This window comes from Nicotiana sylvestris, chromosome 11 (assembly GCF_000393655.2).
Source record: "Nicotiana sylvestris chromosome 11, ASM39365v2, whole genome shotgun sequence".
Taxonomy (NCBI): domain Eukaryota; kingdom Viridiplantae; phylum Streptophyta; class Magnoliopsida; order Solanales; family Solanaceae; genus Nicotiana; species Nicotiana sylvestris.
The window spans coordinates 40,979,014-41,051,102 of record NC_091067.1 but is presented as its reverse complement, the minus strand read 5'-3'; positions in this window follow the sequence as shown (position 1 = coordinate 41,051,102).

The window sequence follows — 72,089 nt, the reverse complement described above, 5'->3', positions numbered from 1 at the left end:
GTGTCCTCTGAGTGCCAAGCTTGGTTATGTTTTGCCATTTTGTCAAGGATTTATGTCATCCTCGCAAATGTTTTATCCATAAAAGATCCATCAGTTGCATGTTTTGGCTATAAATTGATTCATAGGATCCAAGACCATGTAAAATTCTCCAACAAGATAGATTCCAGAAAACCATGATTCGGCGACCTCACCAAATATAGTTTGAATCGATCCCATGCCTCATGTAGATGTTCTCCCGGTAATTGCTTGAAAAGAAAATTTTATCCCGAAGCTCAGACTTCTTACTTTGCGGGAACCATTTAGGTAAGAAAGCTCGAACGAGTTCAGGCCAAGAATGAATGGAATTTGGTGGTAGATTTTGGATCCATTTCCTTGCCTCCCCATCTAGTGAGTACTTGAACACCCTCAGTCTTAGGGCATCATCTGAAACATTGTTCTGCTTGTGCATCGTACACACACCCAAGAAGTTTCTGAGATGTTGTGTTGGATCATCATCTGTGGAATTCTTGAAAATCCCCTCTCTTTGAGCATTAGGATTAAACTGTGTTCCACCTTAAAAGTGGCAGCATCAACTATTGGAGTTACAATAGCATTTGTATCCTCAATGTACTCATCTATATCTGCAAAAAGATTCTTTTCTTCATCATACTCGGCCATGTTTTCCTATCAACACCAAGCAAAGCAAGCAAAGTGTGATGGAATATAAGAAGACGTAAAGTAAAGCACACACTAATTAGTAATTTCAAAATTGTATTCTTCGGCAACGACGCCAAAATTTGATACACTTAAATTATACTTTAAATAAATAATGTAAGGCGGTCGGTGTCAAATATAATAACCCAAAAAGGTTGGGGTCGAATCCCACATGGAATAGGTGTGAAAAGGCTACTTGAGTAGTGTGAAACTTGACTTAAGTCATAATCCTATTCCTTTAGCTTAAAAAGAAAATGATATAATTGTGATCTAACAAGTTAACTATTTTGTTATGAGAGTGTGAATTAATTTGATTAAGGAAACCAAGGTTGTGTCCCCATCAATATAATGTAATGCTATTGGTGCTAATATGATATATTTCTAATGGCAGGTCCTTTGATATGCAAATGGTTTCTAAATGACCACCCAATATTTTCCAATGGTTAGGTAGTATTTTCTCTTTATGATTTTCCCAATTTTAAAAGAGTTGCAATTAAGAACAACCAATTTATGCCAAGAGAACCCACTTATTCCTATACGATTCTATTAAACAAGGTTAAAATCTTGAGTTCTTAATATTAACTTTTACCAAAGCCTAACCCACTTTTCCAAGTAAAGAAAGAGTAAAATAAAATAAGTTAATGTTTGCAACCACCAACAACAGATAAAGCACAAGAAATGAATAAATATCAACCAACCATTATATATATATATATATTCAATTTTAAACATCCATTAACATTACACCCATTTAGGATCCACAACCTTAGTATTTAAAACTAGATACTCATACTAAAATACAAAAGTAAAGCAATAAATAGAGTCATAAAGCTTACAAAAGTGCAAGATTCTCTCTTCACAAGCTTCCAAATTAATGGTGTATTCAATGCCTTCAATGTAGTCCCTTTTTCAGACTGTAACCGGCACACATAGTCCCTTAAACTTAACTTTGCTCACATTGCTTGCTTTAGGGCAGCCTCTTCCCAAATGACCTTTAAATATTATTCTTCTATCGTCCATTCTATTATTAACGGAACGCAAATCTGAAATTCTCATAATGCTATTATCAAATCACTCAGTCCCTAATTCATGTTTAGTTTATCTTGTTCACCCGCCCATACTGATTTCTATTATTCTAGGGTTTAACTTTTCCTTCTAGTAGTCGCATTTGAGTCACAAACTTATTTCTCGAAATGAGGGTATGACTTTATGGTCTACACTCTTTTGTTGTCTCAAGGCCTGTCACCTCTTGTCTTTTCCTTCACTTAACTTATAGACTCTGTAATACTTCATTTTTTGATCTACCGTTGTCATCCATGTATCATATCTTACTCATATTGCTTCATTATCTCTCTTCTTATCTCCTTGCTAATATTTATGTCTATTACTTAATTTTGAAAAATTCAACAAGACATTGTTTTGCTTTTAGCTCCCCTGTGGTCCATCCACTAGCTCTTTGGGTTTCCTAACATTCTCTCCCTACTAGGGACGGGAGCCATACTAAGGTAATATTTATCCCTTCCAAGCTTCCAGTGCCTATTTATAATGACCCGGCCGGTGGTTTTAAGAATTAACGTCCTGATCCCCTATTAACTGCATTCCTCGTGTTTGTTTCTACTATTGTGATTTGTCGGGATGATTTGTTTTGAGCTTTGGAGTGTTTTGGGACACTTAGTCCCTAAAAGAGAGCTTAAGCTTTAATATTTGGACTGTACTCGGAGCAGTGTGAAGGCGGTCTCGGAATGGAATTCTTTCAGTTTCGTTAGCTCTGTTGGGTGATCTCGGGCTTAGGGGTGTGTTCGAATTGTGTTTTGGAGGTCCGTAGCTTATTTAGGCTTGAAATGCCGAAAGTTAAATTTTTAAAGTTTCCAGTTCGATAGGGAGATTTTGATATCGGGGTCGAAATGGAATGTTGGAAGTTGGAGTAGCTCTTTAGTGTTGAATGTGATGTGTTTGCAAACTTTCAGGTCATTCCGATGAGGTTTGATAGAGTTTTTGATCGAAAGCGTAATTTGAGGATTTTTAGAGTTCTTAGGATTGAATCTGATGTTAAATTGGTGTTTTGATGTTGTTTTGAGCGTTCCGAAGGTTGGAAAAAGTTTGAATGATATTTTAGGATTGGTTGGCATGTTTGGTTTAGGTCCCGGGGGACTCGGGTGTGTTTCGGATGCTCAACGGGTTATTTTTGGACTTAGAGAATTGCAGAAAATGCAGCAGGTCTCCAGTTCTGGTTTCCTTATTCGCGTTCGCGAGTGGGGTCTCGCATTCGCGAAGAGGAGCTGGGGCTGGTTGAAGTTTAATGCTTCGCGTTCGCGAAGCTATGAGGTCTTTTACCTACGCATTCGCGTAGGAGGGGGAAGATGGTCACCGCGTTTGCGATAGGGACATCGCATTCGCGATAAAAGAAAGTTGAACCAAACGAACTTGTGCTTCGCGAATGTGAGGGTCCTTCCGCGTTAGCAAAGAAGGATTTGCCTGGGCAGAATATAAAATTTCAAAGTCGAAGGTTTAGCCATTTTTATCAAAACTAGAGCTTGGGAGCTCGGATTTGTCATGACCCAAACTGATGGGCCATTACAGGTGCCTGGGTTCTACCTGTCAAACACCCCTAAGCATGCATTTAAGATATGAATAACATTTGTTGATCTACGAAGATAACATACATGAAGAAAACCTGCCAACAAGGCATATGTACGTATACATGCGGAATACAGTGGGTGAGCAGGCAAGGCTGCTATAGACAACTACACATCCAATAACTGAAAGTCGACAAGGCCACATACAATCGAACTAGACATATTGTTTATAGACTTCTAATAGAAACATAGTTGTACAAAGACGGGACTAAGCCATGTCATATATATATATATATATATATATACCAAATTCAAAGCAGCTCTAGATCAAGTGGATATATATATAAATGTATCGTACCAAAATCAAAGCAACTCTAGATCAAGTGGAGCACGCCAATTCTCACTGATCAGGGATCCTAAGGAGGGGGGCCGTCAGCTTGCTTACCTGCACCTGCGGGCATGAAACGCAGGCCCCGTGAAATAGGGCATCAGTACGAAAATGTGCTGAGTATGTAAGGCATGGAAATTAGTACGTAAAAGATATAGATGAAACATGGAATACAGAAACACATCTTTAAATCTGAATAACTTTATAAATTCTAATATATTTATAATACCATACACGTGCGTATAAATATCGTGTCATGCATAGGTATGGGTGTACATTATATCATCAAGCTATTGATGGCATCCTATTATATCGTCTCGGCCACTGTGGGCAACATCATCAACATATACCAGCTGATCAGGTGGTGGTGCGCATATAACGCCGTAACTTTTCCCCATATCTCATATACATATATTTACATATATACGCATATATAACGCCATCTGGTCATGGGTCAATGCACATGTATAAATGAGTGAAATGCATGAAAAATACGTAATAATCTCAAAATTCCTTCCGGATAAACTTTTTCAACTGTGTATTATTCTGAGACCCACGAACAGAAGATAATAATATTTTTCATGGGGAATCAAGAATATAAACACCCCTACTATTTCTATGAATAGAGTAATTTATAAGAACTGTGTATTTGCTCGTTTTTTTAGTATAATTTGGACTATGCTAAAAGAAAGAAGGTATGGCCTAAACATACCTGTTCCTTGAACTATTTGAACAAAGTGAAGCTCCTGCTTTTGTGAAATATGTTGAAACAACCAAATGAAGCTTCTGCTTTTGAATTGAACGAAATTTGCTTGGACATAAAGCTTCTGATTCTATCGTTTTTTATGTGTGAAAGCTAGGTTCTAACCTTTCAAACTAAGAAAGGAAGAGTTTGTTTGTTGATTTGAAATGCCTAACGTTACTGCCCCTTCCCATTTAGTAAGACTTAAACTATTTTAGGTCTTGGTGGCTTGGCCACATGGCATAATAGTCCTTACATTGCCATATGGCATGATGACTAATGAGTCATTTTTGTCATGGTGGCTTTTTGCCATATTTTAGATGGGTATATTTATAAATTTTTATCTATTTATTAGTTAACTGGGTAATATTCTATTATCCGGTAATTAATCAATTACCCGCATAATTTAAAAATTACCACAAATTACTTAAAATTCTATTTATTTTTAAATTACTTCATATATACATTATATTATATAACCTTGGTCATGTGGTACCTTGCTGGTACTAGTTCATATTTATCGGGTATTATCACTAGACCCATATTTTACTCCAAATTGGTCACTTTCAACGAAACTTGTTTTCTTTAATCTGTGTACCCCTTTATCCTTCATAACACTTATTTATTACTTGTTATAAATAGCATACGTATGTTAACGTCAAGATGATCTCATCCCCGAGTCTACGTCGGTTAACTGAAAATGAAATTTTAACGTACGAAAACGTGAGATGTAACATCCTCCCCCCCCCCAGAAACATTCGTCCTCGAATGTTCAACTCCCCGTGTTCTGTATAACTTTGGTAAGGTCGCCTTTGTAACAACACCACTACCAATTCTCCTCGTAGAAGCATAATAACCCAATGCCACACAGGACCACAATTATGAATAACGACCATGGCCTCACACGACCAACGACAATAGCCAAGACAAGAATTTATACACGTACCTTATAGTTATGACGTCTCAGCCGGACCCTTCTCTGGAGGAGGAAATAAGTAGGGATATCTAGACTTCATGTATTCCTTTGCCTCCCAAGTCATTTTTTCCACATTGTTGTTTCTCCAAAGAACTTTCACGGAGGCTACCTCCTTATTCCGCAGCTTGTGGATTTGTCGGTCTAGGATGGAAACCGAAACTTCTTCTTATGATAAGTCTTCTTTAATTCGTACATCATTCATGGGCACCACTCGGGTAGGATCGCCAATGCACTTTTGTAACATAGATACTTTAAAAATCGGATGGACAAACTCCAATTCCGAGGGAAATTCTAACTCATAAGCTACTTGGCCCACTCTCTGAATGATCCTATAAGGCCCAATATACCGTGGGCTAAGTGTACCTTTCTTGCCAAACCTCATCACACCCTTCATAGGTGGCACCTTTAAGAATACCCAGTCATCAACCCCGAACTCCAAATCTCGTTGTCGCACGTCAGAATATGACTTCTGACGACTCTGAGCTATCAATAGTCGATCCCGAATCAACTTTACTTTTTCTATGGCTCGTTGAACCAAGTCTGGCTCATGTAATCGAGATTCTCCAACATCGAACCACCCTATAGGCGACCTACACTTTCGTCCGTAAAGAGCTTCGTGTGGAGCCATCTGAATGCTGAATGATAGCTATTATTATATGCGAACTCAATAAGTGGCAGATGATCATCCCAGCTACCTTGGAAGTCTATTACACAAGCTCGTAACATATTTTCCAGTGTCTGAATAGTACGCTCAGCCTATCCGTCTGTCTGGGGATGAAATGTTGTACTAAGACTTACTTGAGTCCCCAATCCCTTTTGGAAGGACCTCCAGAAGTTAGCTGTAAATTGAGCTCCTTTATCCGAGATAATAGATATACAGGGACATCATGCAACCGTACTATCTCCTTAATATAAAACCTTGCATAATCCTCTAAGGAATATGTAGTTCTAATAGGCAGAAAATGGGTTGACTTTGTAAGTCTATCAACAATCACCCATATCGAATCGAACTTACGTTGGGTACGAGGTAAGCCTACGATGAAGTCCATATTGATTATTTCCCATTTCCATGTTGGAATCTCCATACCCTGCAATAATCCACCGGGTTTTTGATGCTCAATCTTAACCTACTGACAGTTAGGACACTGGCAACAAATTCTGCTATATCCTTTTTCATTCCGTCCCACCAATACACTTCCCTGATATCGTGATACATCTTTGTTTCTCCTGGATGGATAGAATAACAAGAATAGTGAGTTTCTCCCATAACCTGCCGACGCAGCCCTGCAAAATTAGGCACACATAATCATCCTCGATATTTGAGGACCCCATCTCATGTAATTTCAAATGGCGTCTTCTCATTCTGAAGGGTGGTATCCCTACAATGAACTAGCACAGGATCCTCGTACTGGCGTTACTTTACTTTAGTTACTAAAGAGGATGTTGTCGTATCCTGAAGAGTAATTCCAATGTCACCTGAGTCCAGTAACCGAACTCCAAGACTAGCTAGTTGATGAACCTCATGGGCTATTCCCCTCTTTTCTGGCCGTAAATACGATAGCTACCCATATATCTACGACTGAGGGCGTCAGCTACTATGTTTGCCTTCCCCGGATGGTATAAAATATCAGCATCATAGTCTTTAAGTAGCTCCAACCATCACCTTTGACGAAGATTCAATTCCTTTTGCTTGAACATGTACTGGAGGCTCCTATGGTCTGTATAGATATCAACATGAATGTCATACAAGTAGTGCCTCCACGTCTTTACTGCATGAATCACTGCAGCTAACTCTAAATCGTGGGTCGGGTAGTTCTTCTTGTGCTTTCTTAGTTGTCTAGAAGCATAAGCCACAACCTTACCATGCTGCATCAGCATATAACCCAATCTAATGCTTGAAGCATCACAATAGATAACATAACCATTGGTCCCTTCTGGAAGCGTTAGAACTGGTGTTGACGTTAATCTATCCTTTAATGCCTGGAAACTCCATTCGCAAACATCAGTCCATTGAAACTTTGTTCCTTCTGAGTCAACTTTCTCAAAGGTGCTGAAAGAGAAGAAAATCCCTCTACAAATCTCCTGTAATAACCTGCCAAACCAAGAAAGCTACAAACCCCCGTCGGTGTTGTTGTCCTAGGCTAAGTCTTTACTGCCTCAATCTTTTGTGTATCCACCCGGATGCCTTCACCCAAAATGATATGCCCAAGGAAAGTTACATAGTTCAACCAGAATTCACATTTAGAAAATTTTGCATACAACTTTCCTTCTTTTACAACTCTGAGCACAGTACGCAGATGATCAACATGCTCATCCTTTGAACGAGAATACACCAATATATCATTGATAAATACAATTACGAACAGATCTAAAAAAGGCTTAAACACACGGTTCATCAAATTCATAAATACTATTGGGGAATTGGTCAGACGGAACAACATAACTCGAAACTAAAAGTGCCTATATCTAGTCCTGAATGTTGTTTTCGGAATATCTTTATCCTTAACCCTTACCTGATGGTACCTGGACCTCAAGTCTATCTTTGAAAAACACTTGGCACCTTGCAACTGATCAAATAAATCATCAATTCTAGGGAGTAGGTACTTATTCTTGATCGTCACCTTATTCAGTTGCCTATAATCAATAAATATTCGTAAGGAACCATCTTTCTTTCTCACAAACAACACAGGTGATCCCCACGGTGATGTACTAGGTTTGATAAAACCTTTTTCAAGCAAGTCCCTTAGTTGTTCGTTTAACTATTTCAGCTCAGCGGGGGCCATTCTATAGGGAGGAATAGATATTGGGTGAGTATCTGGTAGTAGGTCAATAGAAAACTCAATTTCTCGCTCTGGCAGGAGACACGGAAGTTCATTGGGAAACTCATTAACCATTGGGATGGACTGAATAAGGCTATATTGTGGTCCGGGCCCGGGCCTAAAAAGTCCAAACAGGCCAGGCCAAACGGGTCGGGCCAAACGGGCATGGGCTTAGGCAGGTCGGGCTGAGGCGGTCCCAGGCCTAACAGGCCAAATGAGTGGAACCGGCCCACTACGGTCCTATGACGACCCGGCCAGTCGTCTCAGGAGTTACCGCTCTGTTTTCCCTCATTCCTGCTTCTTTATGCTTTGTTAGCTATGTTTTATGTGATCGAGCTGGTTGGTTTGCGTTTGGAGTGGAATGGATGAGAAATGAGACACTTAGTCTCTTTTAAGAAGGCTTAAGTTTGAAAAGTCAACCGAATATTGACTTATGAGTTACAGGGCTCAGATATGAGTTCCAATGGTTCGATTAGCTTCAGAAGGTGATTTGTGACTTAGGAGTGTGATCGGAAGTGGTTTTGGAGGTCCGGTGTAGAATTAGGCTTGAATTGGCGAAGTTAGTATTTTGGTAATTTCCGGTTGATAGGTGAGATTTTGATCCGATGGTCAAAACGGAATTCCAAGAGTTGTTGTGGCTTTGTTAAGTGATTTGGGATGTGTGTGCAAAATTTCAGGTCAATTGGATGTGGTTTGGTTGGGTTTTTTATCAAAAGCGTATTTCAGAAGTTTTTAGAAACTTAGGCTTGAATTCGATGAGAATTAATGGTTTTGGGGTTGTTTGAGGTGTTTGAATGAGGTTTTAGGACATGTTGGTGCTCTTGGTTGAGATCTCGGGGACCTCGAGTGAGTTTCGGGTGGTCAATCGGACCATTTTCTAAGTTGAAAAGTTGCAGAAAATAACCCTTCGCGTTCGCATAGAAGGATTTGAGGAAGACCAGAATTAATCCTTTGCGTTCGGGAGAGGTGCCTCGCGTTCGCGAAAGGATGGGAAGCAGTGCATCACGTTCGCGAGAAGGCACTCGCGATCGCGTAGAGCAAATTGGGGTCCAAGGCATTTTGTTCATCGCGTTCGCGTAAGGTTGTCGCGTTCGCGAAGGTGTAGGAGGCAGAAGCATCGCGTTCGCAATTGGTGTGCCGCGTTCGCGTAGGGAAAAACTTGGTCAACGTAAGTTTGTGCTTCGCGAACGTGAGACGTTGACCGCGTTCGCGAAGAAGGAATATCAGAACTGGGCAGAAAGTTTATAAGACATTTCCTCCGCGATTTTGAGCCATTTTTCCACCATAGTTGATCATTTTGAGAGCTCTTTGAGGGGGATTGAAGAGGGATTCAAGGAGAATTGATTGAATGTAAGTTTTATGAACCAAAAACGTGATTCTATTGTGAAATTAACCTAGAAATTCATGGAATTTAAGCTAAAATTGGAAGAACTAGGGCTTGGGACTTTGAACTTTTGAATTGGGATTTGAGGGACCATTTGAGGTCGGAATTGAGAACTTTTTGTATGTTTAAACTCATGGGGTGATAAGGAATCTAATGATGTGAAAATTTCTGAGATTCGAGAAGTGGGCCCGAGGCTCGGGTTTTGTTAATTTCGAGATTTTTGATATTTTTCGATTGTTTTCGCTTGGGTTATGTTCCCTTAGCATATGTGACATATTCGTTCTGGTTTTGGTCAGATTCGACGCACAAGGAGGCCAATTTGAGAGGCAAAGGCATCGCGAGCTAGAGTTTTTGCCGGTTCGAGGTGAGTAATGAATGTAAATGATGTCCTGAGGGCTTGAAACGTCGGATTTGCACATCGTAGTGATATATTGAGGTGAGACACACGCTTAATGATGAGCGTGGGGTCGTTTACTATTGGGACTGTGAATTGGTCCGTCCCGAGTGATGCTTTTACCGCGTATTTGATTGAAGCTTGTTTGTTATCATCATTATTTGGACTGATTGCCGTATTTGGGCTTCGTGCCAACTATTTGGACCCTCCGGGGAGTTTTATCATTATTTCCTCACTGTTTTGACTTACTACTTGAACTCAGTCATATCGTTTTTCCACTATTTTACAACTCAACCACTTTTTACTCGGTTTTTGAAACTAAAATGATATATTAAATGATGTTTCGGGCTGAGAACTACTATTTTACAAATGCCCGAGGGACTTATATGATTTCTGGACTGAGTACGGCCAAGGGCCAGATGTGAGGATACCATGGGTTCGGGCTGCGCACCGCAGCAGTGTTATACTGATATTGATATGAGGCCGAGGGCCTAGATTTGATTCCACAAGATGGCTTGATATTTCGCTTGGGCCGTAAGGGGCCCCTCCAGGAGTCTGCACACACCCACAGTGAGCATTGTCGACGATAAATAAATGGATCGGACTGCGCGCTGCAGCGGGTACTATAGGGTACTGTTCTATGTGTTGATTTCCTTTATATATTTGACACTTAACTGCTTATTTGTTGTAGAATTATCATATTTTGTTTTCATTGGTTTATTGCTTTCATATTACTTGTTTTAAACTGTCGGATTATAGATTACTATGTGTTCCTCCATGATTTCTTATTCTCAACCATTATTTATGTTTATTACTCACTAGGTCGGAGTACTCACATTAATCCCTGCACCTTGCGTGTAGATCCAGGTGCATCTGAGGCTGAGTGAGGATTTTCAGTTGAGCAGCGTATATCCGAGAGCATCGAGGTAGTTACATGGCATCTGCAGCCGTGATCTCTCCTTTCTATCCTTTGTTTTATTCGCATTCCCTAGATTGATATGTATTAGGTTGATAAACTGGTATTACAGGCTCAGACTTGTGACACCGGATCGGTGGGCTATATGGCTATATTATTATGACTTCCGCACATTTAATCTACTGTTTTCAGACGTATATTATGTTAAATTGGTATTGAAACACTGTTAACAAGTAACGAATTTTAAAAAGAAAAGGGTTGAGATTGATTGTTGGTCGGGCTTGCATAGCAATGTGTTGGGTGCCATCATGACCGGGGTTGGGGTCGTGACAAGTTGGTATCAGAGCCTAGGATACATAGGTCTTGCAAGTCATGAGCCTGTTTAGTAGAGTCTCGCGGATCGGTATAGAGACGTCTGTATTTATCCTCGAGAGGCTGCAGAACCTTTAGGAAAAACTTCACATCCTTGAAATTCTGTCGTGCGACTTTGTTGATTCGAGAACTAAACTTCTGTCATTCTATTCTCTCACAGATGGTGAGGATGTGAGCTACCAGATGAGGTGGACGACCACCAGTGCCACCAGCTGAGACCACTAGAGGCCGTGGGCACGATCGTGGTCGTAGCAGAGGCAGAGTAGTGAGGGCAGCATCTGCAGATTCACCAACTATCCTAGCTCCGGATCAGGCTCCAGTTACAGATGCTCTAGCAGCACCAGTTCAAGCACCAGTTGTGCCCATCATGATTTCGGGTCTTCAGGAGGCCTTGGCACAGATCTTATCAGTTTGCACTGGCCTGGCTCAGGCAGTTTTAGCCACTACCGCAGCAGCTACTTCACAGGCTGGGGGAGGCAATCAGACCCCGCTGCTCGTACATCTGAGCAGGCAGTGCAGGGACTACAGACACCAGGGCACCTCTAGCCCAGTCGGTTGCACCAGTTCAGGAGTTTGTAGTACCAGTTATACCGGATGATGAGCAGCGTCGTCTTGAGAGGTTTGGTAGGCTCCAGCCTCCGTCGTTCAGTGGTGCTGAGGGCAAGTATGCCTAGGGTTTTCTTGACAAGTGTCAGCGGATGCTTCGTACAACATGGATTCTTGAGTCTAGTGGTGTGGCATTTACTACCTTTCAGTTCTCGGGGCTGACTTTTCTTGGTGGGAGGGTTTTAAGAGGCGTAGGACTGTCGGTGCAGCACCCCTTTCCTGGCAACAGTTCTCCGCTCTCTTCTTGGAGAAGTATGTACCGTAGTCCTGCAGAAAGGAGCTGCGTAGGCAGTTTGAGTGGTTGACACAGGGGGATATGACCGTGACCTAGTATGAGATAAGGTTTTCTAAGTTGGCTCGTCATGCCATTTGGATGATTCCGACGGATTGTGAGAGGATCAGGAGATTTGTGGATGGCCTTAACTACTATTTCTGTATTTTGATGACTAGAGAGAGAGTATTGGGTGCTACGTTCGAGGAGGTGGTTGATATCGCTCGTGAGATTGAGATGGTTCGCCGTCGGGAGCGAGAGAAAAGGGAGTCCAAGAGGCCTTAAGGATTGGGCAGTTACAGCGGTGCTCCTTTGAGAGGCTAGTTCCAGCATGGTAGAGGTCGCTCTTTCAAGCCTGCTCAGTCGGCCCCTCCAGAGTATCGTGGGGCATCTTCAGGTCGTGGTCATCATGGGTCTCAGCAGGGCCAGTCTTCACTCAGCGCCCTCCCAGCTCAGAGTTCATCTCGTGCCCCATTAGCTCAGGGTTCCTCTACGCTGAGTACATCTACTAGTCACTCCGGTGCGAGGGGTTCCCTTCAGTCCCCATCTCCAGCACCGGGTAGTTGTTATGAGTGCGGAGAGTTTAGACATATGAGGAGGTAGTCCCCTCGACTTCGTGATGGTCAGTTTCAGCAGAGAGGTCAGCCCTCGACCTCTACTCCAGTTACTTCACAACCCGCCCAGCCAGCTAGGGGTGGAGGTTAGGCAGCTAGGGGTCGCCCCAGAGGGGAAGGTCGATCAGGTGGTGGCCAGGCTCGTTTCTATGCCATTCCAAGCAAGACAGATGCTATCGTTCCAGATGCTATCATTACAGGTATTATTTCAGTCTGCCACAGATATGCCTCTGTATTATTTGATCCCGATTCCACCTATTCTTATGTGTCCTCATATTTTTCTCATTATTTGGGTACGCCCTGTGAGTTTCTTGCTTTACCTGTTCATGTATCTACCCCGGTGGGCGATACTATTATTGTGGACCGTGTGTACCGGTCATATGTTGTGACTATTAGGGGTCTGGAGACCCGAGTTGATCTATTGCTATTGAGCATGGTGGACTTTGATGTTATTTTGGGCATGGATTGGTTATCTCCGTGTCATGCTATTCTAGACTGTCAAGCTAAGACAGTCATTTTGGCTATGCCAGGTATACCACGGATCGAGTGGCGTGGCGTGACTGATTATGTTCCTAGTAGAGTAATCTCTTTCTTGAAGGCCCAGCGTATGGTTAGGAAGGGTTGTCTGTCATATTTAGCATTTGTGAGGGATGTTGGAGCTGAGACTCCCAGTATTGATTCTGTCCCAGTTGTGAGGGATTTTCCCGATGTGTTTTCTGCAGACCTGCCGGGCATGCCACCGGATAGGGACATTGATTTAGGTATTGACCTGGTGTCGGGCACTCGGCCCATTTCTATTCCGTCGTATCGTATGGCACCAGCAGAGTTGAAAGAATTGAAGGAGCAACTTCAGGAACTCCTAGATAAGGGGTTCATTCGGCCTAGTGTGTCACTGTGGGGTGCGCCGGTTCTGTTTGTGAAGAAGAAGGATGGCACAATGAGAATGTGCATTGATTACAGGCAATTGAAAAAGGTAACAATTAAGAACAAGTATCCTTTACCTCGCATTGATGATTTATTTGACCAGCTTCAGGGAGCGAGGGTGTTCTCTAAGATTGATCTCCGTTCGGGCTATCACTAGTTGAAGATCAGGGATTCAGATATTCTTAAGACTGCTTTTAGGACTAGATATGGTCACTATGAGTTTCTTATCATGTCTTTCGGGCTAACCAATGCCCCAGCAGCGTTCATGCATTTGATGAACAGTGTATTTAGACCTTATCTGGATTCGTTCGTTATTGTATTCATTGATAATATTCTAGTGTACTCGCGTAGTTAGGAGGAGCACGCGGAGCATTTGCGAGTTGTATTGCAGAGATTAAGGGATGATAAGCTTTATGCAAAATTCTCCAAGTGTGAGTTTTGGCTCAGTTCAGTGGCTTTCTTGGGACACATGGTGTCCAGCGACAGTATTCAGGTTGATCCGAAGAAGATAGAGGCAGTTCAAAATTGGTCTAAGCCATCCTCAGCCACAGAGATTTGTAGCTTCCTTGGGTTGGCATGCTATTATCGCCTGTTTGTTCAGGGATTCTCATCCATTGCATCTTCATTGACCAAGTTGACTCAGAAGGGTGCCCTATTTGTATGGTCGGACGAGTGTGAGGAGAGCTTTTAGAAGCTCAAGACAGCTTTGACCACAGCTCTAGTGTTGGTTTTACTATCAGCTTCAAGTTCATATTACCGTATATTGTGATGCTTCGAGAGTTGGGATAGGTTGTGTATTGATGCAGGAAGGTAGAGTTATTGTTTATGCTTCTCGTCAGTTGAAGCCCTATGAGAAGAACTACCATGTTCATGATTTGGAGTTGACTGCCATAGTTCATGCATTGAAGATTTGGAGGCACTACTTGTATGGCATATATTGTGAGGTATTCACCGATTATCGCAGTCTTCAGCATTTGTTCAAGCAAAAGGATCTTAATTTGAGGCAGCGGAGGTGGTTGGAGTTGCTTAAAAATTATGATATCACTATATTGTATCATCCGGGAAAGGTCAATGTGGTGGCCGATGCTTTGAGCCGAAAGGCAGTGAGTATGGGTAGTTTGGCATATATTCCAGTTAGGGAGAGACCCCTTGTAGTTGATGTTCAGGCCTTGGCCAATCGGTTTGTGAGACTAGATATTTCGGAGCCCTATCGGTTGTTGGCTTGTGTGGTTTCTCGGTCTTCCTTTTATGATCGCATCAGAGAGCGCCAGTATGATGACCCGTATTTGCTTGTCCTTAAGGACAGATTTCAGCATGATGATGCCAGAGATGTGGCCATTGGTGATGATGGTGTATTGAGGATGCAGGGCCGGATCTGTGTGCCCAATGTGGATAGGCTTAGAGAGTTGATTCTGGAGGAGGCCCATAGCTCGCGGTATTCCATTCATCCGGGTGCCACGAAGATGTATCAGGATTTGAGGCAGCACTATTGGTGGAGAAGAATGAAGAAAGATATTGTGGGATTTGTAGCTCGGTGTCTCAATTATCAGCAGGTGAAATATGAGCATCAGAGACCGGGTGGCTTGCTTCAGCGGATGGTTATTCCTGAGTGGAAGTGGGAGAGGGTCACTATGGACTTTGTGGTTGGACTTCCTCGGACTTTGAAGAAGTTTGATGCTATTTGGGTGATTGTGGATTGGCTGACGAAGTCCGCGCACTTCATTCCTGTGGGTACTACCTATTCTTCAGAGCGGTTGGCATGGATTTATATCCGGGAGATTGTTCGGTTGCATGGTGTTCCAGTTTCCATTATCTGAGATAGAGGTACTCAGTTTACTTCGTAGTTTTGGAGAGTCGTGCAGAGAGAGTTGGGTACTCAGGTGGAGTTGAGCACAACATTTCATCTTCAGACGGTCGGACAGCCCGAGTGTACTATTCAGATATTGGAGGACATGTTGCGTGCATGTGTTATTGATTTCGGAGGTTCGTGGGATGAGTTTTTGCCACTTACAGAGTTTGCCTACAACAACAACTACCAGTCGAGTATTCAGATGGCTCTGTGTGAGGCTTTGTATGGGAGGCGGTGTAGATCTTCAGTTGGTTGGTTCGAGCCTGGCGAGGCTAGGCTATTGAGGACGGATTTGGTTCAGGATGCCTTAGAGAAGGTGAAGGTGATTCAAGAGAGACTTCGTACAGCGCAATCGCGTCAGAAGAATTATGTGAACCGGAAGGTTCGAGATGTATCCTATATGGTGGGTGAGAAGGTTTTGTTGAAGGTTTCGCCCATGAAGGGTGTTATGAGATTTGGGAAGAAGGGAAAATTGAGTCCTCGATTCATTGGGCCTTTTGAGGTGCTTCGGAGGATTGGGGAGGTGGCTTATGAGCTTGCGTTGCCACCCAGCTTGTCGAGTGTGCATCTGGTATTTCATGTTTCTATGCTCCGAAAGTATATTGGAGATCCGTCGCATGTTTTGGATTTCAGCACGGTTCAATTGGATGATCATTTGACCTTTGATGTGGAGCCAGTAGCTATTTTGGGTCGTCAGGTTCGGAAGTTGAGGTCAAAAGACATAGCTTCAGTGAAAGTGCAGTGGAGAGGTCGGCCCGTGGAGGAGGCTACCTGGGAGACCGAGCGGGAGATGCGGAGCAGATACCCTCACCTGTTTGAGGCTTCAGGTATGTCTCTTGACTCGTTCGAGGACGAACGTTTGTTTAAGTTGGGGAGGATGTGACGACCCGGCCAGTCATCTCAGGAGTTACCACTCCGTTTTCCCCCATTCCTACTTCTTTATGCTTCATTAGTTGTGTTTTATGTGGTCGAGTTGGTTGGATTGCGTTTGGAGTGGAATGGATGAGAAATGAGACACTTAGTCTCTTTTAAGAAGGCTTAAGTTGAAAAAGTCAACCGGATGTTGAATTATGAGTTAGAGGGCATGGATGTGAGTTCCGATGGTTTGATTAGCTTCGGAAGGTGATTTGTGACTTAGGAGTGTGATCGGAAGTGGTTTTGGAAGTCTGGTGTAGAACTAGACTTGAATTGGCAAAGTTAGTATTTTGGAGATTTTCGGTTGATAGGTGAGATTTTGATCCGAGGGCCGGAACGGAATTCTGAGAGTTGTTGTGGATTCGTTAAGTGATTTGGGATGTGTGTGCAAAATTTCAGGTCAATTGGATGTGGTTTGGTTGGGTTTTTGATCAAAAGCGTATTTCGGAAGTTTTTAGAAACTTAGGCTTGAATTCGATGAGAATTGATGGGTTGGGGGTTGTTTGAGGTGTTTTGATGATTGGAACAAGTTTTAATGAGGTTTTAGGACATGTTGGTGCTCTTGGTTGAGGTCCCGGGGACCTCGGGTGAGTTTCGGGTGGTCAATCGGACCATTTTCTAAGTTGAAAAGTTGCAAATTTTGGGAGTTCAGGTGTTGCAGAAAATAACCCTTCGCGTTCGCGTAGAAGGATTTGAGGAAGACCATAATTAAGACTTCGCATTCGGGAGAGGTGCCTCGCGTTCACGAAAGGATGGGAAGCAGTGCATCGCGTTCGCGAGAAGGCACTCGCGATCGCGTAGAGCAAATTAGGGTCCAAGGCATTTTGTTCATCGCGTTCGCGTAAGGTTGTCGCGTTCACGAAGGTGTAGAAAGCAGAAGCATCGCGTTCGTGATTGGTGTGACGCGTTCGCGTAGGGAAAAAATTGGTCAACGTAAGTTTGTGCTTCGCGAACGCGAGACGTTGACCGCGTTCGCGAAGAAGGAATATCAGAACTAGGCAGAAAGTTTATAAGACATTTCCTCCGCGATTTTGAGCCATTTTTACACCATAGTTGATCATTTTGAGAGCTCTTTGAGGGATATTGAAAAAGGATTCAAGGAAAATTGATTAGAGGTAAATTTTATGAACCAAAAACGTGATTCTATTGTGAAATTAACCTAGAAATTCATGGAATTTAAGCTAAAATTGGAAGAACTAGGGCTTGGGACTTTGAACTTTTGAATTGGGATTTGAGGGACCATTTGAGGCCGGAATTGAGAACTTTTGGTATGTATGAACTCGTGGGGTGATAAGGAATCTAATGATGTGAAAATTTCTGAGTTTCGAGAAGTGGGCCAGGGGCTCGGGTTTTGTTAATTTCTAGATTTTTGATATTTTTCGATTGTTTTCGCTTGGGTTATGTTCCCTTAGCATATTGTGACGTATTCATTCTGGTTTTGGTCAGATTCGATGCATAAAGAGGCCGATTTGAGAGGCAAATGCGTCGCGAGCTAGAGTTTTTGCCGGTTCGAGGTGAGTAATGAATGTAAATGATGTCCTGAGGGCTTGAAACCCCAGATTTGCACATCGTAGTGCTATATTGAGGTGAGACACGCGCTTAATGATGAGCGTGGGGTTGTTTACTATTGGGGATTGTGACTTGGTCCGTCCCGAGTGATGCTTTTACCGCGTATTTGATTGAAGCTTATTTGTTATCATCATTATTTGGACTGATTGTCGTATTTGGGCTTCGTGCCAACTATTTGGACCCTCCGGGGAGTTTTATCATTATTTCCTCACTATTTTGACTTACTACTTGAACTCAGTCGTATCGTTTTTCCACTATTTTACAACTCAACCACTTTTTACTCGGTTTTTGAAACTAAAATGATATATTAAATGATGTTTCGGGCTGAGAACTACTGTTTTACTAATGCCTGAGGGGCTTATATGATTTCTGGACTGAGTACGGCCAAGGGCCATATGTGAGGATACCATGGGATCGGGCTGTGCGCCGCAACAGTGTTATACTGATATTGATTTAAGGCCGAGGGCCTAGATTTGATGCCACGAGATGGCTTGACATTGCGATTGGGCCATAAGGGGCCCCTCCCAGAATCTGCACACCCCTAGTGAGCGTCGTCGACGATAAATAAATGGATCGGGCTGCGCGCCGCAACGGGTACTACAGGGTACCGTTCTATGTGTTGATTTCCTTTATATGTCTGACACTTAACTGCTTATTTGTTGTATAATTATCATATTTTGTTTTCATTGGTTTATTGCTTTCATATTACTTGTTTTAAACTGTCGGAATATAGATTACTATGTGTTCCTCCATGATTTCTTATTCTCAACCATTATTTATGTTTATTACTCACTGGGTCGGAGTACTCACATTACTCCCTGTCACACCCCTTTTTTTACCAAACCTCACTTAACCTTCTTAATAAATAAATAAAAATTGTAGAGCTTGAAAAAGGGTTTTCCAATTAGAACGTGACAAAATTGTATTCAAAAGGAAATAACTCAGAGTCGCCACCTAACATTTGATTTTGGTGTGTCAGGTCATCATTTTTTTTTTCGAAAAAATAATTTTCCTTTCAAATCTACACCAGAGATTTGGTAAGGGGGTTCATTTGACTCGAGAAGAAGGTGTTAGGCACTCTCCAAGTCCCGTAACTAGTACGGTTGCATACTTGATCTAATCGGCTTTTAAAATGTTCAAGTTGAGGTGAAAAATGCAGAAAAAGCAAACTTTAACACACGAGGTTTGAGGTCGTCCCCACCTAATAAAAGAAAAACAAAAATAAAAAAAAACAAAGATACTACTAACTCTACTATCGGCCTCCAAATAGAGAATACTATGGGGCATTCCCCGGAATAAAAACATACAAATCCTTTGGGGCATTCCCCGGATAAATTTAACTAGGGGAACGACCTCTCGCCTCAAAACTAATAAAAATTCTAAGACTTGCCTACCCAAGTGTGGTCGGCCTAAGCATGCTCCTATAGATTCACAGAAATAAAGCATAACTAAACTTAGTTTCAAAGCCAAATAATTCAATCACCAATTTAATGAAAACAAAAACCAGACCAGTTCATCTCAATCAACAAACACACGATAACAACAAATTAACAGGATTAGCAATATCATGATAACCAGTAAAAGAACAATGAGAAAAGGGAAGAATAGACCTCAAATATAGTTGAAAGGCAAGTGTATCACTGTTTTGAGCTCAACGAAATGTGGATGGAAACTCAACTCGGCATCAACCTCGACGGAACTCCGATCTCGAATTCAAGTCCACTCTATGAGAAGATAAAAAATCAGAGACTTGGGTGTATTTTTCGGATTTGAAAAGCAGAAAACTGGAAAAAAAATTATATTGTTTCCCATCGATTTTCTGTCCCCTTCGATCTTATTCGTCTATGGTTGTGTGTGTATGTTTCTGAAGAAGGTGAAGTTGTGGGGTTCGGTGACTATTGTTGTTGAAGCTCAGGGGTCATTTTTGGTGAAAGTCTAGTCGCGACAGAACTAGGGTGGAGCTGAAGGGCTGGTGGTGGTCGGCGACTATGAGCAGCTGGTCTCGAAGAGAGGTCGGGGTGGGATCGTTTGGTCATTCAGCTCAGGAAAACGCGGAAGGCAGCCATGGGTCTGTGAGGAGTGACGATTTGAGTTCAGCTCTTGTCTTCTTGAAAAAGAAAGGTTCATCTAGGGTTTATATTTTTTGTGTAATGTGTGAGGAAGATGAAGCTGAAGGTCTGCTATGGCTTGGACGTGGTGGGCGGCGCTGCTAGTGGTTATGGGGACTAGGGTTTCGTTGTTGTCTCTAGGTTGAAGATGACAGCCATGGGTCTTTTGTCTTGTGTCCTAGGGGTTTTTTTGTGTGTCTTTTTGAAGAAGGGTTAATGGGCTAGGTCTTGTTGGGCTTCCAAATTGGGCTCAAGGACTAAAAATCAATAGCAAATTACTACTAGAATACTAGTAATTGTCTTTAACTACATAAAATTTATATTGATATGAAACCATCATTTTTCAAAAATTATATATTAAAATGAAAGCAGAGAAAAGTTAATTAAAATGATAGCAAACTTAGATTAATATTACTACAAAAGACTAATGGCCTCAACTCAAATACAAAGATAAAAGATAAAATAAAAAATATTTTTTGTATTTTCGAATTTTACGTTCTACTATTAGACTAAAAGTGAAATATAGGCTAAATCCTATTAAAATAAAAATAAGTAAATATTTTTTTAAAATACTACTTTTAAAAGTTGCGCGGGTCAAAAATTGCGTGCTTACAGCTGCCCCTCTTTGCTCGTAAACATGAATAGTTTTCGGAGCAAAGAACAATAAGCAACGTAATTGATTTATGACCTGACGCTTATTCAAAAGAAAATAAAGATGGCTAAAAGATTGTGACCGAGCCCTGGTATCTGAGCTGCCTACATATCCTTGGCTATAAAGGAATCAGGCCACGTGTAGTTCAGAAGTGAATGAGGTGATGGAGTATACTGAGGTGGAGAGTCGGTCGAGGCACCGTCGAGGTTCCGGTCCGCGGTTCTTGTCATTACATCGAAAATAAAAGGAAAATTTACAGTAAAAGTAAAAGAAAAATACAAGATCCTATCTATTTTTCGTCTTGAATCTCTACCAATATGAAACTGAAAAATGGACCTTGTTCTTCAGGCGGGCTCGTGATGCTTCTTAAATTTGAGAATTTAAGTAACTCTGAAATAAATTCCTTTGTTTTTCAGGGGGCACCTGCCACTGATTTAAAACTAAAATGAATTCCCTCATTCTCCAGGTGAGCGTCTGCCACTAACTTGAAACTTGAGATGACTTCCCTTGTTCTCCAGGTGGGCGTGGGCGCCTGTTGCTTACTTGAAAATCACAATAATTCTGAAATGGATTCCCTCATTCTCCAGGTGGGCACCTGTCGTTAAAGATTGAAACTTGATATGGATTCCCTCATTCTCCAGGTGGGCGCCTGCGACAGACTTGAAACTTTATATGGGTTCCCTCGTTGTCTAGGTGGGTGCCTTCTACTGACTTAGAACTTGAAATAAATTCTGAAATGAATTCCTTCGTTATCCAGGTGGGTGCCTGCCATGACTTGAACTCGAAACTGTATTCCCTTGTTATCCAGGTGGGTGCCTGATTGCTAAAACTTGAAACTGTATTCCCTCATTATCCGTGTGGGCGCCTGATTGCTAAAACTTGAAATTGTATTCCCTCATTATCCAGGTGGGTGCCTGATTGCCAGAAACTTAAATTGTATTCCATCATTATCCAGGTGGGTTCCTAATTACCAAAACTTGAATTGTATTCCCTCGTTATCCAGGTGGGTGCCTGATCGCCAAAAACTTGAATTGTATTCCCTCGTTATCTAGGTGGGTACCTAATTACCAAAAACTTGAATTGTATTCCCTCATTATCCAGGTGGGTACCTGATTACCAAAACTTGAATTATATTCCCTCGTTATCCAAGTGGGTGTCTAATTACCAAAACTTGAATTGTATTCCCTAGTTATCTAGGTGGGCGCCTGATTTCCAATAACTTGAATTGTATTCCCTCATTATCCAGGTGGGTGTCTGATTACCAAAAACTTGAATTGTATTCCCTCGTTATCCAGGTGGGCGCCTGATTACCAAAAACTTGAATTGGATTCCCTCGTTATCCAGGTGGGCACCTGATTACCAAAAACTTGAATTATATTCCCTCGTTATCCAGGTGGGCGCCTGATTACCAAAACTTGAATTGTATTCCCTCGTTATCCAGGTGGGTGCCTGCTTACCAACAACTTGAATCGTATTCCCTCGTTATCCAGGTAGGCGCCTGATTGCCAAAACTTGAACTGTATTCCCTCGTTATCCAGGTGGGCGCCTGATTGCCAAAAACTTGAACTGTATTCCCTCATTATCCAGGTGGGCGCCTGATTACCAATAACTTGAGTTGTATTCCCTCGTTATCCAGGTTGGTGCCTAATTACCAACAACTTGAATTGTATTCTCTCGTTATCCAGGTGGGCGCCTAATTACCAAAAACTTGAATTGTATCCCCTCGTTATCCAGGTGGGCGCCTGATTAACAAAAACTTGAATTGGATTCCTTCGTTATCCAGGTGGGTGCCTGCTTACCAACAACTTGAATCGTATTCCCTCATTATCCAGGTGGGCACCTGATTGCCAAAACTTGAACTGTATTCCCTCATTATCCAAGGGGGCGCCAGATTGCCAAAAACTTGAACTGTATTCCCTTATTATCCAGATGGGTGCCTGCTTACCAACAACTTGAATCGTATTCCCTCGTTATCCAATTGGGCGCTTGATTGCCAAAACTTGAACTGTATTCCCTCGTTATCCAGGTGGGCGCCTGATTACCAAAAGTTGAATTGTATTCCCTCGTTATCCAGGTTGGCGCCTGATTACCAAAAACTTGAGTTGTATTCCCTCGTTATCTAAGTGGGTGCCTGAGTACCAAAAAATTGAATTGTATTCTCTCGTTATCCAGGTGGGCGCTTGATTGCCAAAACTTTAACTGTATTCCCTCGTTTTCCAGGTGGGCGCCTGATTGCCAAAAACTTGAACTGTATTCCCTCATTATCCAGGTGGGCGCCTCATTACCAACAACTTGAGTTGTATTCCCTCGTTATCCAGGTGGGCGCCTGATTACCAACAACTTGAATTGTATTCCCTCGTTATCCAGGTGGGCGCCTAATTACCAAAAACTTGAATTGTATCCCCTCGTTATCTAGGTGGGCGCCTGATTACCAAAAACATGAATTGGATTCCCTCGTTATCCATGTGGGTGTCTGCTTACCAACAACTTGAATCGTATTCCCTCGTTATCCAGGTGGGCACCTGATTGCCAAAACTTGAACTGTATTCCCTCACTATCCAGGTGGGCGCCAGATTGCCAAAAACTTGAACCGTATTCCCTCATTATCCAGGTAGGTGCCTGCTTACCAACAACTTGAATCGTATTCCCTCGTTATCCAGTTGGGCGCCTGATTGCCAAAACTTGAACTATATTCCCTCGTTATCCAGGTGGGCGCCTGATTGCCAAAAACTTGAACTGTATTCCCTCATTATCCAGGTGGGGGCCTGATTGCCAAAAACTTAAACTGTATTTTCTCGTTATCCAGGTGGGTGCCTGATTACCAACAACTTGAATTGTATTCCCTCGTTATCCAGGTGGACGCCTGATTGCTAAAACTTGAACTGTATTCCCTCGTTATCCAGGTGGGTGCCTGATTACCAAAAACTCGAATTGTATTCTCTCGTTATCCTGGTGGGTGCCTAATTGCCAACAACTTGAATTGTATACCCTCGTTATCCAGGTGGGCGCCTGATTACCAAAAACTTAAACTATATTCCCTCGTTATCCAGGTGGGCGCCTGATTGCTAAAACTTGAAACTGTATTCCCTCGTTATCCAGGTGGGCGCCTGATTACCAAAAACTTGAATTGATCCCCTCGTTATCCAGGTGGGCGCCTGATTGCTAAAACTTGAATTGTATTCCCTCATTATCCAGGTGGGCGCCTGATTACCAAAAACTTGAATTGTATTCCCTCTTTATCCAGGTGGGCGCCTGATTGATAAAACTTAATTGTATTCCCTTGTTATCCAGGTGGCGCCTGATATTACAACAAAACAGACAAAACAAAACAAATTTTTCTGCCCCAGTTTGGGATCTGGGCATATTTGTGAGTGTTAATCGGATCGTGCTACCTACAGAGCTCTAAGAATTTAAAAGCTAAATCCCATTATCCAGGAGGGCCCGGAAAACTTCAAATTAAATCTCATCTTAAGAGTGATAACTTTAAAGCTAAATTATATTTTCTAAAGAGAGAACTTACGCTAAAACTTAAACTAAATGCCATTATCCAGGATGGTCCTGAAAACTTTAAATTAAATCCCATTATCCAAGAGGGCCCTAAAAAATTTAAATTAAATATCATTATCCAGGAGGGTCCTGAGAACTTTTAAAATTAAATCCCATTACCCAGGAGGGTCCTGAAAGCTTTTAAAATTGAATCTCATTATCCAGGAGGGTCCTGAAAATTTAACTACTAAATCCAATTATCCAGGAGGGTCCTGAAAGCTTTTAAATTTGAATCTCATTATCCATGAGGGTCCTGAAAACTTTTTAAAATTAAATCTCATTTTTCAGGAGGGTCCTGAAAATTCAAAAACTAAATCTCATTATCCAGGAGGGTCCTGAAAGCTTTTAAAATTGAACCCATTATCCAGGAGGGTCCTGAAAATTTAAAACTAAATCCCATTATCCAGAAGGGTCCTAAAAACTTTAAATTAAATCCCATTATCCAGGAGGGTCCTGAAAATTTTAAATTAAATCTCATTATCTATGAGGGTCCTGAGAACTTTTAAAATTAAATCCCATTATTCAGGAGGGTCCTGACAATTTTAAAATTAAATCTCATTATCCAGTAGGGTCCTGAGAATTTTAAATTAAATCCTATTATCCAGGAGGGTCCTGAGAATTTTAAATTAAATTTCATTTTCCAGGAGGGTCCTGAAAACTTTCAAAACCTAAATCCCATTATCCAGGAGAATCCTGAAAACATAAAACTAAATCTCATTATCCAGGAGGTTCCTGAAAACTTTTAAAATTAAATCTCATTATCCATGAGGGTCCTGAAAGCTTTTAAAATTGAATCCCATTATCCAGGAGGGTCCTGAAAACTTCTTAAAATTAAATCCCATTTTCCAGCAGGGTCCTGAAAATACAAAAACTAAATCCCATTATCCAGGAGGGTCCTGAAAGCTTTTAAAATTGAACCCATTATCCAGGAGGGTCCTGAAAATTGAGAATGAACTTACCTGAGCCATGCTCTCATCTTGGAGGATTCTGAACAGAATTTCTTGCTCTCTGAACCATGCTTTTCCATGGGAGGTCCCTGTGGATTAAAAAAAAAATTTGCCCCTGTTTCAGAAAAATCTTGTTAGTTTGAAAACGTGGTGGTTAATTTGTGGTATCATTGCTGAGCGTCTGCTTCCGCCACTTGCCAAGATAACTTTGATTTTAACTTGGACGGCCTTGACTATTATCAACTGCAAATTTTCTTTCAACCCTTATCACAGAAAACACCTCTGCTCCATTCGTTCCCAACATCCTCTATCTGTTGCATTTTGCTTATGAATTGACATTTACTGAACCCTTGCATTTCACATGAATTCCAAAGCATGTTGATTGTTACCCACTCAATGCGCATACCACTTTTCCTGACTTATGCCACTTTGATGTGCTAGCCAGACTCCGCTTTGTGCAATTGGAAAACTGGTAGTAGATTTTGAAGTCATTTCTTTATTTGTTTTGACCAAACAAACTCAAGAAGGGACTCAATCAAAACGAAAGAAACAAAATAAGGGACAAGGGAAAGTGATGATACCTAACAACAAAATTATGAAGTAGAAACTTATCATATGTGGATACCAACTCTAATGACCATGACATGCACATTTGGATTAAGTGGCATAATCTCTCAAGCAAGTCTAATATTCAACTCTTGTTGTACCTCCTCGCTGTGAAACTGGGCTTCAACGCTTCAATTGTCTCATTTGATCCACAATCCTCAGTCGACTTGTAGGGCCCTGAAGGTTTTCACCATCAAGCTTATATCATTTTGCTCTTTTCTCAACTCATCGTCGCCTTACGGTGCCCCTGAGGGTTTTCACCGATAAGACTCTCTCATTTTATCATTTTTTCTCGTTGTGCTGAGAACAACGATATTACCCATGATGCAGGGAGATCATACTTTCACCACACACTTGATTTGGCATCCTCAAAGATTGGTCAGAAGGTCTTTCCTTGGACCGTAATGTAGGCTTTTGGACAGGGTTGGAAAGAAAGGATGGTATGAAGGCTCAAAAATATTTAAGATGAAAAGGGTTCAAAATTACAACTTTTGGAATCATATCTTTTGGCAAAATTAAAACTTCTGCACCAGTTTCTGGAGTCTGGGGATTTTCTTTCTTTCTTTCTTTTTTTGGATTTTTATTTTGAGGTGACTTCTAAGAAAATCTTCCCCACTCTTGACTTCGGGGAATTATGACATATTTTATTTTGTGTGACTGAACCGTAAGGCTGCCTACGTATCTTGTAGTGACAAGAATCAGGTCGAACATAGTTCAAACACAAAGTTAGTTTTTTTTCCTTTTCCTTTTCTTTCTTTTTTCCCCTTTTTTCCCTTTTCTCTTTTCCTTTTTTTTCTTTTCTTTTCTTTTTTTTCTTTTTTCTTCTTTTTCTCTTCTTTTTTCTTCTTTTTTTTCTTTTTCTCTTTTCCTTTTTTTTTCTTCTTTTCCTCTTTTCTTTTCCTTTTCTAGTTCCTAGCTGTATTTCTGATTCCAAAAGAGGGGTATGGAACAAAACAAGTTAAGGCTCAAAAGGGGTAGCAAAAGATAAAAGTGTTTGGGGTAGCAGAATAAAATTCCTCCGTCATACCAAACTTTAAAAATGCCAAGTACAAATGTGCAATTGAAGATAAGCAAAGAAACCATGCACAGTATCTATTGATGGCATCATCACAAACAAAAAATGTCGGCGGGCAATACCTTTGTCCCAATGTATGATCCTTGCTAGTTCGAAACAGGCTTGACTCAACCTTATCTTGATATGGAAGAATGCATTTCAGCACTGACTGATTTACCCCAAATTGCTTGAGAGACATTTCCTTGTTGTATGCTCTTATCAACCTTTTGATTTTTCCAGACTACTGCCTTAGTTTCACTCAATTCAAGCTTCAGGTCATCTCAGAATGCATGAATCTATACTTGTTTCCTCAAATGCCTCTTTTATCATGTTTAAAATCGTGTCATTGCTTCATGATTAGACTAAATTTCAAGACCAGGCTGAGAATTATGCGTGCATGCCATGCCACTAGAGTCAGGCTAAAAAGGACTATAAAAGGAAAAGTAACCTAAACAAAAACTGACCAGAACTAATAGAAAACAGGAAATTGCATTAGACAGATGGTGAAAACTGTTTGAACAAAACAAGCAAAATAGTCATGGGTTGCAACCCTGGAACAATCCTAGATAACACTAGACGAGTTACTACCACTAAACGAACTAGGAAATAAGAAGCAGAAGGGTTTGGGCCAACAAGACAATGTCTGGATTACAACCCCAAAATAACCTGGACAACAGAAATGACAACAAAGTAAACCACCAATACTCCTCCCTGTCTAGCCAAGAAATGAGTGTCTTTCCAATTACCAAGCTCGACATCTTATCCACTAGGTTGCACATCAAAATTACTGGGACCTTCACCAATTTCAATATCATTAACTTCAGTCGGCAAGTTCCCAAGAGGATTCTCATATTCCCTGTCACCATGCATCTTCCCCACAAAGTGTGCATCATCATGTGCAGGTAAAGGATTCTATGCAATGTTCTGGGTGTCACTGTCTTGGACCACAATTATCCCTTTTTGAATCATTCTTTCTATCTCCCTTTTCAAAGCACGATAATCTTCAATGTTACACCCTTGGACATTAGAGTGGTACATGCATCGTACAGTAGGATCAAAACCTTTTGCATATGGGTCTGAAGTATAGCAGATGAGCGGCTCAATTAGGCCAGACTGTTTTAACTTTTCAAACAAGCTTGTGTAGGATTCTCCGATTGGAGTGAAAGACTTTTCTCTTTTCCAGCCTTCTCATCTTGTACACCGGCCTTGGTTGGAACCTCTTTCGGGTAGGGGGTTGATATGCTTGTAGAGGCGAGTAAGACATTTGTGGATGCGTTGCAAGTCGTTGCGGGTTTTGTGAGTGTGGAGCATATGACGGTGCATTGTAGATAGAGTATTGGGGAGGTAAGGTATGACTTTGGGGATTCTGTGGAGGAAAGTAGCATTGGGGAGGATTATTTGGAGTACGAGGATATTCATAGGGTTGGTATTAAGGCTGAAAGCATTTAGCAGGAATGTCCACTGGATCATGTCATTGGTGAGGCTCAGCAACATCTTTTCTATAAATCGGAGAACTGACCCGAGCAACTTGTTCGTTCCATCTGAACCAAAACTCCCTAAAACTTTCCTGGGTCTTTTTCCTTGGGCATTGGGGACTTTGAACACAGTCTCGCTAGAGGATCGAGGAAGAGTAGCTGGTGAAGGATCTACATAAATAGGAGCAGATGTCGGAGCAGGGTATGAGGTTGTTTTGGCTGGTGGAGCATACAACATTTGGGAGGAAGTTCTAGGGTAATTGTGGTAAGGGGTAAAACCCGGTGCAGGTTGAGGGGAAAGGTCGACGGTTATGGGAACCTGGGCTTGTGATAGTGGTGGAATAGTTGCAGGGTTTTCAGTGTAGTTAGTGGGGAATGAAGGTGGAGGATGCCCCCTAACCCAACACTGATATATTTCTGCCATCTGTTGTTTCAACCTCCGGACCTCCTCTTTCAGTTCCGATTCTGATTCTACAATCTCCCTTGGTGGGTGTACAACTTCAGTGTCTATTTCTTTGCTAGCCATAACTGACTTATGCTTTCTGGTGTTGTATGGACGAATCACCAAAGCGCCACAAACTAACCACCCTATGTTATAATAACAATGAAAGTAACAAAGGGGAGCAAAACAAAGCCAACATGATAGCGTTAGAGCATTTATCAATTAGAAATATCACATTTCGTGCATTGCCCCTAGCAACAATTAACGGTCAAGGGTACGAAGGTCATATGGCATCATCCCAATTTCACTCTTCTTGCCCCTTTTCCTCTTCATCTTCCTTTCTAACATTGCTTGGTTTTTCATTTCTTTTCCCTTTTTTTTCTTTCTGATCATCGCTCTTTTCTTTCCTCCTATTTCTCACGTCCCACAACTTCATTCTCTTTTTTTTCTTCTTCTTTTTTAATAATGATTCGATCGAACCCTATGTAGGTTGTCTACGTATCATGTCCCTCATGAATCAGATCAAGCATAGTTCTGGAAAAATTGATGGGTAAAATAAACTAAAACAAATCTTTTAGATTTTCCATTTATAACTTTTTTTTTTGGTTTTTCAAATACAAAAAAAAGGAAGTACTATAAGAAAAGACTCGACAATCTTAACTAGACTGACAGAATCGATACTACTGTACAAGACTAATAATTAAAAGACAAGATAAAATAGACTAAAAAAATATTTAAAAAAAATTCCTCGAGCAGCTCGTGCATGCAATGGTCTTGACTAGAATGGTCCTGGGGTATTTGTCATGATCGAGTCCTGGTAAATGAATCCATACCTTAATGAAAAAAATAAAACCAAACAGATTAAATGACTCGAGACACTATGTGAGACCACACCTCCTATTAGACACATGCAAGACAAGCTTGGGCTATTTTTGAAAATTAAACTACATAGCCAAGAGTGGCTATTAATGCAAACTCAACAAGATTGGCCTCATGGACAAGGAAAATTCCTCACTAAGGCTTTTATGGATTCAAACTCCGAACATCATGGCCCAAAATTAATTTGCGGAAATGCACCATTTTGCAAAAATGATCGATATGGCCCGAAATGGCTGAAGATACAAACTCAAAAGGACAGACCTTAAGGTAGTGGGACACTTAGTCGCGAACCCAGGATTCTGAGACATGGGTCATGAACCACTTTTGCGAAAATGACCTATTTTGCAAGAATGGCCGATGTGGCCAAAAGTAGCTAAAGATGCAAACTCAATAAGGACGTGCCTTAAAGTAATATGACTCCTAGTTGTGGACTCAAGATCCTAAGACATGGGTAATTGAACCACTTTTGCGAGAATGACCCCATTTTGCAACAATGGCCGATGCGGCCAAAAGTGGCTAGACATGTAAGATTTGGCTAAGACCCCGCGAAGCCAAGAACCTAAAACTCACTAGGAAGACCGGATTCTATGTGGGTTTTCTACGTATCACGTCTTGAAAGACGAGAATCAGGTTCGCGTAGTTCGGGAAGATTAGATATGAGAGAAAGCTTAAGAAATGACACTAATTTGGAAAAATATTTTATTTTTGTCTTTTGTCTTCTTTTTTTTTTTTGAAAAATGATAGAAAATGTAAAATCTTTTTGGATTTTCTTTTTCATTTTCATTTTTGAATTTTTTGGAAAATAGTGAAAAAGTGTAAAATCTTTTTTGGATTTTTCGTTTTTCATTTTTTTGAATTTTTGGAAAATAATGGAAAAGTGTAAAATCTTTTTTTTTGGATTTTCTATTTTCAAATTTTTTTTGTCTTTTCTTGAAAAAGTCGTGAAAGAAAAATATAACTGAGCCCTACTTGCTTCATTTTTCACCCTTCTTTCCCAAACATCGGTCCGCCAAATGACCTTTTTACCCTCAAAGATGCAACATGTATCACATGGGAATGATTGAATGTCTTTTTGGGCCACGGGCCCATTTTGACAAAATTTGTATAGGCTTCTTACAAAGGGACACGGTGCCTGGGTCCGAGCCCTACTAGGTCCGAATGACATGATGCAAATAAAAATGACCTAAAGGCTGACCTAAGTTTGGGGTTCACTAACAAGGCAATTCGGGGGAGCGTATGGTCGATGGTGGCTGCTCAAGCTTTCCACCCACTCCATACGTCTGACGGCTCCCCCCTCCTCCTAAATTAAGGGTGACTCAACAAAGAGTTCGTGCAAGCGACGCGTACTCCGAGACTTGTTGCAGAAAGAAGACCCATGTTTATGCAAATGATGACAGTTTATAAAGAAGTAACACATTAAGTAAAGTGATAAACAAATAACCAACAAAACAAGGAAATAAGACAAACAAAGCAAATAAACAAAGCAAATAAAGAAAACAAAAACCTCAACTGAATATCCTAAAAGCCAACAAGATCAAGTACCAGCTCGAATCTGCAACTCCCCAGCAGAGTCACCAGAGATGTCACACCCCTTTTTTTACCAAACCTCACTTAACCTTCTTAATAAATAAAAAGATTTTGTAGAGCTTGAAAAGGGGTTTTCCAATTAGAACGTGACAAAATTGTATTCAAAAGGAAATAACTCAGAGTCGCCACCTAACATTTGATTTTGGTGTGTCAGGTCACCGTTTTTTTTCGAAAAAATAATTTTCCTTTCAAAACACTTGAGACTCCAAAACTAAGTCTACACCAGAGATTTGGTAAGGGGGTTCATTTGACGCGAGAAGAAGGTGTCAAGCACTCCCCAAGTCCCGTAACTAGTACGGTTGCATACTTGATCTAATCGGCTTCTAAAATGTTCAATTTGAGGTGAAAAATACAGAAAAAGCAAAATTTAACACACGATGTTTGAGGTCATCCCCACCTAATAAAAGAAAAAAAAAGATACTACTAACTCTACTATCGGACTCCAAATAAAAAATACTACGGGGCATTCCCCCGAATAAAATACATACAAATCCTTCGGGGCATTCCCCGGATAAATTTAACTAGGGGAACGACCTCTCGCCTCAAAACTAATAAAAATCCTAAGACTTGTCTACCCAAGTGTGGTCGGCCTAAGCATGCTCCTATCGATTCACACAAATAAAGCATAACTAAACTTAGTTTCAAAGCCAAATAATTCAATCACCAATTTAATGAAAACAAAAACCAGACCAATTCATCTCAATCAACAAACACACGATAACAACAAATTAACAGGATTAGCAATATCATGATATCCAGTAAAAGAACAATGAGGAAAGGGAAGAATAGACCTCAAATATAGCTGAAAGGCAATTGTATCACCGTTTTGAGCTCAACGAAACGTGGATGGAAACTCGACTCGGCATCAACCTCGACGGAACTCCGATCTCAAATTCAAGTCCACTCCATGAGAAGATAAAAAATCAGAGACTGGGGTGTATTTTTCGGATTTGAAAAGCAGAAAACTGGAAATTTTTTTATATTGTTTCCCACCGATTTTCTGTCCCTTTCGATCTTATTCGTCTATGGCTGTGTGTGTGTGTTTCTGAAGAAGGTGAAGCTGTGGGGTTTGGTGACTATTGTTGTTGAAGCTCAGGGGTCATTTTTGGTGAGAGTCTGGTCGCAGCAGAACTAGGGTGGAGCTGAAGGGCTGGTGGTGGTCGGCGGCTGTGAGCAGCTGGTCTCGAAGAGAGGTCGGGGTGGGATCGTTTGGTCGTTCAGCTCAGGAATACAAGGAAGGCAACCATGGGTCTGTGAGGAGTGACGATTTGAGTTCAGCTCTTGTCTTCTTGAAAAAGAAAGGTTCATCTAGGGTTTTTGTTTTTTGTGTAATGTGTGAGGAAGATGAAGCTGAAGGTCTGCTATGGCTTGGACGTGGTGGGCGGCGCTGCTGGTGGTTATGGGGACTAGGGTTTCGTTGTTGTCTCTAGGTTGAAGATGGCAGCCATGGGTCTTTTGTCTTGTGTCCTAGGGGGTTTTTTGTGTGTCTTTATGAAGAAGGGGTAATGGGCTAGGTCTTGTTGGGCTTCCAAATTGGGCTCAAAGACTAAAAATCAATAGCAAATTACTACTAGAATACTAGTAATTGACTTTAACTACATAAAATTTATATTGATATGAAACCATCATTTTTCAAAAATTATATATTAAAATGAAAGCAGAGAAAAGTTAATTAGAATGATAGCAAACTTAGATTTATATTACTACAAAAGACTAATGGCCTCAACTCAAATGCAAAGATAAAAGATAAAATAAAAAATATTTTTTGTATTTTCGAATTTTACGTTCTACTATTAAACTAAAAGTGAAATATAGGCTAAATCCTATTAAAATAAAAATAAGTAAATATTTTTTTTAAATACTGCTTTTAAAAGTTGCGTGGGTCAAAAATTACGTGCTTACACTCCCTGCACCTTGCGTGCAGATCCAGGTGCATTTGAGGCTGAGTGAGGATTTTCAGTTGAGCAGCGCATATCCGGGAGCATCGAGGTAGCTGCATGGCGTCCGCAGACCTGAGTTCTCCTTTCTATCCTTTGTTTTTATCCGCATTCCCTATATTGATATGTATTTGGTTGATAAACTAGTATTAGAGGCTCAGACTTGTGACACCAGATCGGTGGGCTATGTGGCGATATTATTATGACTTCCGCACATTTAATCTACTATTTTCAGACGTATATTATGTTAAATTGGTATTGAAACAATGTTAACTGGTAACGAATTTTAAAAAGAAAAGGGTTGAGATTGATTGTTGGTCGGGCTTGCCTAGCAATGTATTGGGCGCCATCACGACCGGGGTTGGGGTCGTGACAGGTCCTAAGCCCACATGGTCCCGGGCTAAATGGGTTGGGCATGCGGGCCTAAACGGGCTTTTTCGTTCTGGGCTATTTTTTTTAATTTTTTTATCTAAGGCAATTTCTTGTAAACTATATATGTATATACTAATATAAAATTCTTATATATATGTCACGTCCTTAGTTGTTAACTAAGTACATGTGCGGCACTTGACAACTCGCTCACGATCTTGCATAACTTGCTCACGTTCTTGCTATGTCAAGTCAGCCTTACTACACTCAAGATCGCTAAGAGAATGGAAGAAAGAACACAAGAGAATTGTTAAAGGAGGCTTTGTATTAGAGATAACTTGAATTGTTTTCTTGATTGATGAATTACAAATGAATTGCCCCCTTTATATACTAGTTTCCTAGGGGCTAGTGTGTAAATATTAATTATTACACAAGTCCCTGATATTTACAAGATAAGGGCTTTTTCTAGAATTCTCTACAAGCCTAGAAGATTCCAAGGACTTTCCTAGCAAATCCATAAGGATCTAGGTTCATCCTAAGGAAATGTCCATACCTCTCTAGAATCGTCTTACAAATGCTAGCCTTCTTCTTATGTAAGCTTCCACATGGCATTATATATGCCAAATGGCGCCTATGTGGCATGATGACATGGCGGGTCATCACACTCTCCCCCACCTAATATTGTGACGACCGCGGCGCAATGCTGTTGCATAAACTCTCGGATCTTATCTTTGAATTGCCACAAGTCTTCATATCGTTCCCACGTGGCCTCCTCCGGTGATTGCCCTTTCCAATGGATGAGGAACATAGCGGTGGCTTTTTTCCCTTGTTTTCGCCTGGCCTGGTAATCTATGATAGCCTCAATCTCCCGATCATGCGAGGCGGTGATAGTCATTGGCGCTCGACTTGATTGGCCCCGACTCAGATCATCCTTATCTTCATGATATGGCTTAAGCATGCTAGCATGGAAGACAGGGTAGATCTTAAGATACGATGGCATGTCAAGCTTGTATGAGATATCGCCTACCTTGGCGACGATCTTAAATGGCCCCTCATACTTGCGAATCAAATTCTGATGCATGCCCCGTAGTGCTTTGAACTGTCTTGGGTTAAATTCACCATGTCCATGTCCCCAACTCTATAGTCTGTGGGACGTCACTTACAGTCCGCAAACTTCTTCATCTTCTTAGCTGCCTTATCCAAGTAAGACTTAGCAGTGTCAAGCTGCTCCTCCCATCCTTTGGCCATATGATAAGACCCTAAACTCTTTCCCTCGAACGCGGCTGGTAATGAATGTGGAGTTTGTGGTTGTTGTCCTGTGGCTAGCTCAAATGGTGTCCGCCCCGTGGACTCACTCCGCTGCAAGTTATAAGAGAATTGGGCAATGTCTAGGAGCCTTGCCCAATCTTTCTGATGCGCGCTTACATAACGCCTCAAGTAGCATTCTAGTAAAGCATTGACCCGTTCCGTTTGTGCATCCGTCTGTGGGTTAAAACTAGTAGAAAAGTGCAGTTCCATGCCAAGTATGTCGAACAACTCTCTGCAAAAGTTCCCAGTGAAGCGGGGGTCTCGATCACTGATGATATGCCTTGGTAAGCCCCAATACTTTACCACGTTCTTAAAGAATAGCTTGGCGGCTTCCTTAGCTGTGCAACCCGATGAGGCGGGCATGAAGGTGGCATATTTTGAAAATCTATCCACGACCACCATAATAGTACCATAACCATCGGACTTCGGTAGGCAAGTAATAAAGTCCATAGTCACGCTCTCCCATGGATGCTCTGCAACTGGGAGTGGCTCCAAAAGTCCTCCGGGCTATTGTTTCTCCACCTTGTCCTGCTGACATACTAGACAAGTCTGCACATAACATTCTATATCATCTCGCATGCTTGGCCAATAGTAGACTGACTCAACTAAGGCCCTGGTGCGACGTTGGCCTGGATGACCAGCCCACATTGTATCATGACTCTCCCTTATGATCCGCCTTCTAATGTCTCCAAATTTAGGCACGTAGACCCAACGACCTGTGGTAAGTAGTAGACCGTCTTCTATCCAAACCCGTCTCGTTTTGCCTTTGTTAGCTAACTCGATAAGCTGTTTGGCTGCTAGATCATGCTGCATGCCTTCTTTTATAGCCTCCCGAATGTCCCATCTCGCTGAAGTGATTGCAGCAAGCTCGGCTTTCCGGCTCAAGGCATCGGCTACAACATTACCTTTTCCCGGCTTATACTCCAGCGCATAATCAAACTCGGCCAAGAAATCCTGCCACCTAGCCTGCTTTGGTGTGAGCTTCTTCTGTGTCTAAAAGTAGCTAGTAGCCACATTATCAGTCTTGACCACGAACCTCGACCCGAGCAGGTAATGTGTCCATGTACGAAGGCAATGCACAATGGCAGTCATTTCCTTCTCTTGCACCGTGTAACGTCGCTCCGTCTCATTTAACTTGCGACTCTCAAATGCTATGGGATGCTTATCCTGCATCAGGACACCCCCAATTGCGAAGTCTGAGGCATCTGTGTGCACCTCAAATGTCTTGGCAAAGTTAGGTAACGCCAAGACTGGCTCCTCTGTTACAGCTGTCTTAAGGCCTTCAAACGCCTTTTGACAATGCTCCGTCCAAACCCATGGCTTGTTCTTCTTTAGTAACTCAGTTAATGGTGCGGCCTTTGTTGAGTATCCATTGATGAACCGACGATAGTAGTTAACAAGGCCAAGGAAGGATCTCAACTCAGTTACCTTTATGGCTGCCTCCCACTCCTGGATAACACGTACCTTAGCATCGTCCATGCATAGCTCATCATTGCTAATGACATGGCCCAAGAAGTGCACCTTTGATTGCGCAAACTCATATTTCTCCCTCTTGATGTATAGCTCGTTCTCTCGCAATACTTGGAAAACCTTCCTTAAGTGCTCCATGTGCTCCTCCAAGGTGTTGCTGTAGATGACTATGTCGTCTAGGTAGACTACCACGAACTGGTCAAGGTAGGGATGGAAGATCTTGTTCATAAGGGTGCAAAATGTGGCCGGTGCATTTGTTAAGCCGAAGGGCATCACCAACCACTCAAAGGCTCCATATCTCGTCACACATGCTGTCTTTGGCTCATCCCCTTCCGCAATGTGAACCTGGTAGTAGCCCTTTCGAAGATCCACCTTGGTAAAGTACTTGGCTTGCCCAAGTCTATCAAACAAGTCAGCAATGAGCGGGATCGGGTATTTATTCTTCACGGTGACCTTATTAAGTGCTGGATAGTCTATGCACAAATGAAACGATCCATCCTTCTTCTTTTGGAACAATACTGGTGCGCCAAAAGGTGCCTTTGATGGGCGAATGTGACCAGCATCTAGGAGCTCCTTTAATTGTTTCCTAAGCTCTTCTAACTCGGGAGGTGCCATACGATATGGGGAAAATGCGGGTGGCTTAGCCCCTGGCTCCAACTCAATCTTGTGATCCACCTCTCGCCTAGGCGGCAAGTGCTTAGGCAACTCCTCGGGCATGACATCTTTGTTCTCCTCAAGCAACTTCTCTATGCAAGACGGCAATGTTTCTTGAAAACTCTTGTTTTCCTCCAGACTTGTGATGATTGCCACGAATGTCGGCTCCCCCTTCTTGATCCCCTTGACAACCTGCATAGCTGAGAGTTGTGCTTGGCTCTGTCCATGTGGCATAGTCATTGTAGGTACCATGCAAGCTCCTTCTCGCTCCATAACCAAGAGACGTTGGAGGTAGGGGTCGATTAAAGTATGACAATGTCTAAATAACTCTTGCCCCAATATGATGTCAAAGATATCCGTAGCGGTTATGGTAAAGTTTGTCATACCTTTCCAAGTTCCCAATTTGACACCAACTCCATTAGCTACCCCACAAGCATTCTGTATCTCGGCATTCACGGTCTTGACGCGAGAGTTGGTTGGAGCAAGCTTCAATTTCAATCTCTTTGCGGCAGCCTCAGTCACGAAATTATGAGTTGCTCCAGTGTCCACCATTGCACGAGCGGGCTTGTTGTTGATGGTAAGATCAACGTACTGATTGCCATTCTCGGTAGGTTGGATAGCTTGCTTTGTGACATCACCACATAATCCGATCATACCCAACTAGGCGGTTCCCGGATTCTCTCCTTGTGGCTGCTCCTTCCGCTCACGTACCATGGCACTGAGGCTCTTGAGGTCAGGACAATTCCTGAAGCCATGTGGCCCTCCGCATATATAGCATCCCTTCTTCTCGACCTGTGCCTTCTTCTCGGCGTAGCCCTGACGGCCACTCGACTTTTTGAAATCTTAAGTCTTGGAGTATTGTTGTTGTATCTCCTTGCCTTTGCCACGGTCTCCCCCACCTTTGACATTGTTAACCTTTGACTCCTTGCCATTGCCTTTGTCGTGCTTGTCATGCCTGAAGTCCATCAATAATTCGGCCTCCACTATGGCTTGGTCTATATTAGTGACTTGTCGGCGTTGCAACTCCTGCTTAGCCCAATTTTGCAACCCGTCCATGAAGTGGAACAACAAGTCATCATTGTTCAGGTTGGGGATTTGAAGCATAAGGGTAGTGAACTCCTTGACATAGTTACGTATGCTCCCTGTTTGCTTCAATTCCCTAAGCTTGCGCCTTGCCTCATACAAGACATTGTTTGGAAAAAAACTGTCACTTGAACTCTATTTTGAACTGATCCCATGTGCTAATAGTACATTGACCTTTATCCACGTCATCCATCTTCCTTCTCCACCAAAGCATGGCAGTATCTGAGAGGTATAATACCGCAGTGTTAATCTTGGCCTCGTCGTCCCTCACTTTGTCGTGTCTGAAGTAGTTCTCCAAGTGCCAAAAGAAGTTTTCCACTTCTTGTGCATCAGGAACACCTTTGAACACCGAGGGTTTGGGAGCCTCGATCTTGGCCTCCCTCGTCACCATAACATTGCTGGCTATCTCGGTCACGCCAGCATTGACATGCTCCTCGAGTGACTCTATCTTTGCCTTCATAGCATCGATAGTACTCAAAGCCTCCATGAGTCTGCACTCTAAGGCAGTGATGGTTTGCCTTAGTTCCATCTCAGTCTGTGTACGTCCCTCTAAGTCATTTCGAATACTCTCAATCTCTTCAAGAGTGTGCCTCTCAAGAACGTTAAGGGCGCCTTCCACCTTCCCCAAACATTGGCCAAAGATCTCCACGGCGTCCATCCCCGCGTTCATCTTTATCACCCACTCTTTATCGAGCGAGACGTCCTCTGGAAGGACCTCCACTTCATCCTCGCTCGCCTCAGTGGCAGATGGTTCTTGGGATGTAAGCCCTTCATTTGACACAACCTCAGGTGGCACCTCCTAGCTCTTGTTGGTGGCGTTCCTCCTTTTGCTACGACCAATCTTGCCAGCAGCATCCTGGATGATGTTGGCTTGGGTGTTGGCAGCGTTAATATTTCCGTCGTTCGCCATTCCCTTAGTTGAAACCTTCGCTCTGATACCAAGTTGTCACGTCCTTAGTTGTTAACTAAGTACACGTACGGCACTTGACAACTCGCTCACGATCTTGCACAACTTGCTCACGTTCTTTCTATGTCAAGTCAGCCTTACTACACTCAAGATCGCTAAGAGAATGGAAGAAAGAACACAAGAGAATTGTTAAAGGAGGCTTTGTATTAGAGATAACTTGAATTATTTTCTTGATTGATGAATTACAAATGAATGGCCCCCTTTATATACTAGTTTCCTAGGGGCTAGTGTGTAAATATTAATTATTACACAAGTCCCTGATATTTACAAGATAAGGGCTTTTTCTAGAATTCTCTACAAGCCTAGAAGATTCCAAGGACTTTCCTAGCAAATCCATAAGGATCTAGGTTCTTCCTAAGGAAATGTCCATACGTCTCTAGAATCTTCTCACAAATGCTAGCCTTCTTCTTATGTAAGCATCCACATGGCATTAATATATGCCAAATGGCGCCTATGTGGCATGATGACATGGCGGGTCATCACATATAGCTATATAAATATGTATAGTATGTATAGTATGTATATATAATTAATATCTCTAGTTACGGGATCTGTAACAAAAGAATAACTTATCTCTTTATCTTGGTAAGTAGCAGAAAAACCATGTGCATCTATGATATTAAAAGGGTAAATAGCATTAATAAAAGGGGTTCCAAGTATAATCGGAGGGTATAACTGGTTTTTTTACCAAAAAGAAGAAATGAGGAATACAAACTCTATTTTGGCGAATACGAGTATTCGGTACTCTATATCTAAAGCATGACCAGAAGCGGATTTTACCAAATGAGTAGTTATATATAATATATAGCTTATATATATTGTATACACTATATATATATATATATATATATAGTTTATATGTATTGGTATCTAATATATATATATATATATATATATATATATATATATATATATATATATAGTTTATATGTATTAGATATATATATATATATATTGCCTTATATATATATGTATTAGATATATAATATATATACTATATCAAATTTAAACACAAAATAAATTGCAAAGAAATATTCAAGGGAATGTCTTATAATTTTTATTATTACGACATTAATAAAAAATGGTAATATCTTTCTTAGTCTTCCTCCTCCCAATGGAATGAGCATAACAAGTTACTAATACCACCATTAAAAGGGGAAAAAACTAATGAAGATGTGCCAAAATACAAGTTACATATTAGTCTATGTATTATCTCTAACAAATCTCATAAATCTTTCAAGGTCCGGAGGAATTTCCGTTGGTGGTGGTGGAAAAGAAGCCTGTTCATCACCACTTCCAGGCGAAGCAGCATCCTGCGCAAGTTCCGCTAGTATTTCTTCATAAGCTTCGTCTATCTCCGGTTGTGATTCTGCAAGTCCAAAATTTCTTCTTTCCGAACGGATCCAATCTCTGAAGAGTACTGATTTTTCCAAACTCTCCCTCATAGACGCTCTATGATCACCAATTTGAAGTCTCACTTGACTGAAAGCGCTCTCCGATGCCACTGTTGAAGCTTGAACACTTAAAATATCTCGAGTCATCCTTGAAAGAACCGGATAGTGTTTTTGTTGTCCTTCCACCATTCCAAAACATCGAAGGAACCGTCGGGATTCTATGATTCAAGTCCCTGTGACAAATAAACTTGAAGCTCATTTTGTTGTGAACTATCACCAATATTATCACCTTGAGAACCCCGGAACTCCGTCCAAGAACTAAGGGCTTTTATGCCCGTAGTTCTTTTAGATGATTTTTAACTAGACGAAGTAGGAGTTGGAACATTTGGTCTAGCTTGATCTAAGGCAAGTTGATAAGCATTATAAATTATTTGAGCATTTATTTTAATTGAGGCTTTTGCATCTTCAAGTATAGCAAATTCCCCAGTTGAAAGTGATAAAGCGTTATAAATTTTTGAGTACCAAAAGTGAGGACCTCCTAATTTCATTGTAGGATTTAACACTGCAGCAACACCAAAAATAGGGGGGATAGGGAAAAAAATATTTTTTAAACTTAGCTTTCATAGAAATAATAGCTTATTGATAAATTACCACACCCTCTGAAAATTGAGTAAATAAATCTGCAAGTGCTGCAATATAAATTAAACAGTTAGAAATAGTAGGATAATATTGCCCAGATAATTCATTTGTAGCAACATGAAATTGTTCTAAAAAGTCTACAAGTATTTTAACATTAGTCCAATCTTGATTTGTAAGGTGCTCATCATCATCACCTACACGAGCATTATATGTTGCCCTTATTGGATTTCTATATTCATATGAAACAACTAAACTTTCATACATGTAATTCCATCTAGTCGGACAAGGTTTAGGAACCTTTCTTTCTCTAAGGCCAAATTCTTCATATTTTTTAAAATGATCTCTAAGTTTACTTCTACGGTTTGAATAAAAAAGCCAATTAAGAGCCATTTTAACCTTTTTCAATTTCTACATTTAAAACTTTCATACCATCACCGACGATTAAATGGTAAATATGACAAATATATCTAACATGAAAAATATTACTAAATGCAAGATTTAGTGTAGTTGTAAGCAAGACTATAGCATTAGTGTTACTAGAAGCATTATCCATTGAAACCGATATTATTTTATCTCTAATGCAAAAATATCTACAAATATCCGCAACTGTGTTAGCAATAAACTTACCTGTGTGGCGTGAATTAATTATTCTATAAGCAATAATGCGTTTTTGCATTATCCACTCCTCATCTATCCAATGACTTGTAACAGTTAGATAATCACAGTCATTACCACTTCTACCAATATCAGTAGTAATAGCAACGCGACAATCTATATGAGTAAAAAATAGCGCAAATATTATTCATATTCATGTTTATATTTATAAATATCACTCTTTACGGTTGCGCGAGGCCATCCTTTATAATTAGGATTAAAAACTCTTCTAATATAATGCACAAAATGAGGGTTAGAAGGAAAACTATTGAGTAAGCACATAACAACAACCATTTTTGCCACAATACACCCTTAGGACTGAATGGTTGGTGACTCTACTTCCATATCCTGAACCCGAACTAAGTGATAAATACAGCCCTTATTGATCATCTTCCTCGCCTTAAGATAGGAAATAAATCTACCTCTCAGCGATAACGTGTTACCTCTCTACTCCAAAACAGGCTCCCCTGGAAATTGAAATCGAACTATCTTTGATCTACAATCAACGTTGGCATGACATGAAGCCAACCAATCCATACTCATTATAACATCAAATTCTACCATATCTAACTCGATTAAGTTTGCTACGGTAGGTCGACCATGAACTACTATTATACAACCCCTATATACTTGCTTAGCTATCACCCAGTCCCCAACAGGTGTGGATACCTCAAAAGATTTAACCAATTCAGGTTCTATTCCAAACTTACTAGCAACTAGCGGAGTAACATATGATAAGGTGGAACCTGGGTCAATCAGTGCATATACATCATATGAGGAGACTGATAATATACCTGTAACAACATTAGGCGATGACTCTTGGTCCTGTTGTCATCCTGCCAACGTATAAATGCGGTTCTGAGGGCTGCTCGAGCTAGATGCTCCGCCTCTGCCTCTACCAGGACTTATTGGTGCTTAGGGACCTTGCCTAGGGAGCGTACTAATGATGACGAACCAGCTATAGATCACGCTAGCTGAGCTATGCTTGCATTACCTCTCATCAAGCAATCCCTCATAACGTGGCCCATATAACCACAGGTATATCAAACATCTAATCCAATACGGCACTGTCTGGTATGCTACTTACCACATTGAGTACATCGTGGCAAGGGTGGCCTCATCTGATTTGATTCACCCCTATACTGAGAACCTGAGGCCCTGAAATTCTGACCAGACCCTGAATATGTAGAACTATCAAATCTCTTACCGCCAAACTGAGTGGGCGCATTAGCCAAGGGCTGGGAAGGATATCTCGAGTACTGTTGCCTCTGACCACCTCGAAACTTACCAGAAGGACCCGAAGACCTCGCTCTCTTATTTTGGGCCCTATCATGCTTACGATCGGCCCTCTGTTTCTGTTTACTCTCCTCTACACCCTGAGCGTATGCCTGAATACGAGAAATATCCATGTCTGGCTGAAGTGCGACCGACATACAATCATTAAGCAAGTGAGGATCTAATCCCATCACGAATCGGTGAACCCGATCCTCCATCTTAGATACAATAATGGGAGCATACCTAGCCAATGAATCAAACTAAAGACTGTACTACCAAACACTCATGTTACCCTGTTTAAGGGTCAAGAACCTATCAACTCTGGCTCGCCTAAGCTCTGGTGGCAGATAATGACGAAGAAAAGCTTCTGTAAACTCCTTCCATACCGCTGGAGGGGCATCCTCACCTTTGGACAATTCCCAAGACTCATACCAATTAACTGCAACATCAGAGTCTATAGGAAGCTAGCTCAACTGACTCAGTCGCAGTGGCCTTAATTACTCGTAACGTCCTCTGCACTCTATAAATAAATACCTGAGGGTCCTCGTTTGGATCTGCTCCAGTGAATACCGGAGGGTCTAAATTAATAAAGACACAAACTCACGTACTCATAGACCTATCTACATGACCAATACCTACTCCCTAACGTCGAGCTTGCACAGCTACTAATCGAGTTAATAGTTGAATAGCATCTCTCATCTCCTGACCCGATGCTTCTGGCTGAGGAGTTGGACGTACAGGGGCGGGCACTGGAGTTTCTGCCCCTCGGAGCTCTTCTAGAAAGGGTGTGAAGTCTGAGATGGAACCTCACCATGAGACTTTCCCCGAGCCTTGGTAACTCGTGGCGCTCGACTAGTAGTCTCACCAGCCACGGACTTTCCCTTCTAGACGGTCGTACTCTTTGGAGGCATCGCTGAAAATATAACATATCGTTAGGAACATGAATTCTTGCATCGCACGATCTGAGATAAAAAAAGAGGATAACATCTTATATATCTTGTAGCCTCCTATTTATAAGTATGGTGCACAACACACCCATAAACAAGACTCTACTAGACACGGTCTGGAGACAACCCTAGGACAGAACTACTCTGATACCACTTTTGTCATGACCCAAACCGATAGGCCCCAACGGGTGCCTGAGTTCTACCTGTCAAACACCCCTAAACATGCATTTAAGATATGAACCTGCATAACATCTGTTGAACTACGAAGATAACATACATGAAGGAAACCTGCCAACAAGGCATATGTACGTATACATGCGGAATATAGTGGGCGAGCCAACAAGGCTGCTATAGACAACTACACATCCAATAACTGAATGCCGACAAGGCCACATACAATCCAACTAGGCATACTGTTTACAGACCTCTAATAGAAACATAGCTGTACAAAGACGGGACTGAGCCACGTCATATATACATACATACATACATACATACATACATACATGCATACATACATACATACATACATACATACATACATACATACATACATACATACATACATACATACATACATACATGTGAGCACGTAATTTTTGCTTCACGGGAATTACTCCAAAATAAATCAAAAAATAAAATAAAATCCATCTATGTACGATTTTTAGAATTTACGTGACATTTTGGTAATTATTTGGTCCGTAAATGCTTGTCGTTGTTGTGATTGATATAATATGCCGTTGTTGTGATTGATATAAATATATATATGTATAAATACATGTTGCATGCGCATTCAAGATTTAATTGTGCATTGTGGAGTCAATTAAACCATGTTTTATTTTAAAAGAAAGAAAATCACAAAATATGCATTTTTGTTGTGTTTTGTCATTTATGTGTGGCGTGGTGTAATTTTATTTTTAATTAAATATTTGACCTTGTGTGTTAATTGTTGTTAAGGTTTAACATTGTTGTTGTAGGTTAATTTTGGTTTTACAAAAATTATTTTAGAATTTTGTTGATTGTTAATTAAAGTAGAAAAAGAAAAAAAAAGAGTTGAAAATAGTAAGAATACCTGGTTTGGGCCAAAAAATTAAAATAAAAATAGGCCCAAACGAGCTGGCCCAATATATTAAACTGGTCCGTCTCCTCAGAGGTTCCTGAACGACACCGTTTCTGTCCCAGTTGAGCAGGGTCGTTGATCTCAAATGGATAAACGGCCAGGATCACATCCCCTAGACCCGTTGACCTGACCCGATCCATTCCCATATTCGGTCTCACCCACCACTACGCCAAAACGACGTCGTCCCCTTTCAGTAAATAGATCCTGGACATCGATCTCACCTGATCCAACGGCCAGGATCTAAACCCCCAAGTCGTATATAAGCCCAACCCTGTTACCCCGCCCCCTATCCAAACACCCCCCCTGGTTTCATCGTCTCTCTCAAGAGACGATCCCAAACACCCCCAAACCCTAGCAGCCGCCATAACTCCCCTTCAACATAAAACCGGCGGCAACAACGCCACCGGTCACCATAGCTACACCACTGAACCTATAAACCACCCTGAACACGAATCCCCGGTCACTTCACTTCAAATCATCTCCAGGGTTCTCTAATCTTCGATCAAATATTCGAGCCAAAACCCTAAACCACCTAATGAGTCCCAAATTCACACCAGCCACTCCCCTGACATCCCTCACACCCAAATCAACGTTGGTTTCGTTCGAATCTAGGTAGAACTCTTCGAACCACAAATCTGAGCTCAAGAACCCTAAAAATCGAATCCATGGGGGTCCGTCCAAATCAACAACAGGTTGGGGTCTAATAGACCTTAATCGAGGTGTTCTCAGTCGAGAACACTTCGATTAAAGTCCATTCGACCTCAAAAAAAAGTCGAGTCCGGTTCGATTTTGGGTCATTTGTTGTCCTACGGGCATTAAGGTATTCACTTTTGTCTTTTACTTTATTAGGATTCTGATAATGTGTGTTTGCAAGATAATTTTTGTTTGTTTTCCTGTTTGATTGTTCTTCCGTTGTTCTTTTAGTTCCACCCGTCTTCAGTAAACCTTTCATTTGGTCAATTCCTTCATGTTTGTTGTTATCCTTTGTGTACATATAGTTGATTAAATAAATGTCGCCAACTGATTATCATACTAGCCTATTCCTCTTGTACATATTGAGACTAGTATCAATGTGCCTAATCAGTAGTGTTTCGATTTTAGTCTGCCTGCTCACCTGCCCCCTAATCAATTGAGTGTTGAGTTGGTCAGGATTAGTTTCCAATATGGCCAACTCACACCATCTGATTAGCACCCCTGTTGGTTTAAATTCGAGCCATTGGTTAAGCCTAAACTGAGAATTAAACATAGCTGTAATACCCTGAGTATTCAACCAGAAATCAGTCTTAAGGTGCAAGCTTATATAGGTTGTGATTCTAACTTCTGAGTTTAGGGTTAGACAGTAATAACAGTGGATTAAAAGGGTAAGTTTGGTAAGTCTAAAAGGGTCTCAACAGGCCCTGAGCTCAAGTCTACCCAGTTGTTAATAACTAACCTTAGTTTAGTTGTTAATGGGGAACCAAACAGTGGAGCATGGGGGCTGACTAATAATACTTTAATCACCCATACCTCTTGAATAAAATAAAAGTACAAGCATGGGGAACAATATAACTGGCATCAAGAAAAGACATTTAGGCATGGGAAACTAAGGGGTATGGGCAGGAAAAGGCTGAAGGAATCAAGGCAGCTTGGAGCCTGCCATTTCTGCCTATAAATAGGCTCATTTAGAACAAGAAAAGGGGGGGAAGATTAAGTGTCCCGAGAAAAAAAAGAGAAAAGAGCAAAAACGAGGCTGGTCTTCCAACTTGGAGCGGGCAGTTTAGTTTGAGAGCATAGGTTGGTTTTTCTGATCCTAAAATACCAGAGAGAGAGATTTAAAGAAGAAGAATTTGCTTTACTTTTACTGTTGAAATCAGTATTCACCTCTGTTACCGTTGCATTGAGAGTTGTGGAAATTTTCTGAAAGTTTGTTGGTCCATCTTTTGTTGCAAACTCAAGTTTTGGTCATATTGTGGTGGTTTATATTGTCGTTGGGCATTTTGGGTTGCATTCTGGGATTTTTCTGGTGCATTTCTGAAGCTACTGTTGGTTTCTAATCTACTGTTGGGCTATTTGTGGCTGCTGTTGTGTTACTGATGTCCGTTCATTTGTTGCTGTTGTTATTACTGCCTGGCTGCTTTCTGCTGATATTCTTTTTCTTTCTTCTGGTTCTTGTTGTCTAAATCCAGGTACACATACTAAGCTGATGTAATTCCATGTTGAAGTTGACATTTGAAGCATGAATATACACATTAAGAAGTTGAAGTTATAAACTGAATTTAGTTTTCTTTACTGATTGTACTAAAGCCATTTTATGTATCACTGATATGTAGACTCCTGCCAAGGAGCTGTATAACTGGACAGTTTTCACATACGCAATCATTTAGTTTATGAGCTCCCTATGTAGGCCCTTAGTTAAAAGAAGGATAGGATGCTAAAGAGCACCCAGCTTATTTCAGTTTGTTTGTAAAGATGCATGTCAAACTAGGATTAGGCCAATATACTTCTAACTGTCATGACAGTCTAATTGCAGTACGCAAATGGTTTGAATTAGGATTAAAATTAGATCTTTTAGTTCTTTCATGCCAACAGATCGCTTAATTTAAAATTTACTACAAACTGTTAAATGAAATAGTATCAGTTTATCTTTCAGCTTTGCAAACTCACGAATAGGTGTAGAAACAATTAATTAGGCCCACATCGGAATGAAGATGGCCCAGGTCCAGTGTAATACCATATGCATTGGATCCAGGCCCATGATTTGGCAAACGGATGACCTATACGCGTCCTCGCATTCGGATTTTATAGATTTTGTTCGGAGATAGACTATAACTATTTCAAGTATGTAATGGGATTAGGATCATTTTTCCTCTTTCATTTTAGAGACGAAAAAAATAGAAGAATGTAGTCGCTTTAGGATATCCTTTTAAAATAAAAATGAGATGAGCCTCGCCAAATAAAACGCACAAGCTGCGGGGCCCTCGTTAAATGTATATATTAAAATACTTAGTTTTCGGGACGGGCCGTTTAGCAAATTTCACGGCCTTCCCAAAATAATAACGCGATAGTCTCTTTAGGCGCGTGTTTAATAGTTTACTTTCTTAAGCTTGGGTATGCATTTCATGCGACCTAAATCCAAATCCCAAAACATCAAATAAAATGTGTTCCGGATTGTGGGTGCATTTCATGCGACGCAGTCCAAAGACGTGTTTTAAGCAATGTTCATATTCTTTTGAAAATAATAATAATAAAGTGGTAAAAAGTTAAAATTGGCACACCAGTTCATAATTGTATTAAAATCAGATAAATAAGCCGAATATGACAGTTGAGCGATCGTTCTAGAACCACGGAACTCGGGAATGCCTAACACCTTCTCCCGGGTTAACAGAATTCCTTATCCGGATTTCTGGTTCACAAACTGTAATATGGAGTCATTCTTTTCCTCGATTCGGGATTAAATTGGTGACTTGGGACACCCTAAATCTCCCAAGTGGCGACTCTGAAATAAACAAACAAATCCCGTTTCGATTGTCCTTTAATTGGAAAAAACTCCTTGTACCCTCGCGGGGGCGGAAAATGGAGGTGTGACAGCTCTGGCGACTCTGCTGGGGACACCGTTGTTGACCCAGAACCACTAGTTCATGGTTAGAAATTCGAGCTTATATAAATTGTTCTTTATCTATTATCTGATTTTTACATGTTTGAGCCTAATGTGTTAAATGCTGCTTTTACCGCTTTGATATTATTTGAACTGTATATAAACTGTGCCGAAACCCATATCCTTTCTGAGTCTTCTGAATCATGAAGAAGGGTGTACTTCGTACGACTTCTTTTCTGTATAGTGTCAAATCCCAATTTAGAACGAGGTTCGGACAAGTTGCTAAGCCGGTGAAGCTTCTGTATTCCCGGTACGCTGCCCCCCCCCCCCACCGGCTCGAGCTGTCCGCTCGGGTAAGCCAGGTCTAGAACAAACACCCAGGTTCTGAACCTAGTATAACAAAGCCGCATGCCAGATCCCTAGTATAAACGTTTATCTGCATCATGTGCATTTTTGACTTAGGGGACTCAACACATGGGTTGGGTCCGTCTAGGAATAGCAACCTGAAATAGAAAAGACCATCCTGATGCATCTTACTCAACGTCGTGCATTTACTTGTTTTGAATGTGCATGACGATCGGCTCCGAATACATAAAAAAATAAAAAAAAATAAAAAAAAAGAAATTTTTTAGCAGTGTATAGGGTTAATCTTCTGTTTAAAAAGAAAATAACAATGTCCCAATAGCGTCGAAACTCTGACAAAATTTTGAGAAAAATATTTTACTTTTAATATAGTTTGTTTTATTCAAAAAAAAGAAGAGTCTATCCTTTTTAGTTTGTCTGGTCTGCAGAAATGGAAAAGGAAAAGATAATAACAATGTCCCAATAGCGTCGAAACTCTGACAAAATTTTGAGAAAAATATTTTACTTTTAATATAGTTTGTTTTATTCAAAAAAAAAAGAAGAGAGTCTATCCTTTTTAGTTTGTCTGGTCTGCAGAAATGGAAAAGGAAAAGATAATTTGTGTTGTTTTGAGGAAAGTGTCTTGATTTTTGTTTTAGCTTATTTGCCAACAAAAGCAAAAATAGTTTATTTATATATAGTTGTTTAAATTGGGCGAACTACGCCGGTTTGATTCTCACCGGGTGTGAGATACGTAGGCAACCCTTATCGGGTCCAACCTCCCCTTTTTGCTAAAAATAACAAAAACATGTCAAATGTTAATTTCATCAGATCAAGTCAGGTTGTTTTGCCATGTATAGCCAAGTATTCCCGAAAGGGACGCCGAAAGGTTGAATTTGCACAAACGGCCATTTTTTTATTTTTTAACCGGTATACTCACGCAGCCTTAAAATCTTCGCCCCTGAAGTGTTGAAAGGCTCTATTTGAAAAACTGAGTCCTTCATCTTCAAAATTCAGAAAAATCAAATATAGATAGTTCTGTTTTGAGTCTAATAAGAGTTTTTCTTTAATTACCCTAATAAATGTGCAGGATGAGTACGAATCAAAATGAATCGTTCTCGGCCCTTAACGAGGTCCCTCTACAACTCCACATGTGTTGGAATGATCTGGAAGCCGATAGTAAAGAGATAGTGGGAAGAGTATTGGGAGGTTTTGTCAATCTGTTGAGTATCAAGCCAAGGACAGATATTCTTGAAGCCTTAATCCCGTTTTGGGACCCAACCCGCAATGTATTCCGTTTTGTTGACTTTGAACTTTCACCTACACTAGAGGAAGTCGCCGGATATGCGGGGTTGAATGGGAAGCTAAGAGGGCAGTATTTACTTTCACCAAAGCCAGTATCTCCGCACGTGTTTTTGGATTTGCTAAGCATTAGTCGGACGGTACAGAATGATGATTTGTCGAGAGGATATTGTGCTCTCCGATTTTTGTATCAACGGTACGGAACTCCTCAGTGTTTTGAAGAATCAAACCTTGGATTAACTCATGGTGGGAATAGAAACAAATGGGAAGCAAGACGTACTTTGGCGTTTATCACAGCATTCCTGGGAATCGTGGTCTGTCCCCGCAAAGATAAGAAAGTAGAGATAGGCCTTGTATTGATGGCCGATGTTGCAATCAAAAGAACCGACAGTACTGTGGTTCCTTTGATTTTGTCCAAAATCTACCGAGCTTTAACTATATGCCGAGATAGAGGCAAGTTCTTCCAGGGGTGCAACCTGTTACTTCAGCTATGGATGCAAGAACACTTCCATCACCGAGCAGGATACATGAACCACGGGTTGACTAAGAGAAATTGTATCAGCGGCTTTGAGAAACGCATGACAGGCGTCAGATTTCCTGAAGGTGTCGAAGCATGGTTTACACGTTTAAGGTCAACAACAGCCGACCAAATTGAATGGGTATTCGGTTGGCTAACTGATACCGAGGTGATATACATGGCAGCTGAAGAATGTCATATTCTTTTAATGGGACTTCGCGGCATCCAACCATATGCTCCTCATCGGGTATTGCGCCAGCTAGGCAGGTTTCAAGTAATTCCTACTGATGAAGATCTAAGCAAGCACGCCATTGAGCTGAGACCGGGAGTTGTATTTCCCGAAGGAAAGATTAGAAAGCTATGGCACGAATGTAGATTCTTGGAACCCAAGACTATGGTTCGAGAACTGGCCAAAGGTGAGGTAGACCCAAAGTACGATGATTGGTTCGAAAGAAGGTTCTAGATTTGTCAGAGACCTGCCAAAAGAGCTCATGTCCAGCAATTCACGGATGATTCGTAGGAGCAGTGGGGCTGGTTAAGGAGGGAGGAAGGCTACCGGTCTGAAATCGGGAAGCTAAAGCGACAAATCGAAAGGCTTACATTTGAGAACAATGTGCAAGTTGCCTCCGAGCAGGGTGAGAAGAACAAATTAGCCAAAGAGAATCAGACACTGAAAGCCTGCATTCGCCAAGTCAGTAAGAGTAACAGCGACCAACAAAAACGTCGCTCCGACGAAAGATTGATAGCAGATTTGAGAAATCAGGTCAGCAAAAGCCGAGAAGAATTAGAGAGATCGGAAGCTTGCATAGCAAGAATGAAGGTCAGATGGGCAAAAGGTACAATGGCCCGGAGGCAGCATCTGCAACAAGTCATAAGGGATTATGAAATGAGCATCGGGATATTAAGGAAAACGAACTCCACTCTTCAGGAGCGGATCTTCAAACAAGCATGAGATGCCCAAGCTGACAGAAGATGTTGTTACGATGCAATGACCAGAATGGAAAGACAAATGGAGAAGTTCTAGGATTGACTCGCCGGCAATGCTCAAGCACTGGGATTAAAGAACCGGCGAATAGAGCAATTGTTCGCTGAAAGGGACAACATTCGAGGAAGGATTGATGAGATTGGGCACTACATCTACATGAGATGCCTAGCATGTGAGCAAATACCTCGGGATACCCTCCTTACTTCCATCATGGGCTACGTCTACCGTATCATGAATGAGTTGAAGAGCTTGCAGAAAGGCCTTACACCAAAGTCTGCGGAAAGGCCGAACGATGCCTCGCGGGCCCCTAAGTTGGAATTTTAATCCCTTGTTCGAGTCTTGTTTAATCGGTTTTGTTGTCTTCCCATATGTTGTTTTCTTTTTCTTTTCATCAAGTCAGGTCAAGAACTTTGGAATCTGTACTATTTCTATTCCCTGTATGAAGTAATTTGTAATAGCAAATTTTGGTGATGAATTAATTGATTCCAAAAGAATTTTTTTTTTACTTTATGGCAGAACTACGCCCGGTCTGATTCACGCGGGGACGTCATACGTAGGCAATCCACATAAGATTCGACCGCCGTTAAAAAGAAAAAAAAAATATAAAGATAAAATACAGGGGTTCCCAAAGTACTTTAAAGGGGCAAATAAAGCAAGTCGGGATGACGCATGTGTTTGAAGCAAAGAATGTTAGAAATGGTTTACTGCCTAGGAACATTGCATCCATAATGTGCTGTTATCAAATCTATTAAACTCTAACGCTAACAAGTTTGATGTTTTCAACAAATATCAGACAGTTAGTTGTTAAAGCATTCTGGCAACACACCCTTACCAAACCAGATCCAAAGGACCGGTAACAACGAGCATGACTACTTCAGAAAATAGTACCGAGGAAGAAAGGCCGTTGAGCCAGTTGTTAAAAGAAGCGATGGAAAAGATAGAAAGGATGGGACTAGAGATGAATGCAATGCAGTTAGCTCTAGCCAAAGCACAAAAGAGCCCTGAACCACTGGGGCCCATGCCGGAATACCTTCACTCTGGCCCTTCAACAAGCTTCCCGAATCACCGTTATCTTCAGGAGAGAAGCCCCCATGATTCCCAAGCTCCACCACCCCATCAACCTCTCCCAATGCCAAATGTTCCCACTTTTATGGGACCCACCTCAGCCACCCTGCAAAGATCAACCAGCGAGCCGTTGTTTCAGGCTCACGATACGCAATACAATCCGCGCTTGGAGGTACCGGCAGAGATTGAAAAGCCAGTTAAGGTCCCGGAACAAGATGAGGTAATGAGGAAGTTCAAAATCCTGGAGCAATCCTTCAGGAACCTGCACGGATTGGGCAACCAGGTCAGCGTGGCCTACAAGGATCTATGCCCTTTCTCGGACGTCCAACTCCCGGATGGGTTCAAGATGCCTAAGTTTGATTTATATGAAGGGCACGGTGAACCCATGGCACATTTGCGAGGCTTTTGTAGCAAAATGAGAGGGGCATGCGGCAAAAATGAGCTACTGATAGCTTATTTCGGTCAAAGCTTAACTGGATCGGCACTGGAATGGTATACCAGGCAAGATTCCAGCAGATGGTACACTTGGGATGATCTGGCGCAAGCTTTCGCGAGTCACTTTCAATACAATCTCGAGATATTCCCTGACCGTCTCACATTGCTGAGGACCGGAAAGAAGCCTGGGGAAAGCTTTCGTGAGTTGGATTTCCGCGGGAGAGAACAAGCAGCCAGAGTTGATCCTCCCATGAGAGAGGGAGAAATGGTAGACTATTTCTTGCAAACACTGGATCCAACTTACTTTGGTCACTTGGTGACGACGGTTGGAAAGTCCTTCAATGAAGTAGTAAAGATAGGGGTCATGATAGAGGAGGGTCTAAGGTCTGACAAAATCCTGAATTACTCAGCGCTCAAGGCAACGACCCAGGCTATTCAGAGCGGCACGGGAGGTGCGCTGGGAAGGAGGAAGAAAGAAGAAATTGCCATGATTGAGGCAAGCGGTTGGCCCAGGTCCGGCAAACCACACTACAACCAACCCATACCCCACAGGCCAAACTACCCATACAGCCCGCCACAACCCTACTACCCACCACAAGAACAACATTTTTCCGTCTATCACGCCCAAACTTACACCCAGCCTCCGGCTCGTCCGCAATGGCGTGCACCGGCTCCCCAACATACATATCCACCTCCACAAAACACACATTCACCTTCACAAAACACGTATCCTCTACCGAGGACCTACAGGAATCCTTCAGGACCGAGCTTCCGCGGAAATCAGGCTTTCAGGAATGAAAGGATGCAGAAGCCAAGAACATTCACTCCGTTGGGAGAAACCTATGCTACTCTGTTTCACAAGTTGAAGCAGATAGGCCTACTAAGTCCTGTTGAAGCCAAATTGCCAAGTCCCCTCCCCGGAAATCTAAACCATTCAGTGAGTTGCGAATATTGTTCGGGTGCTCCCGGGCATGATACTGAGAAATGTTCGAGGTTGAAGACTGCCATACAAGATCTTATTGACACAAATAGGATCGAGGTTCAGGCACCAGGGGCACCCAACATTAATGAAAATCCGTTACCGGTGCACCATGAAGCTCATATGATCGAATTAGTGCACAAGGGAGGGAAACCAAAAACACCCTCACAAACGGTAATGATGATTCGCGCCAGTACTAATGAAGAGTCGACCAGTGAAAAGGCAGTGGTACAGTCGGGAGAGGTATATGACAAGCCCTTTGTGATAGCAGGAAAAGGGTCATCTATTACTGCGAAGAGGCTAGAGTCAGTCAGCGCAGTGTTGCAGGGAGTAGCAAACAAACCAAGGTTGGTAGTAAAAGGGGTCCATGTGGGACCAGTTGCTATCAAGGCAGTCATACAGTTGCCGATGACAAGTGAGAAGGCTATGCCGTGGAACTATAGTCAAGTGACGGTGACGCATAAGGGGAAGGAGGTTGTGGAAGACGTATGCGAAGCACAAGGGTTAACTCGATCGGAAAGGTGTTTTGCTCCCGCAGAGTTGAGAAGGGTCAATCCTGAAACAATAAAGAAACCTGTAATAGAGGAAGAAGTAGAGGAACTTTTGAAGAAGATAAAGGCACAGGATTACTCAATTATAGAGAAATTGAGAAAGACCCCAGCCCAGATTTCGTTGTTATCCTTGTTAATCCATTCAAACGATCACTGTCAGGCTTTAATGAAGATTCTGAACGAGGCCTATGTCCCGGACAAGCTCTAAGTAAACCATTTGGAGAAAGTAGTGCACAAGATCTTTGAAGTAAACCGAGTGACATTCTCTGACGATGAGTTACCAGTAGAGGGTACTGAACACAACAGAGCACTCTATCTGACGGTAAAGTGCGAAGGATCAGTGGTCACTCGAGCATTAATTGATAACGGGTTAAGTGCCAATATCTGTCCTTTGGCCACTCTCAACAAGCTAAAGGTTGCTGATGACAGGATCCACCAGAACAGTGTCTGCGTCCGAGGTTTTGATGGGGGCGGCATTAACACAGTAGGTGATATCGTACTGGAACAAACCATTGGCCCAGTCGAGTTCACCATGGAATTTCAAGTAATAGATGTGGCAGTGTCGTACAATCTTTTATTGGGGTGACCATGGATCCATGCATCTAAGGTAGTGCCTTCTACGCTACATCAAGTGGTCAAATTTGAATGGGATAGACAAGAGATTGTGGTACACGGGATGACGGCACACACGCCGCCAGTGATACTATTGTGCCCTTCATAGAAACCGACGATGATAAGGGCCCATGGGTTTATCAGGTTTTTGATGCAGTCTCGGTGGACAAAATCCCTGAGGGCGAGGGCCTTCCACTTCCTAGAATCACAGCCGCAACCGTCATGATAGCGTCTGAAATGTTGAATAGCGGGTTTGTACCAGGGAAGGTCTGGGGGTTGATCTGTAGGGAATGATCCAGCCAGTTTCTTTGCCCAAGAACCTGGGGACTTTTGGGTTGGGATTCAATCCCACCGCAGCGGATGTGAAGCGAGCCCGCAAATTGAAGAAAAGAGTTTGGGTCCTTCCTAAACCAGTCCCACACCTGTCCAGGTCATTTGTCAAAGCGGGGTGCAGAAAGTTGCCAGTCCCGGAAGTTCTTGGACCTCTGATGGGGCTAAACGAAGATTTGAATGAAAGCTTTGGAAGAGTGTTCGTCGAAGTCAACATGATAGAAGCTGGAGAGGGTTACAGTAAGGCAGACATACAGTTTGTGGGTCCCAAGGTCAAGGTCAACAATTGGATGGCTACTCCTCTTCCTACTTGGAAGGAGTCTTGGTAGTTGACTCTGATTTTCCTTTTCTGTTTTCTAGATTATTCCAGGGTTGTAATCCAGATTTCTTTTTATTATGTCGAATACAGTGTGAAACCTTGTTATCCCGTAATTTAATAAAACGAAGAGTTTCTTCTTTATTTCCTATCTTTTTTTTTATTTATTTATTTTAATTTTACTTCTTTCGTTTCTTTCTCTAAATAGTTCTTTTCATACTGATTCTAATGACATGGCATGCACAAGGATCTTCAACCTAGTCTAAAAATCAATCTGATTCCGAGGTAAACATACAATAGGTCGATTATGATAATAAATCGGAATACAATGAGGATGAAGCATTCGAGGAGATAAACAGGGAGTTGAGCCAGTTTGAAGAAAAATACAAACCCAACTTAAATGACACAGAAGCCATCAATTTAGGGGATACCGGTGATATCAAAGAAACTAAAGTAAGCATCCACATTGCACCAAATATCAGGGAGGAATTGGTCAAAACACTCATTGAGTTCAAAGATGTTTTTGCATGGTCGTATGATGACATGCCGGGGTTAAGCACAGATTTAGTGGTTCATAAATTGCCCACTAACCCGGCATGCCCTCCCGTCAAGCAAAAATTGAGGAAGTTCAAAACGGATATGAGCATGAAGATTAAAGAAGAAGTAACCAAGCAGCTGCAAGCAAAGGTCATTCGTGTCACTCGATATCCTGATTGGTTGGCTAATGTGGTGCCGGTACCAAAGAAAGATGGAAAGATCAGGGTATGCGTCGACTACCACAATCTGAACAGGGCAAGCCCTAAAGACAACTTTCCTTTACCCAATATCCATATCTTGATCGACAATTGTGCCAGGTGTGAGATCGGATCTTTTGTGGATTGCTATGCTGGGTATCATCAGATTCTGATGGATGAGGAAGGCGCAGAAAAGACAGCCTTCATTACGCCGTGGGGAACTTATTGCTACCGGGTAATGCCATTTGGTTTGAAGAATGTTGGGGCAACGTACATGAGAGCAATGACCATTGTGTTTCATGACATGATACACAAAGAAATTGAAGTGTACATAGACGATGTAATCATAAAGTCCAAGCATCAGGAAAACCACATAGCAGACCTAAGGAAGTTCTTTCAAAAATTTCGAAGGTATGATATTAAGCTCAACCCGGCCAAATGCGCATTTGGTGTTCCATCTGGGAAACTTTTGGGATTCATTGTCATTAGGCGAGGTATTGAACTGGATCCATCAAAAATAAAATCTATCCAAGAGTTTCCACCGCCGAAGAACAAGACAGAAGTAATGAGTCTGTTGGGAAGGTTGAATTACATCAGCAGATTTATTGCTCAACTCACAGCAACCTGTGAACCCATTTTTCAGCTGTTGAAGAAGGATGCTGCAATAGGATGGACGGCGGAATGTCAGATGGCCTTCGACTAGATCAAAGAATATTTATCAAATCCACCTGTATTGGTTCCCCCTGAGTCGGGAAGACTGTTAATTCTTTATCTGACGGTCTTGGAGAATTCTTTCGGTTGCGTGTTGGGGAAACACGACATTACAGGAAGAAAAGAGCAAGCCATCTATTATCTCAGCAAGAAGTTTACAGTATATGAGGTTAAGTACACTCAACTCGAGAAGACATGTTGCGTCCTAACCTGGGTGGCCCAGAAGTTGAAACATTATTTATCCTCATATACTACTTATCTCATTTCCCGTTTGGATCCGTTAAAGTATATTTTCCAAAAACCTATGCCCACAGGAAGGTTAGCAAAATGGCAAATATTACTCACGGAGTTCGATATCATCTATGTGACGAGGACAGCCATGAAGGCCCAAGCATTGGCAGATCACTTGGCTGAGAATCCTGTTGACGAGGAATACGAGCCATTGAGGACGTATTTTCTCGACGAGGAAGTAATGCAGATAGATGAGTTGGAGTTACCTGAGGAACCCGGTTGGAAGCTCTTCTTTGATGGAGCCGCAAATGCGAAGGGAGTTGGAATAGGATCAGTGCTTATTTCCGGAATAGGACATCATTACCCTGTTATAGCTCAACTGCGTTTCTATTGTACCAACAATATGGCTGAGTATGAGGCATGCATTTTGGGTTTGCGATTAGCGGCAGACATGGATGTCCAGGACGTCTTGGTCTTGGGAGACTCGGACCTCCTAGTGCATCAAATTCAGGGTGAATGGGAAACACGGGATTTGAAGCTCATACCATATCGACAATGTTTGCACGATCTGAGCAAGCGATTTCGATCAGTAGAGTTCAGACACATCCCGAGAGTTCACAATGAGGTTGCTGATGCATTGGCCACTTTAGCATCAATGTTGCACCACCCAGACAAAATTCATGTTGACCCGTTGCACATCCAGGTTCACGATCAGCATGCCTATTGCAACATGACAGAGGAAGAAGTGGATGGAGAGCCATGGTTTTATGACGTCAAAGAGTATCTCAGTATGGGGATATACCCGGAGCAGGCCACCGGAGACCAAAAAAGAGCCATGCGGCGATTGTCTAGTGGTTTCTTCCTCAGTGGAGGAGTGTTATACAAGAGAACCCCAGATTTGGGATTGCTGAGATGTATAGACGCCAGTCAAGCCACGACGGTTATGACAGAGGTACATGCTGGAGTTTGTGGGCCCCATATGAACGGATATGTATTGGCGAAGAAGATTCTTCGAGCAGGGTATTATTGGCTCACCATGGAGCATGATTGCATCAAATTCGTGCGGAAATGCCATCAGTGTTAGATACACGGCGATCTGATTCATTCTCCACCAGCAGAATTGCACACAATGTCAGCACCATGGCCATTTGTGGCATGGGGGATGGACATCATTGGGCCTATTGAGCCGGCAGCTTCGAACGGTCACAGGTTCATTCTGGTGACCATCGATTATTTTACTAAGTGGGTTGAAGCCAAAACTTTCAAGTCAGTAACCAAAAAGGCAGTGGTGGATTTTGTCCATTCCCATATCATCTGTAGATTTGGTATCCCGAAAGTGATAATCACGGACAATGGTGCTAATCTTAACAGCAGTTTGATGAGAGAAGTATGCGAACAGTTTAAGATTACACACTGTAATTCCACACTATATCGTCCCAAGGCAAATGGAGCTGTTGAAGCAGCCAACAAGAACATCAAGAAGATACTGAGGAAGATGGTAGAAGGAACCAGACAATGGCATGAAAAATTACCATTTGCATTGTTGGATTATCGCACTACCGTTCGGACTTCAGTAGGTTCAACCCCTTATTTGTTGGTGTATGGAACTGAAGTAGTGATACCGGCGGAAGTGGAAATTACATCCCTTCGGATTGTCGCCGAGGCTGAGATTGATGATGATGAGTGGGTCAAAACCTGTTTGGAACAGCTGAGCTTGATTGATGAAAAGAGATTGGCAGCTGTGTGTCATTGCCAGTTATATCAAAGGAGAATGGAAAGATCCTACAAAAAGAGGGTGCACCCTAGAAAATTTGAAGTGGGGCAACAAGTGTTGAAACGAATCCTACCACACCAAACGGAAGCAAAGGGCAAGTTCGCCCCGAATTGGCAAGGACCATTCATTTTAACCAGAGTATTGTCCAATGGCGCTCTATGTTTAACAGATATTGAAGGAAAATGCATCGACATGGCTATCAATTCCGACGCAGTTAAGAGATATTATGTATGATCTCTTTTGATTGTAATTGACATTTGTTTGTGGTTGGCATTTATCGGAGAATGAAATGACGGAGGCAATTCTTTCTTCTATCAAAACACTTTAACCTTTGCTTACCCTTTTGAGCCTTATTTATTCTTTCATATCCCTCTTTTGGAGTCAGTAATTAAAATAAAAGATAAAAAGAGAGAAAAACAATAATAAAGACAAAAGAAAAATCACAAGAAAAAACAAAGAACGGGGGAATTATGTTTGACCTGATTCCTCAAAGAAGGATACGTAGGCGCCTCACGGCTCGGTCATAGTGTAACAAAAATAAGAATCCCCAAGCAAGGAAACTGGGGCAGAAGTTGTGTTTATAATTTTTGGAAAGGAAGTTTGATTCCAAGAGTTGTAATGTTTTACCCGTCAAAATTATATTGAGCCTTTTGATGCCCTTTTTCCCTTCTTTTAGCCATACACAAAAAAAACTATATTGATGTCCAAAAAAGACCTCCCGATCAGTATTCGAGAAGTGCCAAGTTCATGCACGTGGAAGTCGGGAACAACACTCTGATCCCCAGAAGAGAAGAGGATCATAAACTGGAAATGAATTGATATCCGAGAGAATCCCCAACAAAGAGCATCGTATCGACATGCTCCGATCCCCAGCTGAAAAATAAAATAAAATGAGAGAGTCTTATTGGTGAAAACCTTCACATGCACCATGGGGCGACGGGATTTGAGAGAAATGAGAGAGTCTTATTAGTGAAAACCCCTCAAAGGGCGCTATGAGACAACAAGGCGAGATTGGCGGAAAAGGTCCGCCTTTGGCAAAAGTCGAATATTCATTTATCCCCAGCGATATGAGGCCATCCGAAAGATTGATCGATACAAATAGACTGGGTTGATCGATCCGGAATGCACGACATAATCGTTGGGATTGGTTATATCATTTAGATAAGTTCTTTTCTTTTCTTTTTCCCCAGCGTTTGTTCAGAAAGGCTTCTTTTTCTATCTGTAAAATTATCACTCTTTCATTTCTTGGTTTAAAAGATTTTATTTACCCCCAACTTCATTTTTGAAAAGGATTTTCAGAGTTTACTACCAATTGCCAAAATGGTGCAAGGCGAAATACGAAAGGGACAAGCCAAAGATAAGGCGACGAAACGAAAAGAAGTTTGTCGCAAGACCAAATGATGAATGGGTCTAGATCCTAAGAGGTCCAAATTTCTAAGGGAAGTTAGGGATCAAATTCCAGGATGATCCGCAGCAGATTTGCGAGAGACAGGAACAACTCCGACAGATTCTCGATTAAGATCCACAATGGTCGGACGACACGAAGTGGGGAAGGAAGAGAAACGACAACCATCCCCCGTGGGAATATCAGCCCCAGCAATCAATATTCTCCCCAGCAAGTTTTTGCAAGGGAAAGAAAAGGGAAAAAGCACCCTCAGCAGAAGTGGCACGACCACTCGCCCCATGTTAAACTAACAAATTTTTCTTTGATTTGAAACAGGGAAAAGAAATGATATTGACCGCAGGAAGACAGAATCACAAAGCAGATTATCAAACTAGGGCAGAAAATTTTATCTCATTACGAAAATTTTCTCTCAATAAGAAGTTGTTGAAGTCAGGAGCCCGCCTGGAGAATGGAGGTGATTTATTTTAAGAAGTTGTCAAAGTCAGGAGCCCGCCTGGAGAATGGAGGTTAAATTATTTTGAGAAAAGTTGTTGAAGTCAGGAGCCCGCCTGGAGAATGGAGGTTGAATTATTTTGAGAAAAGTTGTTGAAGTCAGGAGCCCGCCTGGAGAATGGAGGCTAAATTATTTTGAGAAAAGTTGTTGAAGTCAGGAGCCCGCCTGGAGAACGGAGGCTAAATTATTTTGAGAAAAGTTGTTGAAGTCAGGAGCCCTCCTGGAGAACGGAGGCTAAATTATTTTGAGAAAAGTTGTTGAAGTCAGGAGCCCACCTGGAGAACGGAGGCTAAATTATTTTGAGAAAAGTTGTTGAAGTCAGGAGCTCGCCTGGAGAACGGAGGCTAAATTATTTTGAGAAAATATTGTTGAAGTCAGGAGCCCGCCTGGAGAATGGAGGTTGAATTATTTTGAGAAAAGTTGTTGAAGTCAGGAGCCCGCCTGGAAAATGGAGGCTAAATTATTTTGAGAAAAGTTGTTGAAGTCAGGAGCCCGCCTGGAGAACGGAGGTTAAATTATTTTGAGAAAAGTTGTTGCAGTCAGGAGCCCGCCTGAAGAAAGGAGCCTAAATTACTTTGAGAAAAGTTGTTGAAGTCAGGAGCCCGCCTGGAGAACGGAGGCTAAATTATTTTGAGAAAAGATTGTTGAAGTCAGGAGCCCGCCTGGAGAATGGAGGTTGAATTATTTTAAGAAAAGTTGTTGAAGTCAGGAGCCCGCCTGGGGAATGGAGGCTAAATTATTTTGAGAAAAGTTGTTGAAGTCAGGAGCCCGCCTGGAGAACGGAGGCTAAATTATTTTGAGAAAAGATTGTTGAATTCAGGAGCCCGCCTGGAGAATGGAGGTTGAATTATTTTGAGAAAAGTTGTTGAAGTCAGGAGCCCGCCTGGGGAATGGAGGCTAAATTATTTTGAGAAAAGTTGTTGAAGTCAGGAGCCCGCCTGGAGAACGGAGGCTAAGTTATTTTGAGAAACGATTGTTGAAGTCAGGAGCCCGCCTGGAGAAGGGAGGCTGAATTAAATTTTGAGAAAGTTGATGAAGTCAGGAGCCCGCCTGGAGAATGGAGGCTAAATTATTTTGAGAAAAGTTGTTGAAGTCAGGAGCCTGCCTGGATAACGGAGGCTAAATTATTTTGAGAAAAGTTGTTGAAGTCAGGAGCCCGCATGGAGAACGGAGGCTAAATTATTTTGAGAAAATATTGTTGAATCAGGAGCCCGCCTGGAGAATGGAGGCTGAATTAAATTTTGAGAAAAGCTGTTGAAGTCAGGAGCCCGCCTGGAGAATGGAGGCTAAATTATTTTGAGAAAAGTTGTCGAAGTCAGGATCCCGCCTGGAGAATGGAGGCTAAATTATTTTGAGAAAAGTTGTTGAAATCAGGAGCCCGCCTAGAGAACGGAGGCTAAATTATTTTGAGAAAAGTTGTTGAAGTCAAGAGCCCGCCTGGAGAACGGAGGCTAAATTGTTTTGAGAAAAGTTGTTGAAGTCAGGAGCCCGCCTGGAGAATGGAGGCTAAATTATTTTGAGAAAAGTTGTTGAAGTCAGGAGCCCGCCTGGAGAATGGAGGCTAAATTATTTTGAGAAAAGTTGTCGAAGTCAAGAGCCCGCCTGGAGAATAGAGGTGATAAAATTTTGAAAAGGTTGATGAAGTCAGGAGCCCGCCTAGAGAATGGAGGCTGAATTAAATTTTGAGAAAGTTGTTGAAGTCAGGAGCCCGCCTGTAGAACGGAGGTTGTTATATGTTGAAGATTGATGAAGTCAGGAGTCCGCCTATAGAACGGAGGTTGTTAAACTGAAAAAGATGAAGTCAGGAGCCCGCCTGTAGAACGGAGGTTGTTATATGTTGAAAAGTGAATAAGTCAGGAGCCCGCCTGTAGAACGGAGGTTGTTATGTGTTGAAGAATGAAGAAGTCAGGAGCCCGCCTGTAGAACAGAGGAATATCTGACAAGATCAAGTAGTAACCCACCGGAAGGCAGAGGGTTACAACAAAAATCCCCAGTAGAATGGAGAAAGCCTCATCCTCAGCAGACAGAACAAAATGATGAATACTGGTATTCGGAAAAGCAAAGGCCAGTGTCATCACCAGCAATCGTCAGGAAAAAGAAGCATCGGAAGAAACACCAGCCGACAAGAAAGCGAGACAGCAAGAACAAGTTTGAAGATAGATAAGATCTTGTGATCCGTAGTCTAGTCTAGCATCTTGTTTTCTTTTTATCACGGTGTAACAAGGAGACCGGTAGAGCAGCAGTAACAGCATACAATAGCAGTAGCAGCAAACATTACAGTCACATGGTAGTCCCAGCTACCAAAACTTCCCGAACTACATTAACCTGATTCCCTTTTAGCCAGGGATATGTAGGAGACCTTCGAAGCAAAGGTTCGGTTAAATCTTTTTCAAAAAATGCTTCACACGGAGTACTCCAACAGGGCAAAAAATCACTCGTATCCGCTCACTTTATCTTTGCGCGAAAGCTCTTTGTGCTTTCGGACAAAGAGGGGCAGCTGTGAGCACGTGATTTTTGCTTCACGGGAATTACTCCAAAAGAAATCAAAAAATAAAACAAAATCCATCTGTGTACGATTTTTAGAATTTACGTGACATTTTGGTAATTATTTGGTCCGTAAATGCTTGCCGTTATTGTGATTGATATAAATATATATATATATATATATATATATATATATATATATATGTATGTATAAATACATGTTGCATGCGCATTCAAGAGTTAATTGTGCATTGTGGAGTCAATTAAACCATGTTTTATTTTTAAAGAAAGAAAATCACAAAAATATGCATTTTTGTTGTGTTTTGTCATTTATGTGTGTCGTGGTGTAATTTTATTTTTAATTAAATATTTGACCTTTGTGTTAATTGTTGTTAAGGTTTAACATTGTTGTCGTAGGTTAATTTTGGTTTTACAAAAATTATTTTAGAATTTTGTTGATTGTTAATTAAAGTAGAAAAAGAAAAAAAAAGAGTTGAAAATAGTAAGAATACCCGGTTTGGGCCAAAAAATTAAAATAAAAATAGGCCCAAACGAGCTGGCCCAATATATTAAACTGGTCCATCTCCTCAGATGTGCCTGAACGACACCGTTTCTATCCCAGTTGAGCAGGGCCGTTGATCTCAAATGGATCAACGGCCAGGATCACATCCCCTAGACCCGTTGACCTGACCCGATCCATTCCCATATCCGGTCTCACCCACCACTACGCCTAAACGACGTCGTCCCATTTCAGTGAATAGATCCTGGCCATCGATCTCACCTGATCCAACGGCCAGGATCTAAACCCCTAAGTCGTATATAAGCCCAACCATGTTACCCCACCCTTATCTAAACACCCCCCCTGGTTTCATCGTCTCTCTCAAGAGACGATCCCAAACACCCCCAAACCCTAGCAGCCACCATAGCTCCCTTTCAACGTAAACCCGGCGGCAACAACGCCACCGGTCACCATAGCTACACCATTGAACCTACAAACCATCCTGAACATGAATCCCCGGTCACTTCACTTCGAATCATCTCCAGGGTTCTCGAGCCAAAACCCTAAACCACCTAATGAGTCCCAAATTCACACCAGCCACTCCCCTGACATCCCTCATACCCTAATCAATGTTGGTTTCGTTCGAATCTAGGTAGAACTCTTCGAACCACAAATCTGAGCTCAAGAACCCTAAAAATCGAATCCATGGGGGTCCGTCCAAATCAACAATAGGTTGGGGTCTAATAGACCTTAATCGAGGTGTTCTCAGTCGAGAACACTTCGATTAAAGTCCATTCGACCTCAAAATAAAGTTGAGTCTGGTTCGATCCTGGGTCATTTGTTGTCCTACGGGCATTAAGGTATTCTCTTCTGTCTTCTGCTTTATTAGGATTCTGATAATGTGTGTTTGCATGATAATTTTTGTTTGTTTTCCTGTTTGATTGTTCTTCAGTTGTTCTTTTAGTTCCACCCGTCTTCAGTAAACCTTTCATTTGGTCAATTCCTTCATGTTTGTTGTTATCCTTTGTGTACATATAGTTGATTAAATAAATGTCGCCAACTGATTATCATACTAGCCTATTCCTCTTGTCCATATTGAGACTAGTATCAATGTGCCTAATCAGTAATGTTTCGATTTTAGTCTGCCTGCTCACCTGTCCCCTGATCAATTGAGTGTTGAGTTGGTCAGGATTAGTTTCCAATAAGGCCAACTCACACCATCTGATTAGCACCCCTGTTGGTTTAAATTCGAGCAATTGGTTAAGCCTAAACTGAGAATTAAACATGGCTGTAATACCCTGAGTATTCAACCAGAAATCAGTCTTAAGGTGCAAGCTTATATAGGTTGTGATTCTAACTTCTGAGTTTAGGGTTAGATAGTAATAACAATGGATTAAAAGGGTAAGTTTGGTAAGTCTAAAAGGGTCTCAGCAGGCCCTGAGCTCAAGTCTGCCCAGTTGTTAATAACTAACCTTAGTTTAGTTGTTAATTGGGAACCAAACAGTGGAGCATGGGGGCTGACTAATAATACTTTAATCACTCATACCTCTTGAATAAAATAAAAGGACAAGCATGGGGAACAATATACCTGGCATCAAGAAAAGACATTTAGGCATGGGAAACTAAGGGGTATGGGTAGGAAAAGGCTGAAGGAATCAAGGCAGCCTGGAGCCTGCCATTTCTGCCTATAAATAGGCTCATTTAGAACAAGAAAAGGGGGGGGAAGATTAAGTGTCCCGAGAAAAAAAAAGAGAAAAGAGCAAAAACGAGGCTGGTCTTCCAACTTGGAGCGGGCAGTTAAGTTTGAGAGCATAGGTTGGTTTTTCTGATCCTAAAATACCAGAGAGAGAGATTTAAAGAAGAAGAATATGCTTTACTTTTACTGTTGAAATCAGTATTCACCTCTGTTACCGTTGCATTGAGAGTTGTGGAAATTTTCTGAAAGTTTGTTGGTCCATCTTTTGTTGTAAACTCAAGTTTTGGTCATATTGTGGTGGTTTATATTGTCGTTGGGCATTTTGGGTTGCATTCTGGGATTTTTCTAGTGCATTTCTGAAGCTACTGTTGGTTTCTAATCTATTGTTGGGCTATTTGTGGCTGCTGCTGTGTTACTACTGTCCGTTCGTTTGTTGCTGTTGTTATTACTGCCTGGCTGCTTGCTGCTGATATTCTTTTTCTTTCTTCTGGTTCTTGTTGTCTAAATCCAGGTACACATACTAAGCTGATGTAATTCCATGTTGAAGTTGACATTTGAAGCATGAATATACACATGAAGAAGTTGAAGTTATAAACTGAATTTAGTTTTCTTTACTGATTGTACTAAAGCCATTTTATGTATCACTGATATGTAGACTCCTGTCAAGGAGCTGTATAACTGGATAGTTTTCACATACGCAATCATTTAGTTTATGAGCTCCCTATGTAGGCCCTTAGTTAAAAGAAGGATAGGATGCTAAAGAACACCCTGCTTATTTCAGTTTGTTTGTAAAGATGCATGTCAAACTAGGATTAGGCCAATATACTTCTAATTGTCATGACAGTCTAATTGCAGTACGCAAATGGTTTGAATTAGGATTAAAATTAGATCTTTAAGTTCTTTCATGCCAACAGATCGCTTACTTTAAAATTTACTACAAACTGTTAAATGAAATAGTATCAGTTTATCTTTCAGCTTTCCAAACTCACGAATAGGTGTAGAAACAATTAATTAGGCCCACATCGGAATGAAGATTGCCCAGGTCCAGTGTAATACCATATGCATTAAACCCAGGCCCATGATTTGGCAAACGGATGACCTATACGCGTCCTCGCATTCGGATTTTATAGATTTTGTTCGGAGATAGACTATAACTATTTCAAGTATGTAATGGGATTAGGATCATTTTTCCTCTTTCATTTTAGAGACGAAAAAAATAGAAGAATGTAGTCGCTTTAGGATATCCTTTTAAAATAAAAATGAGATGAGCCTCGCCAAATAAAATGCACAAGCTGCGGGGCCCTCGTTAAATGTATATATTAAAATACTTAGTTTTCGGGACGGCCCGTTTAGGAAATTTAACGGCCTTCCCAAAATAATAACGCGATAGTATCTTTAGGCGCGTGTTTAATAGTTTACTTTCTTAAGCTTGGGTGTGCATTTCATGCGACCTAAATCCAAATCCCAAAACATCAAATAAAATGTGTTCCGGATTGTGGGTGCATTTCATGCGACGTAGTCCAAAGACGTGTTTTAAGCGATGTTCACATTCTTTTGAAAATAATAATAATAAAGTGGTAAAAAGTTAAAATTGGCACACCAGTTCATAATTGGATTAAAATCAGATAAATAAGTCGAATATGACAGTTGAGCGACCGTGCTAGAACCACGGAACTCGGGAATGCCTAACACCTTCTCCCGGGTTAACAGAATTCCTTATCCGGATTTCTGGTTTGCAGACTGTAATATGGAGTCATTCTTTTCCTCGATTCGGGATTAAATTGGTGACTTGGGACACCCTTAATCTCCCAAGTGGCGACTCTGAAATAAACAAACAAATCCTGTTTCGATTGTCCTTTAATTGGAAAAAACTCCTTGTACCCTCGCGGGGGCGGAAAATGGAGGTGTAACAATACATACATACATACATACATACATACATACATACATACATACATACATACATACATACATACATACATACATACATAATGCATACATACATAAAGCATACATACATAAAGCATACATACATAAAGCATACATACATACATACATACATACATACATACATACATACATACATACATACATACATACATACATACATACATACATACATACATACATACATACATACATACATACATACATACATACATACATACATACATACATACATACATACATACATACATACATACATACATACATACATACATACATACATACATACACACATACATACACACATACATAATGCATACATACATAAAGCATACATACATACATACATACATACATACATACATACATACATACATACATACATACATACATACATACATACATACATACATACATACATACATACATACATACATACATACATACATACATACATACATACATATATATAAATAAATGTATCGTACCAAAATCAAAGCAGCTCTAGATCAAGTGGAGCACGCCAATTCTCGTTGATCAGGGATCCTAAGGAGGGGACCGTCAGCTTGCCTACCTGCACCTGTGGGCATGAAATGCAGGCCCTGTGAAATAGGGCGTCAGTACGAAAAATGTACTGAGTATGTAAGGCATGGAAATTAGTACGTAAAAGACATAGATGAAACATGGAATATAGAAACACGTCTTTAAATCTAAATAACTTTATAAATTTTAATATATTTATAATGTCATGCATGTGCATATAAATGTCGTGCCATGCATAGGTATGGGTGTACATTATATCATCAAGCCACTGAGGGCATCCCATCATATCGTCTCGGCCATTGTGGGCAACATCATTGACATATACCAGTTGATCAGGTGTTGGTGCGTATATAATGTCGTAACCTTTTCCCATATCCTATATACATATATTTACATATATATGCATATATAAAGCCATCTGGTCATGGGTCAATGCACATGTATAAATGAGTGAAATGCATGAAAAATACGTAATAATCTCAAAATTCCTTCCGGGTAAACTTTTTCAACTATGTATTATTCTGAGACCCACGAACAGAAGATAATAATATTTTTCATGGGGAATCAAGAATATAGACACCCAACTATTTCTATGAATAGAGTAATTTATGGAAATTGTGTATTTGCTCGTTTCTTCAATATAATTTGGATCATGCCAAAAGAAAGAAGGGATGGCCTAAACATACTTGTTCCTTGAATTATTTGAATGAAGTGAAGCTCTTGCTTTTGTAAAATATGTTGAAACAACCGAATGAAGCTTCTACTTTTTAATTGAACGAAATTTGCTTGGACATAAAGCTTCTGATTCTATCTTTTTTTTATGTGTGAAAGCTAGCTTCTAACCATTCAAACTAAGAAAGGAAGAGTTTGTTTGCTGATTTGAAATGCCTAACGTTACTGCCCCTTCCCATTTAGTAAGACTTAAGTTATTTTAGGTCTTGGTGGCTTGGCCACATGGCATAATGGGTCCTTACATTGCCACATGGCATGATGACTAATGAGTCATTTTTGTCATGTTGCCTTTTTGCCACATATTAGATGGGTATATTTATAAATTTTTATCCACTTATTAGTTAACTGGGTAATATCCTATTATATACTTTATATTAGATGCCTTTTTGCCACTTAAAATTCTATTTATTTTTAAAATACTTCATATTATACTGCCAAAAGAAAGAAGGGATGGCCTAAACATACTTGTTCCTTGAATTATTTGAATGAAGTGAAGCTCTTGCTTTTGTAAAATATGTTGAAACAACCGAATGAAGCTTCTGCTTTTTAATTGAACGAAATTTGCTTGGACATAAAGCTTCTGATTCTATCTTTTTTTTTATGTGTGAAAGCTAGCTTCTAACCTTTCAAACTAAGAAAGGAAGAGTTTGTTTGCTGATTTGAAATGCCTAACGTTACTGCCCCTTCCCATTTAGTAAGACTTAAGTTATTTTAGGTCTTGGTGGCTTGGCCACATGGCATAATGGGTCCTTACATTGCCACATGGCATGATGACTAATGAGTCATTTTTGTCATGTTGCCTTTTTGCCACATATTAGATGGGTATATTTATAAATTTTTATTCACTTATTAGTTAACTGGGTAATACTTCATATATACTTTATATATTATACTACCATGGTCATGTGGTACCTTGCATGGTACTAGTTCAGAATTATCGGGTATTATCGCTTGACCTGTATTTTCTCCAAATTGGCCACTTTCAGCGAAATTCGTTTTCTTTAATCTGTGTACCCCTTTATCCTTCATAACACTTATTTATTTCTTGTTTTAAATAGCGTACGTACGTTAACGTTAAGATGATCTCATCCCCGAGTCTACGTCGGAAAACTGAAAACAAACTTTTAACGTACGAAAATGCGAGATGTAACAGGATTTGAGCGAGATTTTGAGGGATTTTCAGAGATATCGATTGGCTAATGATTCCTAACTCCTTTTTTCTTATAACCTATTAATCTAAACATGAATTCATCATCTAACTTAGGATTTGGGTGAGAAATTTGGGTAAAATTTGGAAAAGATCTTAGACCAAATTTTCGAGTTTTGATTGGGGATTTGACGTTGGATTTGGATAATTTTGGTATGGTTAGACTCGTGAGTGAATGGGGGTTCATAATCCGTAACTTTTACCCGATTCCAAGACGTGGGCCCGGGGGACTTTTTGGGCAATTTTCTTAATTTCGCGTGTTAGCTTCGAATTAATTACTGGAATTAGTTGCTTGAAGTTATATTTACGTTATGCAATTGATTTGAATAGATCTGGGCCATTTGGAGTCGAGTACTCATAGCAAGAGCGTGGTTTCGGGTTGATTTTGAGTTGTTTCGAGGTAAGTGGCTTGTCTAACCTTGTGTGGGGGAACTCCCCTTAGGATTTAGTATTGTTGATATATGAAATGCCTTGTACGTGAGGTGACGAGTGCGTACATGTGCTAATTGTTGAAAATCTTGTTTTCATTAAGTAACTATAACTGTGTTTCCTTCCCTGTTTATACTACTTGCAATTTAAGCCTACTATTAGCTTAGGGAAGCATGTCTAATTGACTTAATTGTCTTACTTGCTCAAACTGCTTTATTTAAATTCTGTGCAGCATGCTAAGTTAGAAATACATGTTTTACCTTGGTATGAAACTTGTATTGAACTGAATATTCTTCGTTTTGCTGCTGTGTGTTTACTTTGAGACTACGGGACGGTATCCCGGTAGATCTCCCTGCATGTTTACTTTGGGACAATAGATTTGTATTCCAGTAGATCCCCCTGCACATTTATATTGGAACTATGGGATTGCACCGTAGATTCCCCCAGTACTGGGTATTTACATTTGGGGACTACGGATCGGGATTCTGGTAGATCCCCTATTACAACCCATATCCACACGTGTTAGTTTATGCCATAAGCTAGTCAACGTAAATCTAAGAAGGAATTATCTTTGAGATGATAAAAAGTTAATCCTATTGATCTTAAGTGATACAAGGGTGTATAAGGGTGATTAACAAGTATTAGAAGTTAAACGAATCAAGGATGATGTAACTCGTATTTTCAGGTAAACCTAGCGGTGCTTAATATACCCAAGAGGTTGTGTTTTAAGGTACTTGAATCATATAATATTCATATCATAAGTTTTGAAGTCAAACGAGTTATGAAACAAAAGTCAACAAAAGTTATCACAACTTAGGTTCATAGTTTTACTTAAACTTTAGGTCAAATATTACTAAGCTTTTATCCCAATTTGCTAAGAATTACCGGGTGATCTACCCAACAAATTAAAGATCTATGAGTCTAGTTTCCAACACATTAAACCGTTCGTCAATACAATCTCGGAGTATAGATATATTCATATTTTTGTGAGCTTGCGCAGATTGGTAAGGTGACAAGTAGGTGCATTATCTACTTGCCAAAATGAGAGGACAAAATTAAAAGCCCCAAAGTCGGC